The sequence below is a fragment of the Pantherophis guttatus genome, chromosome 1, assembly GCF_059756535.1.
Source record: "Pantherophis guttatus breed Tessera chromosome 1, ASM5975653v1, whole genome shotgun sequence".
NCBI classification, from domain to species: Eukaryota; Metazoa; Chordata; class Lepidosauria; order Squamata; family Colubridae; genus Pantherophis; species Pantherophis guttatus.
The window spans coordinates 285,284,432-285,356,520 of record NC_142063.1 but is presented as its reverse complement, the minus strand read 5'-3'; the positions used below and the strand labels follow the sequence as shown (position 1 = coordinate 285,356,520).

At 38.4% G+C, this 72,089-nt stretch overlaps 2 protein-coding genes across 3 annotated transcripts; one reads left to right on the top strand and one right to left on the bottom strand.

Annotated features, from left to right (window-relative positions):
• Positions 1 to 20,952: 20,952 nt before the first annotated feature.
• Positions 20,953 to 42,933, top strand: MRPS18A (mitochondrial ribosomal protein S18A). 2 transcript variants are annotated; one of them, XM_034428087.3, is made up of 6 exons: positions 20,953 to 21,093; positions 24,003 to 24,034; positions 25,883 to 25,987; positions 31,903 to 32,026; positions 33,107 to 33,176; positions 42,577 to 42,933. In XM_034428087.3, exons 1-6 carry the CDS (start codon positions 20,994 to 20,996, stop codon positions 42,719 to 42,721), a joined length of 576 nt encoding a protein of 191 aa, XP_034283978.1. In that variant the 5' UTR covers positions 20,953 to 20,993; the 3' UTR covers positions 42,722 to 42,933. The 2 variants fall into 2 exon arrangements, with proteins under 2 accessions (XP_034283978.1, XP_034283979.1); XM_034428088.3 differs by having other exon boundaries at positions 20,968 to 21,312.
• An 899-nt stretch (positions 42,934 to 43,832) lies between these two features.
• RSPH9 (radial spoke head component 9) lies at positions 43,833 to 71,152 on the bottom strand. The gene is made up of 5 exons (XM_034428089.3): positions 70,825 to 71,152; positions 66,685 to 66,844; positions 62,952 to 63,081; positions 60,961 to 61,107; positions 43,833 to 44,093 (listed from the first exon to the last, which is right to left on the bottom strand). Exons 1-5 carry the CDS (start codon positions 71,049 to 71,051, stop codon positions 43,933 to 43,935), a joined length of 825 nt encoding a protein of 274 aa, XP_034283980.1. The 5' UTR covers positions 71,052 to 71,152; the 3' UTR covers positions 43,833 to 43,932.
• Between the last annotated feature and the right edge of the window lie 937 nt (positions 71,153 to 72,089).

The following is a 72,089-nucleotide window of genomic DNA, read 5'->3' as shown; positions in this document are numbered from 1 at the left end:
TAAAAAAAAAGAGAATCAACACAAGAAAAAGTGGATATTGTGTCGCATCATTGATATAATGATAAAGCAGAACCAGGGAATTTGCTAATGAAATAATCAAATACTTCCCAGACCATTAGGTGTAATGGTAGGTGAGACTGAAGACAAGAGGAACAGTCATGGACTAGGCAATGGTAAGATACAGTGAGAGGTAGTTGAGCCCACAGAAGAAATCAGCGCATGGCAAATATCTCAGAAAGGAACCTCCATAGTTTTTTGGGCTGTAAAGGTGACAGGGAAAAGATGTACTTTCAGAGTAGCAAGATTCTGTTAATGTAACATTACAATAAACATAGAGCTAGTACATCTGGATGTGTTTCTTGTCTGAACTACCTCACAAGTCTAGGTAAGCTAGTCTTGATGGTTTGTAGAGCCTTAGAAGGCTGAATATTGGAAATCATTCTTTATTAGATGTAATATTTTCTTCAAACATAGGTTTGTGTGAAAAAAATTCCCTTTGTCCATCATAGCAATAGCATTTAGACTTATATAACCCAACATAGTGCTTTATAGCACTCTATGGGTGGTTTACAATGTAGAAGTATTGTTTGCATATTGCCTCCAACAATCTGGGTCCTCATTTTACCAATCTCGGAAGGATAGGAAACTGAGTCAATCTTGAGCCCTGTCAGGATCAAACTCCAGGCTATGGACAGAGTTTGCCTGCAATACTGCACTTTAACCACTGCACCACCAGGACTCACTCTCATTATTCAGAATACACTTTGAGATGAACATTAATATTTATTTCCATTTTGTATTTTTGTGAATGTTTAATAATGGAGCATTACTATATGTCGAGATGCACAGAACACTGTTACCTTCCCAACAAAGTGATGCCTATTTATCTGCTTGTATTGTCATACTTTCGAACTGCTAGATGGGCAGGAGCTGGGACAAGTAATGGGAGCTCACCCCATTGAGTGGTATTCATGTCTCAAACCCAGGCTGGCAGCTTTCCAGCTGACAAACTCAGTGTCTTTAACTGTTGAGCCACCATGCACCTCTTTCATTTTATAGATGGATATTAAATAGGGCTAGCTGTAGAAAACATACTAACTGCAAATACTCTTTTTATACATTTTAAGAATAATCAAATGAGAATTAAATATAATGAAAGGTGTCCCTGCTTTCTACTTGTTAAGATAGAGAAGAATTTCAACCACCATTTTCTCTACAGATTTAATCAATTAATCTGATCTTATCAACCAAGCAGCACACTCATCATTCAGTATCCAGTAATACTTCTGTCTTTTAGCTGAAAATTGAAAGGTTGTTGAATATGGAGAATCAATATCAAAACTGATATTCAACATCCACAGATAGGAGAGAACTGTTGTGGGAAAGAAAAATCTGGATCTTGTAGACAACCAAACGTGTCAGCTCCATATTTTTCCCTGGAAGGTCTTGCAACCTCATCCTCTCCCAGGAGGTCTAGTGGGGCCAAACCATCTTTTCACCGTGAGGCAAGCTCACAGGGACAAAACTGGCAGGAACTAATTAGGGTTAACCAGAATGTGTCAAAAGCACTGAGTGAACTCTGAATTCCAAGCAGCAATGTCAATTTGTTTTAAGACCACACAGATACACATCGTCACAGTCATATTGCTTCTCTGCTTTTTTTTTTTAAGGAATCCAGAATTCAACTGGTTACTTCTTTTTTTCCATCTCTGTGATCATCCCATTGCTCTGAGCCAAGCAAACCAAGATGCTGCCCTCCTGCTGCCATTTTGTCCTCCATCGTGAGCAGGTTTCTAAGGGCTCTGTGATTATTTACAATCTAGCGAACAGACAGATGTGTTGGGCTTTACTCTTTCTAGTGTCATCAGTCAAGCTCTGTGTTGAGTAACAATAAAGAGAGACAGGATGGGAATCCACTAACCATAAAGGTCAGTGGTCAGAAGAAGAGAAAGACAAACTTTTCAGTTACTGAAAGACTCTGAGCCAAATGCACTCTGGCAGCACATCTGGAATGAAGTTATAAGCACTTTTTCTTTAAGAGACAAGCGTATCGCAATGTGCCCAGAATGATAATCTTCAACGTTTTCATACCTGTCTGCATTCCTACACCATTATGAATATTTTCATGGCTCCATAGTTACCTACACGTCACTTCTTTTGCCTGTGAATGTAGTACCCCTTTGAGTCTATGTGTTTGTTTCTGTTTCTAACAGGATCTTTGCTTAACCAGAGGGGAGAAAGAGGAAATCCGTATGTAATGAATCTGTTTATTTTACAGAGCTCCCTACGGAGGGACAAGGGAGCAAGAGTTATGCAAAGCTTTGGCAGTGGCAGCTGCTGCTGGGAAGGCTGTATCTGGTTTTCATTTCTGCCAGTAAGTAGAAGTGACCACATCAGGCAAGACCTGGTAAACTCCCAACTGGAAGAGCAACACGCTTATGTGGACCTGTCAGACTTCATCTTGGCTATTAGCCCTGCAGAAGGCAGTTCTCCCCCTCCCCCTTCTTTTTATTGATGCCCTGGCTACCAGCTATCCTAAATCAATAGGCAGTCAAGAAGTGCTTAAAATCTGTATTAATCAGCAATTATACTGTAAGGAGCTGGAGCCAAATGTAACTCTACTAGATCCTTTGCCTCATTTTGAGTTTGACAAAGTTTTATCACAATAAATTTATTTCCACAAATATCGAGAGGTGGGGGAGAGAGGGAGGGAGGGAAGGGGAGGAGAGGGAGAGAGGGAGAGAGAGAAAGAGAGAGTTCATATTAGTGTTGACTTCTGGTGACTGCCAGGACTAATCCTTGCAGTTTCCTTGGGAAGATATTTGGGATTGCCACAATCTACTTCCTCAGGCTGACTGGCCCAAGGTCACCTACTAACTTCATGCCTAAGGAAGGAGTAGAATTCATGGTCTCTAGCCTGGTTCCTTAACTACTAACCAAACTGGCTATCTACTCAAATTCAGAAATCCAAATGTCTATATAACTAAAACAGGCTGACATTATATTTGCTGTATGGAAAATGGGAGTGCAGGGTATAATTTAAAATACAAAGGAGACAGGTGTGTTTATCCACTCTTGGTAAAGTGAATTTTCTCTCCACAGAGAGGTAAGTCAGTTATTTCAACCCAACTAATCCAGTCAGGCAGTGCGGGTAAACTTCAGGACCCATTGACTAAGGAATACTGGTTGGGTGGAGCCTAGAAGATATGCCTTTTCTGCCATAGCACCTGCCTTATGGAACATTCTACCTCCCGAAATCAGAACAGCCTTGACTCTGTTGGCATTTCATAAATGGTTAAAGATCTGAGTCTGTGGTCATTCCTGGGGTCCCAGGTAGTCCAGAGCCCTGTTTCTTAGTTAAGATTAGTGATCATGGTGTCTGATGTATTTTTGGATACTGTACACTCTAACTTTTAAATTATTGTTTTTTAAAAAAAATAGTAATAATAATAATAATTTTGTTCACTATCCAGAGTCACTAGTTGAGATGGGAGGCCATATAAATTGAATGAATGAATAAATAAATAAAGATAGCTATTCCATGCTAACACAATACATATTGCGGTTTTGTGTGTATGTCTATGCAAAGTTCTCTAAATTCTACAGACGAAGATTCACTTCCTTCCATGTACACCATCTCAAGTAACACTAAAGCGGTAGAGTGTTCCGGCCCCCAAGGCTCCACCCGTTCTCCAGGTAGTACAGACCTTCAGGGCCCGGGCCTTCGTCTGATGTTGTGCAACGCCAGGTCTGTAGTAAATAAAGCCCCCCTCATCTGTGATCTTGTTTACGAGGGGGGAGCGGACCTGGTGGGTATTACGGAGACCTGGTTGGGCCCAGAGGGAGGGGTCCCTCTGGTAGAAATGTGCCCACCAGGTTTCCACGCATTCCATCAGCCAAGGTCACAGGGGAGGGGTGGGGGAGTAGCGGTTATTATTAGAGAAGGCCTTAGGCCGAGGGAGACCACTGTACCTCAGACAGCTGGTTGTGAGTCCCTCCTTGTGAAGTGGGGCCATGGGGTTCAGATGGGTTTGCTGATCACGTACCTGGCTCCCTGCCACGTGGCGGCAGCCCTGCCCGAGCTACTCAACGTTATTGCCGCGGTGGCGGTTGATACCCCCAGACTTATGGTCATGGGGGATTTCAACCTGCCATCCGTGGGTGAGGCGTCTGAGGTGGCTCGGGAGTTCATGGCTTCCATGACGGCCATGGACCTGACCCAACTAATTCATGGCCCTACGCACACTGGGGGAAACACACTGGACTTGGTTTTTGTCTCTGGACAGTGGTTGAGTGATCTCGAGATAGGGGATATAGTCATCGAGCCCTTGTCATGGTCAGATCACTCGCTCCTTCGCCTTGACCTTCGAACCGCAGCACCCCACCGCAGGGAGGCGGAACCGGTAAGATGGTACCGCCCCAGGCGCCTGATGGAACCTGATAGGTTCCAGATGGAGCTTGGGCCAATCCCGGAGGTTCTGGCTCACGCCTCATCTGGGGACCTAGTGGCCGCCTGGGATAGGGCGGCTGCTGGAGCCCTGGATCGAGTCGTGCCTTTGCGGCCTCTGACCCGGAGCCGATCTCGCCTGGCTCCTTGGTTCACCGAGGAGCTGAGGGAGATGAAGCGCCGGAAAAGACGCCTAGAGAGCTGTTGGAGGGCTAGTCTTTCTGAATCTGACCGAACACTGGTAAGATCTTATATTAGGAGTTACCTAGTGGCGATAAAAGCAGCAAAATGTACTCATTTTACTGCTCTTATTGCGTCATCAGATAATCGCCCGGCCACCCTGTTTAGGGTGACCCGCTCCCTGCTCCACCAGGAAGCGCGGGAGGACCCCTTGGAGGGGAGAGCCGAGGATTTTGTTCAATATCTGCATGACAAAATCACTCAGATTCGGGCAGGTCTGGACTCTGACGGGATAGATCCAGCGAGGGTGACAGAGACAGGTCTTGAGACTGTTATCTGGGATGAGTTTGATCCTGTGACCCCAGATGACGTGGACAGGATTCTGGGTAGATTGAACGCGACCACATGTTTATTGGACCCGTGTCCCTCCTGGTTAGTGCTGGCTTCCCGGGAGGTGACGCGAGGCTGGCTCCAGGGGATTATAAATGCTTCGTTGGGTGAGGGTGTCTTTCCCGCCGCCTTGAAAGAGGCGGTGGTGAGGCCTCTCCTCAAGAAGCCTTCCCTGGACCCGGCAGTATTGGCTAATTATCGTCCAGTCTCCAACCTTTGCTTCGTTGCGAAGGTTGTTGAGAGTGTGGTTGCGCGACAGCTACCCCAGTACCTGGATGAAGCGTTGTATCTAGATCCGTTCCAGTCGGGCTTCAGGCCTGGGTACAGCACGGAAACGGCATTGGTCGCGTTGGTTGATGATCTCTGGAGGGCTCGGGACAGGGGTTGTTCCTCTGTCCTGGTCCTGTTAGACCTCTCAGCGGCTTTTGATACCATCGACCATGGTATCATGCTGCACCGGCTGGAGGGGTTGGGGGTGGGAGGCACCGTCTTACGGTGGTTCTCCTCCTTTCTCTCTGACCGGTCGCAGTCTGTGTTGACAGGGGGGCAGAGAATGACCCTGAGGCCCCTTATATGTGGGGTGCCGCAGGGATCGGTTCTCTCGCCCCTTCTGTTCAACATTTATGTAAAGCCGCTGGGCGAGATCATCCGTGGTTTCGGGGTGAAGTACCATCTGTACGCTGATGACACCCAGCTGTACATCTCCACCCCGGACCACCCCAACGATGCCCTTGAAGTGATGTCCCAGTGCCTGGAGGCCGTGCGGATCTGGATAGGGAGAAACGGGCTCAGGCTCAACCCATCCAAGACCGAGTGGCTGTGGTTTCCGACGTCCCGATATAGTCAGCTGGCGCCATTGCTGGCTATTGGGGGCGAATCATTGGCCCCCACGGAAAGGGCTCGTAACTTGGGCGTCCTCCTGGACTCACGGCTGTCTTTAGAAGAGCACTTGATGGCCGTGACCGGGAGGATTTTTCATCAGGTTCGCCTGATTCGCCAGTTGCGTCCCTTTCTAGATCGGGACTCGTTACGCACAGTCACTCATGCCCTCGTCACCTCTCGTCTGGACTATTGTAATGCTCTCTACATGGGGCTCCCCTTGAGGTGCACCCGGAGGCTCCAACTGGCGCAGAGTGCGGCCGCGCGGGTGGTTATGGGAGCAACATGGAGCTCCCATGTAACACCTCTCCTGCGCGAGCTGCACTGGCTCCCGGTGGTCTTCCGTGTGCGCTTCAAGGTTCTGGTTACCACCTTTAAAGCGCTCCATGGCTTGGGACCTGGTTACTTACGGGACCGCCTACTACCATCAACAGCCTCCCACCGACCAGTACGCTCCCACAGAGAGGGGCTCCTCCAGGTGCCGTCGGCCAAACAATGTCGGCTGTCGGCCCCTAGGGGGAGAGCCTTCTCTGTGGGGGCACCGACGATCTGGAATGAGCTCCCCCCAGAGATACGGAGGATTCCGGATCTGCGCACCTTCCGCCGCGAGTTGAAGACGCTTTTGTTTCATCAAGCTGGCCTCGCCTAAATCTTCTCCCTTTTAAGTGTAAATTCTAAATTTTTAATGGATTTTAAAATATGGGTATTTTAAATTGGGTATTAATTCAGCCAAATTTATTTAATTCATTTTATTCGATTTTAAATTTTGTATATTTATGTGTTTTATTTCATGGCTGTGCACCGCCCTGAGTCCTTCGGGAGTAGGGCGGTATAGAAATTCAATAAATAAATAATAATAATAATAAAGCACAGGATGGAATTAAAGCTATCATTGTTAGTATACTTAATGGGGTATTTATCTCTTTTCATTCCCACTTTCTAAAGTTCTAGCAGCAAGATCATAGCAACATACTGTTTTTATTCTTAGCCAAGAATATTTTGGAAGCTTGTCTGGTTTCAAATAAGATGCTGACTTTAAAAAAAAAAACTGAGATTGCTATGCATGCAAGACAACAGCCACTAACAGTAGTGATAGAAACAGTAGTGATTTTTTTTAAAAAAAACTAGAAATGAAGAAGACACACTTCTAACAATTTGTGACAGATGTCTAAAAGAACCTTCCTATAATTTTGTTGCTTTGGAACACTGTAATCATTTTTTCAGTGGTAATAGTAAATAAAGTAAGGAACACACATATCACAGAACCAGTCATATCACAGCTAAGAGAGATTATGGTAATTAAGGAAGAATTATGTTACAAATACATCTGGGAAGCATGAGGACCTCCTTCTCAAATATAGTGGAGCTGAAGAACAGGTAGAAGTACAGGCAATTAATTCACTGATCATTACTAATTGTATAAAAGTTTAAATCTGGGCTAGATGTACTAGTTAGATAGGTCACAAAACACCTTAACACAACTGCTGAAGATGACAAATTAGTTAAACAGAAATGATGTTAAGTAATAAAACTAAAGCGCTCTGTCTATCCCAAAATCACTCCATCCCTTTTGTGGTTTAGAGTAACTTCCTTTCAGATTTGGGCCTCTGTCAAATCCAGATTTTGAGGAAGTCATTGTTCTAAATGTCTATGGAGATTCTCAGTCATGCAGGTCATGGTTGTCCCAAATGTGCTTTTTCAAGAGGCATATGGACTTTGTTTTTTCTTTGAAGACATTTCACTTCTCATCCAAGAAGCTTCTTCAGCTCTGACTGGATCCATTGCCCACCATCCTTTGTTGGGAACAACCGTGTTCAGAACTCAGAACTCACTCCCCTGACTGTTGGAAACCTTGACCCATAGACTCATATTTCAGCCTTTGGATTTGCATACCTTGCTTTGTGCATTCTGGATCTGGATTTTGGCTAATGGACCTTGTTTTGCAACCTCTGCACCGGGTTTGTGGACTTCATCTTTCTTCCTGTTTGGGGGCTTGGTTCTGGTGACTATTGGGCTCAGCTGGTGGGACTGTGTTATATTGACTGTGAGTGGCTGTTTGGGGGGGGGAAGTGGAATGGAGGTTTACCAACACCCCTGGAGGGCAGTCTGTCATGGTTTAGCATGATAGGACTGGAGACTAAAACATATAAAGAACGGTTGCTGGAATTGGGTATGTTTAGTTTAATGAAAAGAAGGACTGGGGTGACATGATAGCAGTGTTCCAATATCTCAGGGGTTGCAACAAAAAGGAGGGAGTCAAACAATTCTCCAAAGCACCTGAACTCCTGAAGGCAGGACAAGAAGTAATGGATAGAAACTAACCAAGGAGAAAAGCGACCTAGAACTAAGAAGAAATTTCCTGACAGAACAATTAATCAGTGGAATGACTTGATTCCACAAATTGTGAATGCTCCAACACTGGAAGTTTTTAAGAAGAGATTGGACAGCCATTTGTCTGAAATGGTATAGGGTTTCTTGCCTGAGCAGGGGATTGGACTAGAAGATCTCCAAGTCCCTTCCAGCTCTGTTATTCTATTCTAAATGCTTTGAAAGCAGTGCAATAAAAGTCTTTAGAATAGAATAGAATTCTTTATTGGTCAAGTGTGATTGGACATACAAGGGATTTGTCTTGGTACATACGCTCTCAGTGTACATAAAAGAAAAGATACGTTCATCAAGAATCATAAGGTACAACACTTAATGATAGTCATAGGGAACAAATAAGCAATCAAATCATATTAGGAAACAGTCAATATAAATCCTAAGGATACCAGCAACAAGGTTACAGTCATATAGTCTTAAGTGAGAGGAGATGGGTGATTTATTTGTTTCTGCATCTGCCTACACGACCTGGGTCAGAGCAGACTACCTGTATGTCACTCAGAGTTGCAACAGAGTCAGGCTGCCTTATAAATATAATAAAGAAACAAGTCAATTACTTGATTGTGATTGGTTGGGCTTCAGGACACTTTCACACTTAAGAAAAATGAATCTGAATCCTCAAATGCTGGTTGAAGATTTTAAAATATGCAGGTTTCAGTGGCCTTGCACCAAAACTTTTTTCTAGAACAAACTTCATTAAATTGGTTAATAAACTGGTTTTATTTAAAATCTATTTTTTTAAGTTTATAAAACAACTAACTATGTATCCACTACACAAATATACAATCTTTTGACAACTATAGCTCATTGGAAGTAAATAAATAATATAAAGGTTAAAAATTCCCAGTGAAGCTCACATTTCTCGGATAATTAAAAGAAATGAATTTTTCTACTGTTTCTTTGCTTGAATTAAATCATCATTTCAACTTCAATAAAATAAAATATAATGTTATCAAATGCTTATTTCATAAGAAATTGCTTCATTTCTTATTTCATAAGAAATTGCTTGATCAAGAACAATGTCATTATTATACAAATAATTAAGATGGAAAACATTGGATCAAAAGCACCAGAAACCAGCTGTAAATCATCTAAAAACTGTTCCTGCATCTAAGGCTGAACAACCATAACAAAACTAATTCTAGATTTTCTAATATTGTTTTTTTTTTAAAAAAAAAAAAAGCATTTCAGTTACGAAAGTCTATTAACTTAGAAGAAACTGATTATTCTCTAATGAAGAACATCGTAAATTGTATTAATAAGTATATAAACAATCTAAAATATTAATCCTATAACTTATACATTTAATGTAGTAAGCATTCAGACATTCATTTTTCTGTGTAGCTGCAAAACAGGTTATAATTCTTTTTATTATTAACAGAGAGGTAAGACAGTCAGAAAGTGAGTTGGCGATCTATAGGAATACGTAAAAGAAACCTTCAAAAATATCATTCTTTATTAAGATGGATGCTGTTAATAATACAGACACTAGAGGGAAACTCAAGATTGTCCTATACTTTGGAGAAATGCCCATTAGGCACCACTTTAAACTCATCCAGCATTTCTCTGCAACCACTTTAATTTTGGCTTTGTTTAGATTTTCATTAAAATGAGTACAAGAGACCCACACCAAAAAAGAAAAGCCCAACTCCCTGAGTGGACAAGAGTCTAAGCTTTGGACACACTTTCCTGCTCCAACTTCTCAAGTTGTATACAGACACAACCCAAGCTCAAACTATTAATGAACTACAATTGCAATGAATTGGCCCAGCTACGTAAGCATCAATGTCATGCTACAGATCAGCACTGATATTGTTGTTCTAATCTGCCCTTTTAAAAGAAAACTTTCTCAAGCATTTTCTTCTTTGCTATGATCAGTGATCTTAGGGGTAAAACAACAAAAGAACAATTTTCAGATTACTGCATGTAAGAAAGTAGCACAAGCACTCTTCACTGACTTACAGCAATGTCACATCAGATGCTTATAGATCTACCAGTGCTTTATACATCTACACACTGTTGTTATGATAATAGGCAGCCATGAAAATGACTCGTTTGTTATTACTGCTTATTCAGTCATTTATTTAACAACATGTATAACCCACCCCAATCCCAAAGGATCACTGGATGGCTCGCTTCACTCAAGTTTTGAAAGCTCCCCAATTAAGCGTTTTACTTGCAGGATCTACTGAGATTTTAGTTTTGGAATACTCTGGATGAAGCTTCTTCCTCTGGACACTGTTGTGCTAATAAAAGGCCAGTTTAGATAAGAGACTCAGATTGAAACCATAAGTGATATAAAATGTCAGGGTGGGGAAATTGCATAATGTTCTATGATGTCACATCATACATGCTTTGAATTACATATTAAAAGAGAGAGGAGAGAAAGATACTGAGCAGCTGTTCTAAGCACTGCCCATCAGCAATGCCGTTTCACACAGCTATTACCTATTTTGGGCACAGGGGATCAGAGAACTGCCTGAAATGATATGTTGTTGTACCAAGCTACGAAGGGCAAAAGAACTGAATGGCTAAAGTAACGTAACACCCAACAGTAGCAAAGGCAGATCAGGATACCTCTAGACCATAACTCTGAGTCTTTGAGTTCTGCCCAACTAAGACAGACCGGTTTCATCTTTCGACAGCAGCAGTTCTACCTCTATCCAATGTAGATTAAAATTCAGACTAATAAGTGTCAGATGCTGATTCAGAGCATTTACCTAAACCAAATATCAAATGCCAGAGCTAGAAAGGAAAACAGAAATGAGAATTAAGAAGATAGACAGTTAAATAAATTGTGGTGGAATAACCTCCTGAGAATGACTAGGTCTAAGTAATCATATGCCTTTTCTTCTCTTGTTGCACCAACGATTTCTCAAATATCTTCTCATGGTACTTTTGGGAGAAATTAAATCCACCTGATGAAAAGGCCTGTAATCTCTCAAATAATAGAAAATCAAGGGGTTCTATAGATCATAGCAGATTACACCTTTTAACCACAGTTTTCTGAGATATGGAAATAACTCTCAGTATCAACAAACATTTGTTGAGAAATAAGTAATTCAGAGTAAAGGGCACACACATTGATTACAAATGAGGTAAACTGGCCTGGATAATATAACTGTCAACATGAATCTTCACCTAAAATTTCTAACTCAACCAGCTTGAATCTATATTGAAATCTCACATCCACACATTAAGATTTTGTAAGATCAAAAACATCATTTCCCTTCCAATTTTCTTTTTACTCAGTGCTTTATCCTTTGAGAGGTTACCAAAAAGTCACCTGCTCTGTCCAATTTATAAGAATCCAAAAGATATTGAGGAATTAACACTGGATCTCTTCCAAGTTTACAAGTCAGGCTGGGAATCTGAAATCAACCTTTTTAGAGCTGACAAAGCGGAAACTTAAGAAGATAATACAAAATCGGGAAAGGCAGCAATTATTAATGCAGCTCATAATGTTCAACGATTTCAGAAAACTGAAAGAAAAAGACTAAATGGTCCAGAGTTAACTGCTACATTACTATTTATGGCACCAACTTGTTTGCCTGAAAAGTGCTGGCCCCATTATTAAACATGCCAAATAAAAAATGGGATCTTTCAAAACAGACGGAAAACATTTTTCCTCCTACAGATTAAAAAAATGGGGAGTTAAGTCACACATCTATTCAGAATGGGAAAAGGAAAAAAGAGGGGAAAAATTGGCTGTACTAGAGATGAACAAAGACCTCCTACACAGCACAAAGGCCTGAACAGAAGATTAAAACCATCTGGCTAGAAATGTCATAGGACAGCCCTGCAGAAAATCCGTATTGTGGTCCTTTGCTGTTAGAATATGTGTTGAGTTTCTCACACTGGCGCTGGAAGTAAATGAAAGGGCGAGCAAGAACAGAGCATTTTCTCTGGAGTTTTATCTCTCTGACGAAATCCCCTATAACTGCAAAATATATCAAACAAAATATAAGAAAAAAAACCCGAGATTTATTCTGTGCTTCATATGCATATCCTGAAACACATTTCAAATATCATCTTGATTCTGAAACTGAGGATAGATCTGCACTTTCTGCTTGGCTATCACTATTCCTCCTTGCCAGGTGCAGAAACATATGGCATTGCCTCCTCTCACTCCCAGCCAATTGGAAATGCATTTCATATCCACTCTTCTAGGTTTAATTCAAAAACTTCTCCAGCACATCCTAGCAGCCACTCTGTCTGCAACTGTGTCTTCCCTTTAAGGTAGGCCAAATCAGAAAACCTTGGTTCTCTATAGCACGGGTGCCCGACTGCCAGACCGCAGCCCACTACTGGGCCGTGAGCTATTCAAAACAGAGCCATGGAAGGGGCGGGCGGGCAAGTGTGTGCATGCGTGCTCCATCTGTGTGAGTGGTGGGCATGTGTGCCCTCTGCTCGTACGAATGGGGCTGCAAGCATGCACACGTATGCCTTCCATTCACTGCACGCATGCACGTGTGCTTGCTGGCCACTCATGCGGAAATATCCCCTCTCCCCCCTCCCCCCCCCCACCGGTCTGCAAAGCTTGGGGAATTCTGCTCCTTTATTGCTTTAACTACTGCAGCACTGGAGCTACCAACGATACCAAAAGAGGAAAAAAGAAAGTTTAATGTTAAAATCAAAGAAGATAATGTAGAAAGCAAGCTCAGTAGGCTGAAGGCATCCATGCTTACAAACTTTCCTTTTGTTTTGGGAAAATAAAAGAAATACATGGGGATTAGTGAGGAGGCAACAATCCCTAAAAGGAAAATACCATAGTAGTAGACCACTGCACACAGGACCCAAGGCTTGTCTTTTCTACTACATGGACAGGAAGGGCAAGAAGCAATGGAATTACCAACTAGATCTAGTTTTAGCAGGAGCCTGGAGTTACCCCAAGCCTAGTTCCCTTGCTATCCACTGCAACATAAACTGAGATTTCCAAGTTTGGCTTAAGAAACAGCCTGAGCAGCATGGAAAACAAGCAGCTTAAGCTGCAGGGCAAATTTGCCCTGAGTCCAAAATACAGACAATGATGCTAGCACTACAGAATACCATCTGAACTTGTAATACCAAGGCGAAATGTGGATCCCTAGTCACAAAATGGAAAATACTACATAACCCCAAATGGTCAAACAACAACTAGCTAATAAATGAAGAATCTCTGGACAGCTTACAATATATATTATAAGGAGACATGTATATATAACAGTAATTGAAAGGCCAATTACTTGGAGGCCTACTAGTCCAACTTCCTGCTGAAGCAGGAGATCATATACCTTTCTGGACAAATACATGTCCAATGTCTTCTTAAAAACCTCCAGTGATGAAGCATTCACAACTTCTGAAGGCAAGCCATTCCACTGATTAATTGTTCTATCAGGAAATTTCTCCTTAGTTTCTAGATTGGATCTCTCTTTGATAAGTTTCCAACCATAACTTCTTGTCTAGCCCTCAGGTGCTTTGGAGAATAGGTCAACCTCTCCTCACAGCAGTAGCCCCTCAAATATTGACAGACTCCTATCTAGTCACCCATAGTCCTTCTCCTCATTAGACTAGATAAATTAAGTTCCTGCAACTATTCATTGTATGCTTTATCCTCCAGTTTCCTAATCATCTTTGTTGCTCTTCTCTATGTTTTTTCTAGAATCTCAACTTCTTTTTTGCTTCTTGGTGACCAAAACCGGGTGCAATTTTCCAAGTATGGTCTTTCCAAGGCATTATAAAGCGGTACCAACACTTCACGTGTTGAAAATAAATTTAACTTAAAGACCTCTTGCTTTTCATGTGGCAGCTCATAGCCCACTGAGCATACTTCATTCCCAAATCTTTTTTATGGCTACTGGAGCGCCTAGAATATTTTATTAAATGTTGGCAGTCTCCCCACCCCCTGCATGCACATCCAATAAGAAACAAATGGTACATTGTGTCCACAAAAAAAATCAGATTATGCAACAAAATGTTTGGTCCTGTCCCTTCCAATTTACATCACTGTGTCATCATTGCACTCTCAGAGGTTGATTTTAAAAAAAACGAAGCAAAAATCACTGATCACAATTATTTTTGCTTCCTGTCTCTCCTGTTACAATTAGGACGCGGTGAAGAAAAAGGAAATTGCAAGATTTTCAGGCTTTAAATCTGCACTACAATTTTTTTTTCCTTTCTGAGTGTATACTTGAGCAGAAATCAATCATTTCAAACTCGAACTTGGTTGCAAACTTCAATTATTTTCCTCACTGGAGCTGATTTGTTTAGTCTGAAAGAACCCTAATAAAATTATGATAACTAATTTACTATGAAAAATGATCAAATCCAGTGGGAAAAGCAGGGAACCCTGAAAATATAAACATGTTTTCAAGTGTATCTTCTCTACTTTGTCATCCTGGAACTTATTCTCCGGTTTCTTTATCCAGTATATCATCATTCACTGTTATTTGTATTTTTCCACTATTAATATTCATTGTGTGCTCTTTAGTTGCTCTTCTAAATCAAACTGGCAGCAAACATTTTCTGTTACACATTCTAAATATATAATCAGGGTCACTGTTCTAACATTTTTCTGTGCGAAACTATGCACACTAAATCAGTCTGAAAACACTGCCTGTCCCTTTCCTTTTCTTAGCAGAGAAAGAAGGACATAATATCTAGAAGGAGAATTTCAAGGTACCTCTGTCTTTTGTGCAGTGCATTCCTTAATTAGCACCCTCTTGGAGTTCCAAGGGCTGGGGAGAAATAATGGAACAGCATAGCACATTGCCAACAATGTTGAATTTTCAAAACTTCTTAGATTAATGAGTTTCTGATGCAAACCATGGAGTCTTTGCAGTCATTGTTCTTGAATTTTTGTAACATACCAATGTGCTGCAAATTGCACTCACAATTATTGGAGCTCTAGGAGCTTCACCAAAGACTTTGGGGACTTCACTGGTTCTATCAAATGGACTTCTTTTCCTACTAGCATGTCCTGTGCTGTCAAAAGCCAAGAAGCATTTTTGTCCAGCAGGAACAGGGTGAGCACAAGCATCTTTATGTGTCCATCTTTTATTTTCATAGCCAAAGATCAAAGGAGGAATGTTTTGTTCTCCTTTCTTTCTGTTGGTGCCTTCACTATATTCCAGACACCTTCTCTCCCTTCTGATTTTCAAACTCATCTTCTGCACTTTCTTGCCACATCTTAACTTCAGTTTCCATCCCATTTGTTCTTGTCACTCTTTTCCCTTCTCTAGAAGAGTCACGTCGTTTGAATTGGGCAGCCTTATAAATCCAGTAAATAAATATATGTGCTATACTATGCAGTACCAGAAGGGGTAAATTTCCAGCTGTAATGGTTATGAGATAACTGTAGATCCTTAAGTCTCTCTCATGTTATGTTTTATTTTTCCTTAAACTTTATTGCTAAATTGCTAAACAGAGGGGGGGAATCACTTTCTCTAACTAAATTATTGCTTTGTGGTGTCTGTCACCTCCATCTTCCCTGAGTCTTCACGCTGCCCGGTGTTGGGTCGACGTTTGGGGCTCAGGACCCCGGACAGCACCACAGAGTTTGGGGAGCTGGTTGAAGTTTTAAAGGAGATTTGGGTTAAAGTCAAGGTTCCAAGTAACACCCCCAGCCAAGTAAAACTCCAAAGCTAGAAGTTCCTCAAAGTTCCATTTTATTAGAGATGTCATATTGGGACATCTGGGAAAACCCAAATCTGAAAGCTTTCAGGTTTTCTTCAGTCCCTGCCCAGCACCCACATGTCCATCACGTGGCCCAATCAATGCACTGTCCCAATGGGAGATGTCTCCCAGTCACACCACTCCAGGTGCAAGGCAGATGTCCTTGACTCTCAGAGAAAAGAATGTTATTATGACTATATATCTCCCCTGCTCCATACAATCCTCCCCCTCCCAGTTTCCCACAACACTAAATATGGCAGGCCTGAAGATCCAATGCAAACATGGCTTCCAGGCCTGACATGTGGTACTTTTCATTATATTTATTAATGATCTAAAATCAAGGAAATAGAGAAAACAAGGATCCTCCTCTGCCTCTAAGTAGGAATATTTGCTGGTGTGGCAGGCTAAGGAATAGAAAAAAAGTCAAACGCAATTGTTTATTACAAAAGCTCTTTCCCATAATATATACAAGTGTTAAGAATGACAAGATAAAAAACCTTGGGTGTATTATTTCAATTAGAAATTTCTGGATTTGAATCAGAAATTTGATGCCTTAGACCAGGGGTGTTAAACTCAAGGCTTAGGAGTGCTTAGATCTGGCCTGCAGGACCATCCTGGAAACAGCAAAGGACCGGCCCGTGGTGCCTCTGCCAGCAAAAATGAGGCTCGGGGGGGAGGGCACATGCAATCCTCCCAGGCTCCATTTTTGGTTGCGACAGCCTCCTGCAGCCCTCTGCCAGGGAAAACAGAGCTCAGGGAGCTGTTTTCGCTGGCAGAGGACTGCAGGAGGCCATCGTGACTGAAAACGGAGCCTCAACGAGTGACGTGGAGCTGGCCACACCCTCTCTGGCCCTGCCCACTCCAGCCACGCCTACTCCCCAGCCCCCCAAGGTCAAACACAACCCTGATGCGACCCTCAATGAAATCCCACCCCTAAAAAGTGGGATATTTTAAAAGTTTAACTAGTTTGGTTTAACTGCTGATTCACATTATTCTTCAGGTTAAATAAGCTACAGAGCAGTGTTTAAATAATGATTTGCAAGTTGAAGTGACCTGACTGGAATATCTATCACCAAAATAGTTAGTAAACTACAATGCTTAACTAAATTAGCCTATAGAACCTCTTATGGAAAACATACAGTATGTGAATTTTTCACTGCAAACAGCATACAAGTTTTATACAGAAGCTGGTCATCCTTTGAGTTTCCATCTTTTCTAATCCAAAAAGTACATTTTTGTTAGATTCCTGATATCCACATTAATTACAGGATCATTTTCTGCATTTATCATAGCTAACAAGATGTATCAAAAGTGGTGTTTATTTGAAAAAATAACCAGACTGATTTTAAGGAAAACTAAAACATTTTATTTTTCCTCAAAATCAGTCCAGTTGCCTTTTCAAAATAAAAACCACTTTTGATACAGCTATGGCCTGCATAACTGAGAATCTTTATGGACAACGGCTAACAAGAATTTTGGAAAAGGAAACAAAGAGTATTGTGTTTTTTCCTCTGTTGGTTCAAAACCATTGTGTAGTTTATAAAATGTATTAAATGATTTGAAAGAGAGATAAACCCAAGAATGCAATTCATAATATTGATGGTTGCAGGGACAAGATTCTGAGGTGATGCCTTGCAAAGTTATGAAATCTCGGACCAATAAAAACATAAAGCAGGTATTTTCATAGAATAATAAAAACACAGAATGCAAATATGTGAAGCGACTTCAGAAATCATCTCTTATTAGTCATTTAGATAGTGAGATGGGCAGCAAATACATTTGATTAATAAAATAAAAATAAATAATAATCTAGTCCAAACCTGTGCCTAGTAAAAGGTTCCCTCACATAGCCTACAAAACAAATAGTCATCCAGTTTTAGTTTAAACACCTCCAGTAAAGGAGGCTCCACTATTTCCCATTAGTTTTCAATTGTTGGACAGTTTTTATCATTAGGACTTGTTTTTCTCTGGTATTCAACTAAAATAATTCTACTCTGTTTTTCTATGACAGCTTTTCAGATATTTTATAATTAATTCATTTTATTTTTATTTCTCTTGTTAAGTACCAATAGATTTCCAGAATCTAGATCAGAATAAGGGGATCTTTCAAGTATTGGATTTCCATCAAAAATAGTTAATGTATCACTTTTTTTCACAAAAAAATAAAGCCTCAAGCTATAGCTGACTATAATTTTAATAGTCATTGCTCCCATTTCAAAGTGCCTTAACAAAAATAAAAACTGGTTTCCTGAACATTCATATTACAAAAACATTTTTTTCTCAGCAAAACAAGATTAGAGAAAAGTGAACTCTCCTGGAAAGCCTTGAAAAAAAATATTAGGATATGGCATGTTCTTTATCCCCCGTTTCCAAAATGTTGAGTCATGGAATTTCTCCAGGATTCATCTTAAGGTTCCTATTAAAAGAACAAGAGTTTTTACTGGCTCAATACCCTCAAGTCACGATTGATGTAGAAAACTGCACACCTTTTTTCTTCTTTCCAATGTACAAGGAATAGCTCAAGGATTCTCTTTCTTTTCTTCTTCAGGGGAAGATTAAAGATACAATCTTTCCAAATTCAGAACTGGGAGAGGGGATCTGAATATGATAAGCTTACATTTTAAAGGGCTTTCTGCTCAAGTTGGCATAGAGTTTTTACCCTGAGGACTAAATTACTTATACTTAACAATCACGAGAGAAAATCCACTCCAATCAGATAAAGAAAAGTAAATAAAGTTTCAGGCTCTCTCCTGGTTCCAATTTGCTACAAGAACAGTTAATTTGCATTCAATTAAGTGATATTCTATGCACAATCGCTCTTAATTATATCACCATTACGAGGAAAGTGTAACAACAACCATGAAAAATGTATTAAACTAGGCTCGTAAGTAGCTACTTGCCTTGTCAACAGTGGTGAAAATGAACTTCTGTCATACTGCAATACAAGCTAATCTGTGCCATGAGTCAACTGCAAGATGATACTTATGACCTCAAGCAACTGTGATTTTACATAAGAGAAAACAAACTTTCTAAAGTATAAAGAAAAAGGATGGGCCTAAGGAAAAATTTCAAATGGACCATTCAACTATGCTGGGTAAAAAGTGTTGAACACTTGAAGAATAACATCTTTTATCTCAGCTAAAATGAGAAAAGGCAGGCCGATGTACTTACCTGCAGAAATGAACAAGAGACACATTGAGACAAACCTGTTAGTCCCCTAGATTGATAAGAGGGAGGGTAGAAATGTGGACTCTTGAAAGTGTGAAGGCAATCTGAGGTATCCAACGTGTATCCATTACTCAGTTAACAGCTGAGTAATGGAGCATGAGACTATGCTTCACCTAGAGGTCTGCAGGAAAACTAGATTTACTGAAAACACAAGATACTAACCCAGCTCTCCAATAGGAACTAAATCTAGATGAGAGTTGCTTCCTTACTATTCCCCATCTTGATTCAAATAATGGGCACATCTTGCTTCATTATCCAAATCCAAAAAACAGTATCATCACTGCTGTTTTATTGGTGATTTCTATGGTAAAATTTGAAAACCGTGTTGTTGATTGTATAGTATTACTAATGTATTCCTGAAAATACTGGACAGATTTGTTGGAAAAATATCGCAATTGGAAAAAAAGCAATCTGTAAAAATTGAATTATGCAAAAAGAATCATAAAAACAAAGGTGAAGGATTGTATTGTTTTTGGTGGTGGATATATCTAAAGGATTAAACAGCTGTATAAATAATCATGATAGAAGTAATATTGATGATTTTACTATTTGAAGAAGGTGAAGTATATTTTATAACCCTGAAAATGTAAAGAAAAATGCATTAATACTGGGATTGTAAAAATTGAATTAATTTGAAATGGAAGTTAGGTTTATTTAAAAAGGGGGTTATAAAAGTAAATGGGAAGAACTGTATTATTTTGGGTAAAATGATTAATGATAAAGATGATGTAAAGCAAATTTAATGGAATATAAAATAATGGATAAAGTAGCAAGATAAGATAAAATTTGGTTCATCTTGGGGAAAAATTGATACTAAAGAAATAATTGCAAAAAATTAAATGTTTGAATGACTGTGCTTAAAGGGTTTCGATAGATTAAAAAATTGTGATAAGTGAAGACAAGGAGGCAAAGGCGGATGGTAATATTGATTATATATCAATTATATAATTGGCAGAAATTGGAGTATATATAGTATATAGTAAATATGGAGAAGATGTATGAATTTTGACTCGGTCAATACTCTGTTCAGAAATTATGTATTTTATATTTGCGTGTCTGAAAAAAATAAAAAATATATTTTTTTTTTAAAAAAGCAATCTTTCCAAAGTTGGAAATAGTAATTTCACATACATGTAGGCCTAAGTACTTTGTTTTTTTTGCGGTTTTTGTGATGAATCCCAAGAAAATCTGAGTTCTCCTTTGCCTGTCTAAATATGTTAACTGTGGCTTTTTCCTATCCCTCCTCAAAATTGTGTCCGAGAAAGCAAAATTAGCGGTGTTAAGAATTAAAACCGTTGACGCTTAACAAACAGCAGCATCTCGGTGTTGGAATTTAAGAGCTCGTATTTAAAAAACTACGGAATCCACGCGGAAAAAAGCCACAAAATCCAGGAGGGAAGCGAAATCCGCAGGCGCCCCATCCTTCCTTCCAACGAGGGGAAACAGCGGGATTCTTGAACACGTAAAAACCCGCCAGGCTTAAAGTTGCCAAGGTTGGAGACCCCTGATCCAGGTCATGGTCGTCCCAAAGGTGCTCTTTTTCAAGAGGCAACTGGACTTTCTTTGTTTTTGCTTGAAAACGTTTCGCTTCTCATCCAAGAAGCTGAAGAAGAGCTGAAGAAGCTTCTTGGAGGAGAAGCGAAACACCTTCAAAGAAAAACAAGAAAGTCCAGTTGCCTCTAAGGTTGCGGGGGAGGGGGGAGCTTTAAGGCGAAACACCGGCAGCGCTTTTCTACCCGTGAGAATTCCGAGGGGGCGGAGTCGGAAACCGCCCTGCTCCAATCGGAGGGCAGAACTCTGAAAGCGGAAGAGGAAGCGCCTCAGCACTTTAAAGATGGCGGCTCCCGTGGGGCTACTGTCTCGGTTTACCGCGCTTTTGCCTCGCTTCTTGGGAAGCGGCTGGAGCCGGCCTCCCTTTCGCGGACTCCGGCAGGGTGAGTGCCGATGTTTCCTTTCCCGCACGTAATGCTTCAAAATCAACGTCCGGGGTGCAGCGCTGGCCGAGGACGGGGTGGTTGAGCCATCCGGGTGATGGTGATGATGCCTTGGCAGCCGCTGAAACAAACGTGCTGTTTCTGTGCAGTCTTAGAGCCCGAGGATGGATGTGTCGGTGCACGTACTCGTAATCCCTGAGAATGCACGGCTAATGCAAGGTAGAAAAGCAAGACCACCCTACCAAGGGCACAAATCTGTAAAATTCCTATGCCTGTACAGCTATGGGGCAGTGGTGAAATCCAATTTTTTTTTTACTACCGGTTCTGTGGGTATGGCTTGGTGGGTGTGGTGTGGCTTGGTGAGCGTGGCAGGGGAAGGATACTGCAAAATCCCCATTCCCTCCCCACTCCTGGGGGAGGGATATTGCAAAATCTCCATTCCCACCCCACTATTTGCCGGTTTTCCGAACTACTCAAAATTTCTGCTACTGGTTCTCCAGAACCTGCTGGAGGTTTCACCCCTGCTATGGGGTATCTTCGCCATCTCTTTTCTTCCTTCTCCTCTTCCTCTGGGGTCTGTATGGTCGGAGAATTCCCTCTGTTGAAGCAAATGCACTTGGAAGTACAGGTAGTCCTTGATTTAACGACAGTTCATTTAGTGACCATTCAGCGTTACAACAACACAAAAAAAGTGGCTTATGGCCATTATTCACACTTAAAAACCGTTGCGGCTTCCCGTTGTGGGCAGCCGATCAAAATTCAGATCCTTGGCAATTGACTCATATTTATGACAATTGCAGTGTTCCAAGATCATGGCATCGGCTCTGACAAGCAGAATCAATGGGGAAACCGATTCACTTAACAACCTGTCTTACTTACTTAACAACTGTGGCAAGAAAAGTCGTAAAATGAGGCAAAACTCACTTAACAAATGTTTCACTTAGCAACAGAAATTTTGGGCTCAGTTGTGGTCGTAAATCGAGGACTACCTGTATTGCAAAGTTCAGGTGTAAACATAGATGCAAATAATAGAGACAATGCATTGGATTGACCCTCATGGATGCAGATTGGAGGGGGGGATCAGCACATCTAAGCTGGGGAAAGTTGCCATAGTAAGAATGTGGAATTAGTAGTCTTAAAATAGTATCAAATGTCTTGATCGGTGTTAATTCAGATGTGGTGCTAGAATTCATTGGGTCTATTGAAAGGATCCAAGAGCCTTTCAAGGGTCCAAAAAATCAAAATCATTTGCCAGACAATGTTGAAAAATAATACAATATTAAAACTCTATCAAATAATGTGAGGAGTGTATCAGCAACGTATGCATCAGTGTTAATTTTTAATACGGTAAATAATAAATATAACCCCTACAAACAAAGCTTTTTTGGAATCCTCTATAAATTTTAAAAGTTGGAAGGGATTCAGAGAGAAAAAGGTCAAGAAGCATATCTAGATGTTCAGTTAAAATTCTGATAGATCTTTAGGTTTCCCAATTTTTGTTAAGGATTTTCTTAAGGGGGGGGAGGTTGTTTGATAGTATCATATGTCTGTTTGTGTGTGCATGCGTGCACATGCACACACAGTTAATCCCTGCTTCTCCAGGTTAAGGCTGGAAAAAGACATTTATTGGAACCCAGAAAACTGCTACCATTGAGAGACACACTGGGGTTCATGGTCTGACTCAGCATAAAGATGTGCTGTTCCCATTTTCTTGTCCCACATATTTTCCATTGATTTAATGTAATTTGTTTCTATTAAGCATTTAGGGAGAAATACTAGTGTTCTTTGTGTGCTTTTCCTTTAAATATTATGATGTTGCACTGTACAACTTTAGTTTTTCTGTGTAAGAATGCAGTAGGTCTGTAATCTGTACAGGAATCCTGATATCATTGACTGCTGTAGAGCAGGGGTAGCCAATTAATTTTCCCAAGGGGCCACATGTGAAATTGAGGCAATTTTGGGGAGCCACTGATTCTGCCTCAGTCTCCACTGATGTCCTGCCACCAATGCCCCCCCCCCCATGTCAATGACATGACAGTGTGGGCTGGACAGGGATAGCTAAAGAGCTTGATGTGACTTGCAGGCCATAAAATGCCCAGGTCTGCTCTAAAGGCTGGGGTTTTTTTTAAGCTGCATCTCTCATGTGAGATTTTATTTATTTTCTTTATCTTCCCACTTTTATAGGTGATTAAATAGCCATTTCCAAATTATGTGGCTATTAATGATTGTATTTTCACTATTTGTGAATATGTATCATAAAAAAAATAATAATTTATAGTATGAAAAGTGCTGAACTATTGGGAAGTATTCTCTGAGTTGTTGAAAAAGGATAATTTTTTTGCTGACCCCATAGTCATAGTGATAAGAAGCTTTGACAAGAGACTGTACATTGTGATGACTCTTCCATCACTTGTGTCATAGTCACTTTTTAGCTTGTTTATTTCTCTCAGTTCTTCAGAATATCAAGTTGCTCCACTTAGTAAAGGATAATCTCCACATTCTCCAGAATGGCAAGACGTTTAGAAGATTACATGCTACCTATTATTTTCAGCCTGAAAATACTTGGTAGGCTAATCGGTTCAGGTTATTCTAACATAATTATTGCTGATTATTACTGTATGTATAATGTTTCAGTAATCTGGAAAATAGATTTTTTTCCCTTTTATATAAACTGAATTTGTTTTAATTGCCCTTTCTCCCTGACTGAGGGTTTTGTGGAGTAATATTAGAGAAAATATTTGGATAAATGCTGAGTATTGGATTTCATATTAACTTCCTCAAATATCATTTCCATTCTAATACTGTATTTATTACTAGGTCACAGCAATTATAAAATGCTCTTCATGATCCCAATTTCTTTACTGGATTTAAATATATCTAACATTTTCTTCACATTTTTGTGTTTGCAGTTGTAGAAACTTCTGAAGGGAACACCACAACGGTAAGCGTGCTGTATTTTCTGAATTGCAAATATTAACTTTTATAAACCATCAACTTTCAACTGAAAAATGGAACAGTAACCTTAAATGAATAATCAATATGCATTTAAATCTTGGTATGGTTATGAACAAAGCTTATCTAATTCCTTATATTAACCTTCTGAATATGTTCTCAGAACTTGCTCTTATAATCCCTTGTTACTTCAGTAAAAACCACTGTTTCTTACAGGATAGGGATGTCTACAGGTCTGAATAAAGACTATGGACTTCCAGGACCCTCTTTAAAACTACTGAAACAGTATGGAATTGCTGTTGATTGAATATACTCACAAGAAAAAGAATGCTCTGTGATGTTAAGAATATAATACAGATAAAATTAAATGTGCTTTGCAAATTTTGATTTTGATTTCTCTCCTGGTTTATTAGTGTAATCTGAAAATGTTTTCCTGGATAGTTTGCTTCTTTCTTTGGCATCATAAATGTCAAGTTGAAAAACAAAAAGAACTCTTTTGTGAGAAAAGTGCATTGCCTTCCCATCCAGCACTTAGCATCGTTTTGGGAAAACACTTGTGGTGAAGTCATAGTCATAACACTTTAATTTTCAGGACCTTTCCAAAGTAATCTATGCTTCATATGGAGTTGTATAATGAAGGCTTTTGCTGTCTAAATTGCTATACAATTTTTTGAACCAGGTGACACTAACATTCATCACTGGAAGTTTTTAAGAAGAGACTGAATAGTCACTTGTCTGAAATGGTATAGAGTCTCCTGCTTAAGCAGGGGGCTGGACTAGAAGACGACTTCCAGCTCTATTCTGATAGATTGGTTCATTTGAATATAGTTCTTGTGTACTAATAACCACATTAAATCAAAGGTCAAGTTTTTAGCATCTAAAAAAAATCAGTTCGTTTATTTACCCACTTTATGAATAAGTCATTTCAAGGTGACAGCCTTGTCTATGTAAGTGTGGATTACTAGTCCTACAACTCTATCCCTAGGTTTTTTTTTTTATTAGCAGTACTAAATAGTGTTCAAGACTGGTTTGCTGGCATCAAAAAAAGTCAAGAACAAAATTCAAAGCAGAAGATGAGCTTTATTTATAGAAATACCCTATTGGACCGAAGATAAAATAAATATAAGGGCTTTAGCATTTGGATCTTAAACCCAGCTTCTTCTTTTAAATCTTCCCCAGAAAATGATTAAGTATCTTTTGCAGCAAACAGATTTCCAAGTCAAATACTTTGTGATTATGTCCATGATAATTTGCCACATTTGCAAAGATGTCCTCAGACCTTCTTTTAGAATAGGAATAGGAACCTAGCTGACAGAAAATGCCTTTTGTCAATTAAGCTTTTTGTTAAAATACTTCCTCAAAGAACATGTTATGAATTCCCATAACTTTAGACACTTTAAAGTTAGTGAAGCAGCTTTGGGAAATGTAGGGAAATGTGGGAAAAGAAGCAATTATGAGATAAGTTACATCTTTGAGCATGATTAGGTGGGACTGTGGACCCTATTGCTTTGAGGAGGAGTTATTAGCTAGATAGATAGAATGTGTCCCCTTTCTAAGACAGGATCCTCCTAATAGGATCCTATCCAGTATCTGTTTCTAGTATTTCAGAACAAAGTGGTACTTGCAAACTGCTACTTAAAATTCAAAGTATTTTTTTTTCCTTTTTTCAAGTTCATTCTCTGAAGTGTAAATTGGTAGCAGTTAAGTCTAATTATCCTTTTCTGCAGTTTGATGTATTGATGTTGTATGTGCTGAATAAATTAATGTAGGAAATCAAACAAGTTTTTAAAACTTGGACTGAAAATTTCCCTCATCAGTTTGCTCTTAAATATCTTAGATCGAAGGCAAAATTATAGACAATGTGGAAATCCCAAGCCCTCCAAATCCTTCTGGTAACTGTCCTATTTGTCGCTGGAACTTGAAACACAAGTACGATTATATGGTGAGTTTTTATTCTAATACTTGCTCAAATATAGCTATGCTGACATCCTTCTGCTGAGGATAAAGTATAGTTAAATCCAGTTATTTCTAGATCATTCTCATAATTGTATGCCTGGTATTGTCTAATGAAATAATCAACTGTCTTAGAGGTCAACTCTTCTTTGCACAAAATGTCAGGACTGCCTGAGAAGCAAAATTACATGTGTAGACTTTGTTACTGCTAAATTACATACCAGCAAAACCTAATGCCTAGAACATTGTTTTTAGTTGAAAATAATAATTTACATTCTTAGAGGCATCACACAAAAGGAAAAGAAAATAGAAGAAAAACAAAATTAGCAAGCAAAAATGCCAATTCTTTTGTAATAGTAGTTGGCAGAAATTTTTCAGAGGGAAAGAATTGCAGTAAAGGATATAGTATGTTTATAATGTGTATATGTACTTTGCACAACATTAATATACCTCTAACTGTACTGTGCACACATGTATAAGTGTATATAAGTTAAGTTATGTATAAGTTAAACTCTCTACTGAAGTTTGCTGGCAAAATGATCTCTTTTATAAATCTGATAACATGATATGACAGGAAAAGGTTTTCATCTTCTAGGATGGAAATCTAGGAAATTTATAAAGTTATTTGCATTAACTGACTTCCAGCATCTTAAAACAGAAATCCACCCCAATCTTACCTAGAAAGACCAAGGAATAATAGCTATTTTATTTCTTCTTGGAACATTGTTGAACAATTATGTACGTAGCAGAATTAGAATCTGTACATTGTTGGAACTCCGTTTATTTTCACATTGCTAACCAGCCATGTTGTTGAATGTAATATGACTTGTGCATGTTTTGGATTTCATACTGAACTAACATTCTTGGAACTATAACTTATTTCATGAAATCATTGATTTTGTGACTGATTGCACATTTAAGAAAACAAAGTCCTAATTAGGATTGGAGGTCTACTTCCAGCAATTTCTGGTGAGTGGGCAATAAGGTTTCCAAGATAAATAAAAAAGAAAGTAGTATTATAGGTCTACCCTTCTATCTTCCAGTGAGTAAGTCTTGGATCTAGACAATCTCTTTCCAGCTGTAGTTAAAATTCTCATGAGTAAAATACCATAAACTGTTGAAGACCCATATTAATCATGGATTGGATGAAGAAAAAGAAATTGACACTTAATCCAAACTAGACAGCTGTGTCCCTGGCTGATTAAAAGGCAGTTCAAGGAAAGTTACTAAATAGTTTTAGCAGCATTGTTTAAGGAAGGCTGAATATAAATCTAATTTTTTTTAATCAAATATGCAGTGTCACTTTATTTAGTTTATAATCCATCCCATGATTCTGCAGCCTCAGTATCACAAAAAAGATAACTGGATATTTTGGCAATGCAACTCTTTACACTGCATGGGGAAGCATAGTTTCTGAGCAGCCAAGCATCAAGCTGTCCTGACATCAAGTCTTATTCCAAAAGAGGATAGATTATGCCCATGAAATAGGAGGAAAGAGAATTTGCAGCTATGCTTTTAACTCCACAAAATGTTATATCAGAAATCCTTCATATTTATAATAAATTGTTGGGCTATTGCAACCAACTTTGCAACATTTGTCCCCCACCCAGGTATATTGCACTTAAAAAAATAGCAAACTAGGCGACTGGGATAAAACATCAGACTGCAAAATAAAGTCTGACTGTGAAGCATTATAAATGGTCACATATGCGGACCAATTTTGAAATCCTGAATTTATGCACAGTTATGGGCAGAAAACATTTCTCACAAGACACTCTTTCTCAGATGCACTGTTCACCTAGCATTGAAGATTTGAATACTTTGAAATAAGTATTCCATAGCCATTTATGGTCAGCTTTTTAATGGAACACCTACCTCCTCCTTTGGAGAAGGAGTTGTAATAGTTGTTGAATCATTGGAAAGTGCTTTAATGCAAGGACAAGGAACATGTGATTTTCTGGCTTAATCTAGCCTGCACATGGACAAGGAGAACCGCTTCCCTGGAATCCCTCTCTGATACTATCAGTTACTTTCCCAGCATGCCTCTACTCCAGCTGCTTTCTCCTTCCCCCTTTGGGGAATGTGAGTGAGACCCTGCCCATGGGGCCCTTGAAACAGAGCTTCTGAAAGCAAGACCAAGTGATTTTTTTCCATTCAGAACCTGGTCCTGAACTCCTTCTCTGCTTGATCCTGCAATTAAAAACTCACCAATTCATCTTGGGGTTTTTTTTTCCACGTAACAGCACACCAGGAGGCTTCAGATGATTTGAAAAGTTTGTGGCGTTAAAAAAATTAAAAGAAGTCCATTAAGTTTTGAAGATAAAGGGAATTTTGTTTTTATCACAGTTTTTTAAGTTTAATAATATCCTAGTCACTTAATTATGTTTAGAAGTTTTGTTTTGTTTTTTCAATATGGCTTTGTTTGAAACAGAAGTGATTAAAATTGCCAAAGGAGCGCTACAATAAGCAAGCAGCTCTTGTGCAACCCAAAATAATAGCATGGGATGAGAAGAGTGTGCTGGTTGTATAAACAAATCCCGAAGGTCATTTAGTCAAATTATTAGCACTTGTCAGGAATCCAGGTGGCCTTGGGTATTGGACCTGCCCACAATTGCAGCCAGATTTCTGCTTCCAGAGAATACATTGTTCATGATGGATTTTGTTTACCTAACAGGAGAAATCAAATACTCTTGTCCAGATGAAGGCAAAACTTTTATTTCCTCTTCTCTTGCTTGGAACACGATTAGTCTGACCATGAGTAAATGTCATCTCACTTTGGCAGTGGAGAATGGAGACCGAACTCCAGGCTTTGCTTCTGAGTTCCAAATTAATTCAATCCAAGTTGTTTTCATCAGATCCTACAGATTACAGGGGTGGGAATCTGGGTTCAGCCTCTCCCAGGAGCTGCCCAGTGATTAAAGCAAAGCTGTAGTTGCAGTCTTGGCTGCCCATTAGCACACAGTGTTAATTTCATGGAACATGACGGCAGTGCTAATCTCTTCCAGAATACTTTTTTTCTTTTAACCCTTTTGCATTTGTTTCTCTGTTACCCTAAAACACTGTATCTTTGCACTGCCTTGTAGCATAGATGAACTCTGAACGAGCAATATTACATTGTTCGAATTGGAGTCTGTTTGTGTATTAAAAAATGTAAAAAGATAAAAACTAACAAATTAATATAGAATAAAGATAAGAGGGGGAAAAGAAAAGAAAAGAAAGACAAAGTCAAAAGTGCAAAAGAAAGAAGTATAAAAAAGCAGCTTCTGATTTTCTTTACAGCAGTTCTAAGTATAGATGTGCATTTTACTTACTCATACTCTATGGTTACAACATGGCAGTCTTTTTTTCTGTAAACTGGTTTTTCTAATAATCGAAATCGTAAATCATAAATTCACTTGTTTATGTTTCATAAGAGTTGTTTATGTGTCTATAAGAGTTTCCAGTCAACAATAAATAAATATGGCTTTTCTCTGATCAAATGGGTCAGTTTGACCATCTCAGCAAATTCCATCATCCTCACCATTCATTCCTCCATTGTGGGTAGTGTCTAATCTTTCTATCTTTTGCATATAATAATCTTGCTGCAGTTATCGTGTACAAAAGACTTGAGGCTGCAGCTGAACCCTGGTAAGATGAAATGGCTGTGAGTGTAAGGAGCCTCAGGATCTGTATGTTTATCATCCTTAGTTCTGGATGGGTTTTGCATTACCCCAGACAGACCTGGTACGCAATCTGGGCGTTCTCCTAATATGATCCATGTGTACTATAATTCTGGAATTTCAAATATTAGTTCATCTGAGGCAGAAAAGAGAAATTTAGCATTGCTCAAAGGTTATTTTCAGCTGAGTAAACTAATTTGTCCTGTGAATAGTTTACATTATTAATAATTCTGCTTGTAATTATTCTAAATTCTGGCTGCTTGATTCCAAACTCAGTAATCTTGACAAATAAGTAGGTAATAGATAACATTTCCAAGCAGGTATCTGCTATGTTTGAATTTTATATTTCTTAGATACAGTGTAGAACAGTATAGAGCGACATTTTCATGTTTTTGCTAATGTGTTTTTTTAACTTTAGTATTAGATTACTCCATGACTTGTTGTTTTGTCTTAGTTCTGTATAACTTTGTAACAGTAATTTAGTAACTTTAAATATTCTAGTTATACTTTCACCCAAGAACATCTAGAAATTCTTCTTGTGGCTTGGTTTGCCTTATAATCATTGCCTGAGAACGTTAGTTGAATGCCCTGGAATGCATTCCAAGATAGATTGCAGTGCTGCCTTTCTTCTCTTTCTGAAGAAAAACCCTGAGTAAAATCATATTTTTATTAATTGGGAAAAATTAAAAGTACCTAGAAAATTAGAGCATTGTCAAGTTCTTTTTTTAATCAATTTTATTTCTGTAAAGATAAAACAGAAAAAGAAACAAAATACAAAGATATGTACGTCATTTTTAAAAAGGCAAAACTAAAGGTGTTAACAGAGGGATAGAATCAAGATCACATGAAGTGTTAATATCACTTTATAATGCCTTGTTAAGGCCACACTTGGAATACTGCATCCAGTTTTGGTTGCCACAAAACATCGTAAAAAAGATGTTGAGACTCTAGAAAGAGTGCAGAGAAGAGCAACAAATATGATTAGGAGACCAGAGGCTAAAACATATAAAAAATGGTTGCTGGAATTGGGTATGTTAAGTTTAATGAAAAGAAGGACTAGGGGTGACAAGATAGCAGTGTTCCAATATCTCAGAGGTTGCCACAAAGAAGAGGGAATCCAGCTGTTCTTCAAAGCACCTGAAGACAGGACAAGAAGCAATGGATGGAAACTAATCTAGGAGAGAAGCAACCTAGAACTAAGGAGAAATTTCCTGATGGAACAATTAATCAGTGGAACAACTTGCCTCCAGAAGTTGTAAATGCTCCAACACTGGAAGTTTTTAAGAAGAGATTGGACAACAATTTGTCTGAAGTGATATAGGATTTCCTGCCTAAGCAGGGGGTTGGACTAGAAGACCTCCAAGGTCCCTTCCAATTCTGTTATTCTGTTATAAATTTAAAGGTTACCCTCACACATATGTGTTAGTCATTCCCGACTCTAGGGGGCGGTGCTCATCTCCATTTCAACGCCAAAGAGTCAGTGCTATCCTATTTTTCTACTTGCATTTTTTACGTGCTTTCGACCTGCTAGATTGGCAGTAGTTGGCACAAGTGGTTAAAAAGTAAGTGAAAAAGTAAAATATATATATAGAGAGAGAGAGAGTATAATATGTCATTACAATAGTAAACAATTATAAGTCTACATATAATTATCTAATGCAAATAGGCAAATGTATTCATTTCTAATCCCCTTAGATAATGATCATGCTTTTTTACCTGCTGTATTTTGTATAAATAAGTCATATTTTATTATATTTATCCATACAAAGTACATATGTAAGCAATCCATTCATAAATAGCAAATGTAAGTAGATCTTCAATCCATTGAATAAATTGGCAGTATATTGTGTTTATCTTTCTAATGTTGCAATATCAGTCTTTCAGATGTAAGGGGATGGAGAATCCATATGCAGTTGTCAAATTCTATGCACTTGGCATGCAATTCAAGAGAATGTTGTTAATACAGAAATAATATGTGAAAACTGAAGATTTTGCTCATAACAAAACCCTTACACTTTTGGCTGTTCGTAGCTTCGTGTATCATCCTTTGCATTTTAAAGCACCATTGGGAAATAATTTTAGCATAGGGAGCAGAGCAAAACATCTGGTAGTGATGCACATAATGATTATGCAGAAACATTCAGATGGCTAATTTCATAATGCTTTTCGGAAGCTTTTGCGTCCCCATCCCTTGTGAGCTCAACTGATAATGGTACTTCTGGATTGGTTTGTTTTGCTTCCTTAGGACGTCTTACTGCTAAGTCAGTTCATAAACTCTAAAGGAGGGATGATATCTCGTAAGATCACGGGGCTTTGTAACGAAGAGCATGAAAAGATTTCAGTGTGCGTGCAAATGGCTCACCGAGCAGGTAACTACTTTCAGTTTCCTTGTTTCTCTTTTGTGTGAATAAGAATCAGCTGGAAAAAATGAATCTTAGTTGCTCTAAAACATCGTTCTCAATGATATTTACTAACCCTGCTTTCACTGCTTGCAAACATCCCCGCAGCGGAGCTTCAGTTCTACTGTTTAAGGTTAAACTGTGATAGAACTTTGTAGTCTTTGTGCTGTATGATACATTTAGCAATCTCTAGCAAGATACATCAGCAAATGGATTAATAATATAGAACCTGTGCAAAAGATCCTGTTAATCCTGTTAGCTCCAGTCTTACAAAGAAAACTGAGACAGAGCAGTTCCTTTGTCTTATTCCATTGTGCAAGATATAAGGAGGCAAAATGTTAGGGACTAAAGGTCAGCAACATTTTAGGAATAAAAGCATGGAACTAAAAGCCAGCAACATTTTGGTAATAAATGGAAGCTACAAATCTGATGGACTGTAGCATATATACCAAGATTCTGTCAGAGGTGGGTTTCAGCAGGTTCTGACCAGTTCTGGAGAACCGGTAGCGGACATTTTGAGTAGTTCGGAGAACCAGTAGTAAAAATTCTGACTGGCGCCACCCCCATCTATTCTCTGCCTCCCAAGTCCCAGCTGATTGAGAGGAAATGGGGATTTTGCAGTAACCTTCCCCTGGAGTGGATTGGGATTTGAGATTTTACGGTATCATTCCCCTGGAGTTGGGTGGGAATGGAGATTTTAAAGTATCCTTCCCGTGCCACGCCCACCAAGCCATGCCCACCAACCAAGCCACACCCACAGAACCGGTAGTAAAAAATTTTGAAACCCACCACTGGATTCTGTGTAAAATCAAAGTGCTACAATGTGATCAACCTACTGTCCCATATGATTTTAGACACTTTAAATAATCATTTGCAGCTGATTTTTATGCTTCGAAAATAAAGAAGATAGTAAGATTTCCATTTATTGGAGATGAATGGGTAACTGTATTTGAGTTCGTAACGTAACTTACATACTAGAATTGGATGCGTATTTAGGAAATTGCTTAATTTTTTTCCTTTCTCTCTCCACCCCACCACCCCCATTTTTAGGTTTGCTGCCAGATCATAAACCTAAACTTCCTGAAGGTTTTGTTCGCAAACCTAAGCTAATCCTCAACAGGTCAGGTGCTCTTTGACTACTAAGTGGGTGAGGGAGGGGAAATTTTTAGACTCCTTAGAAGTGGACCGAAAACAACAGTTAAGGTAGTCCTCAACCTATGATCACAATCGAGCCCAAAATTTCCATTACTAAGCAAGACAGTTGTTAAATGAGATTTGCCCCATTCTACAACCTTTCTTGCCACAGTTGTTAAATGAATCACTGCAGTTGTTGAGAGGATCATTCGGTCATTAAACAAATCTGGCTTCCCCCATTGACTTTGCTTGTTGGAAGCCAGGAGAAGAGTGTAAGTGGTAGTCACATGACCCCCCCCCCCCCCCCCCGGACAGTGCAAGTGTCATAAATATATGCCAGTTGCAAGCGTACAAAATTTGATCACGTGACCATGGGAATACCGCCACGGTCATAAGTGTGAAAACCAGTCATAAGTCACTTTTTTCGGTGCCATTGTAACTTCAAATAGTCCCTAAATAAATGGTTGTAAGTTGAGGACTACCTGTATAGTTTAGTTTATTAATTGATTAATCACACAATCAGAAAACAAAAATACATGATCTGGTTCTGGGATTAAAAAGGTAAAAGAAAATACAATGATAAAATGCATATGTAGTCATACAAGAGTCAGGAATCAAATAAATGTATCACCTTTACAGGGAACACCAGTTTGTTCAATGTATCAGGATCTTAGTTCAACTGCGTTAATTATAAACTTAGCAGTTCTGCTTTTACAGTATGTACATTGGAGCACAGAAGAGAATAAGACAACCTGATTCAGATCCCAGTGGGCTGTTCTTTCCAATAGAGATGATAAGTATTTGAGCCTAAAGGGGTGAAGACAACAAATAGATCCATGATCCAGTTTGTGGGATATAACATCCCTCTAATTCAGGGGTGTCAAACTTGCGGCCGGATGCATCATGCGCTGGCCACACCCACCCTCATGCTAGCAAAGACAGAAAGTCGTGATACGTCATGTGATGACGACGTGACATTGCAAGTTTGACACCCGTGCTCCAATTGGAGTAGAAGCCTCTCTAATATATGAGTATCGGAACCCACTGATCTTTTAGTTGATAAACTCTGCTTAGTTGATAAATTTTCCTACATATAATGAATCTTAGTAGTTTTTTGTAAAAAGAGCCATGTATTATACAAACCATCTGGTTCTTTTTTAGTCTTCATGCTTTCATTTTTTCCATCCCCCCCTTTAATTTTCTGTTATCTATTGTCCACTTTTAATCATTTGGCAATTGTGAGCTACATAATAGATAAGCTATTTTATTAGCATCAATGGGTGGCAAAAAGAACACGAAGGTGGCACTTATTCTGTCTCCCCCTTTTTATTTTAGTTTTTTTTTTCTTTGCCTGCACTTCATAGTTTACCTAAATTTACCTAAATCTCTTCCAGTCTTCCAGTCTTTTTTCTCCTCTCCATCCTGCTTTCACACCTAGTTCCTTAATGGGGAAACTTAAACCTCCTGTTGCCTTTTTTTTTTTTTTTTTGCTTTGCTGTCTGTTCAGAGGAGCTAATCCCTTTTTTATGACCTTGATTTTTGTTCCCATGGAAATGTCAAAGCACTTTATGAAGACAGTATTTGCAAGCCATGGTGTTACCAAATGCCAGAGTCACTGTTCTCTAGGAAAAATCAGAAACTTTGAGGTTGCATCCTTGTCCTTTTCCAGGGATGTGGTCATAGCTCAATCCCTTTTCTGTTGATTGTATTCTGTATAAATTTTAGAAGTGCTTCTGTTATTTTTATTTTCTGGGTGGTCTTTATGTTTTTACAGGGATATACCGTATTTTTTTGCACTATAAGATGCACTTTTATCCCCAAAAATAGTGGGTGGAGATTTCTGTATGTCATATAGAGCAAATATTGCGGCGGGGGGGAGGGGAGGTTGGTGTGGCGGCGTTCGCTGTCACCTGTCTCTGCTGCCACCGTTCGCCATCGCCGGAGAACATTGGAGCCTTCTCTGCCGAGCAGCTGATTGGCGATTGGATTGGCCTCCCATAATACCACCAGTCACCGCCTAGAACAGCTGATTGGCAGTATTCTGGGAGGCCAATCCAACCACCAATCAGTTGCTCGGCAGCGAAGGCTCCAGTGTTCCCCGGCGGAGGCAGCAGCTCAGTTCAGTTTACCAGTGGTGGGTGCAACAGTGCAGAGCCCTTATGAGCCACGTGCTGAGGCTACAGTAACGTGCTGAAGCTGACCATGCTGTTTGCTGCAAGGACACTAGCCAGATGAATATCGGATGGATGCTGGGAAGCAGAGGCAAAAAAAAATCTTGTTTTCCTTCTCTAAAGCTAATGTGCAGTGTGTCTTATAGTGCAAAAAATACGATATTTTTAGGAACATGTTTATGTGTATAGACAATATTTGAATACATATTTGTATGTATAGACCCTGTTTAAAAAGTAAAAAAGAAACAGGATACCTACTACTCCCTAGGATTGCTTTTATGAAATCTTCTTTCTGGACTGTCATATGATGATTTATTAACTCTAACATTAACTCCACTGGTCTGAATTCAGCCTACTAGATGAAGGCAGCAGTGATCAATTCCATTCCTTTCCCCATGGAACAGAAATAGAATTTAAGCCAAACAATTTAACAAACTGCTGTAAGAGAGATTTAATTTTGGTAGCTCTTACGTCTGTCTTTCCTTTGCTTTCCCGGTGTAGAGCTCACAGACCTGGAGGGTGGGAAAGGAAGGCAGGCTGGAATAAATTTGGTAACGGGGGACAAAACAAGGAATTGTATTTGAAAGTGACAGAGCATTAATGAAATGCAAAGTTTTTGGAACAGTAAGTAGAACTAGCAGGACAGAGCTGTCTTTGCTGAGGCATTTTTAGGAATGCTTCTCCAACTCATTGGGATTTTGTCTCTGTTGACTGCAGAGAGAAAATGTTTCGTTTTTGGACGATTGCCATATCTCAACCAGGACAAAAAGGTTGTGGATTTGGCTATGTGCCTACCCCCCACCTGTGCCTCCCACATTGATTTCTGGAACAGTCAGCAATGCAGAAAAAGTGGATGCTTTTTAAACATTTCTTTTCATAACTCTGATGAGTTAAGTTGTAACACACTACTCACACTGCCACTTTCTCTATTCAGAACAGCCTCAGAAGAAGCAATGGTCTTCAAGGCACAGGACCCGAGTTTGGAAATTTGTTTCCAACTTTGTTATGAACTTTGTTTAAGTATCTGTCTTTGTGCTTTCTGCTCCCACATGCACAATATACCTTTAAGGTAATTGGAGAGAAAATGCTTAGTTTCTTGACATGGTAAAATTGTGTGAATCAGAGCACTAACATTTCATGGCCTCTCATTTAAAAATAATGGCAAGATGCATTTTACTTTAATTATGTTTAGGAAACATATTGTGGGTGAGGAATAAATTATTCCCAGTATATATTTCTTCTTCCATTTCTTCTTTTTTTAAGTGAGAAAAGCATTGCTGAACTGAAATACCAGTAATGGTTGCAGAAATTAGCGGTCTAAAAATATTACAGAATATGATTGTTATTGTTGTTACTACAGTACCAATTTTGATTTCCCAGCTTTTCTGCAAGATGGCTGGACAGAGTCCTTCCCCCATGTAGGAAGGATAGAGAATTGGCAACTAGACAGGGTCACCCGGACAGACTCATGGCCAAGTAAAGATTTTAATCCAGTTCTCAACGGTAATAGCTGAACACAAAACCCGGTGCCATACTGGCTATTTTCTCTCACCACAAGCTTTCAAAGTGTTGAACATTGCCCTCCCCTGAATAGGATGAAAACAAGAATTTTGTTCTGAAACTTTCCCCGAATTGAAGGACAGGTCAAGCATACAGAGTGCGTGACTTCATGGGAAATTTTGCTTTACGTGTAATAATTAAATCTTTGCCTTAACCTGAAGGCCGTTCTCTGTGCTCATTTCCCCTAGAAATTCTTCTCATTATTCCCATGAGCAAAGAGACAAGTAACCCTTTGAATATCTTGGCTCAGTGCCCTGCCTTGATGAAGGTGTAGAGTTCTGGCTCTCTCCCCTGGTAGCAGATGAGATGATGACTGCATGAAATCTTGTCTCAACACCCCTTGACCCCGGAATCTGAAAAATCACACCACTGAAGTTTGACAGCAAATTGGCTAAATTTCAGATTTTAGCAGGGATTTTCATATTTTTAATATCTGTTCTGGATTTGGGGGGAGAGGGATAATATTTGAAAAAGATTAAATATATCAACTATCATCCAAGGGCCTGAAATTGCCATGCACAATTGGGGACTGCTTTTCAAGATTTAGAGGAACTCAGTGCAGGTAGTCTTCGCTTACCAATTACTATTGATAATTACTAATTAAAGGTAAAAGTAAAGGTTTCCCCTGTCCAGTCATGGTCGAGTCTAGGAGGTATTGCTCGTCTCTGTTTCTTAGCCGAGGGAGACAGCATTGTCTGAAGACACTTCTGTGGTCATGTGGCAGCATGACTATATGCCAAGGCGCACAAAACTCTTACTACCTTCCCACCTAAGTGGTACCTATTTATCTACTTGCATTTGCATGATTTCAAGCTGCTAGGTGGGCAGGAGCTGGGGACACGTAACAGGAGCTCACCCTATTGTGTGGTGCTCGGGTCTCGAACCTGGGCTGTCAGGTTTCCAATTTACAAGCTCGGCATCTTTAACAGCTAAGCTGTTGCGTCCCCAATAATTACTAATTAACAATGGGAATTAACAATAGGAATTGGGAAGAGGAACTCTGTCACAGTTGTAAGGCATATCACATGACAACACTGATGTACAACCGGAGTTCTAGCAATCCCAGTTGCCACTGTTAAGTAGATCCCATGCAGTTGCAGTATCCCTGCAGTGTCGCATGGTCACATGATTGCCATTTGCAACCTCCATATTGCAATCGTGACCACAGAGAGGCTGCAACAGCCACAACAGGAACCCATCATAACTACTATTCATTCAGCGCTGTCATAACTTTGATCAGTTGCTGAACAAGTGGCCGTTAAATGAGAGCTACTTGTATGGGAAGGTAGGTAAATCTGTTATTATTCTTAATGACTCCACAAAATAGGATGAAAAAACAGCCCCAAAAATGGGTTTAGGGTGGGAACGTGATTAGTTTGCCTCCCATGAACCCCCCTCCTCCCATTTTCATTAATTATCACCAAAAGAAAACACCTTATCATCTCCTTCAACCCTTGGAAGGCTCTGAGGAGCCCATTCCTGATGTAAAATATTTCTATTACCTGGTTCTGCCAATTGGCCTTGGGCCCCAATAGGGTGTTCCGTGTTAGAGGTGTTATGAAGAAAATCCCACCTCCACCCATAGGATTCTGGGTTTTTTTTTAACTTACTTAGATTCATTTTAATATTTAATGTTTTGTACCTTGGTTTTTTATGATGTTTGGGAGCCACCCAGAGATGGTGGCATATAAATTTAATAAATAAATAAAATATTGTCCTTCATCAAATCACAACATAAATGCTCATTGAAAGCCTAATCCAGTCCAAGAAAATCCTGGACTCCAGCTGAACATAGGATACACAAAGAGAAAAGGGTTGTGCATCAAAGCAGCACAGCATTCATCCCAGGTTCGGCATTCTCCTGCCTGTTGTTTTTCCAGCCACCCCTATCTCTCTCTGCCAGTGTCCCATATTTACTGTAAAGGAGTTTTTCTGTGCCATCATTACATTATTCTAGGATTAGTTTTGTTTATATGTATGGGCATAGGTATGTGTGTGTAATACACACATACACGTATACCCAATGTGTAATATATCAGTGGTGGGTTGCTTCCAGTTCACACTGGTTCGCAAGAACCAATAGTAAAAATTTGTAGTAGTTCGGAGAACCAGTAATAACATTGGCTGGCCACGCCCCAGAACCGGTCTCCGGCCCGGTCACCACTCGCTTACCCCACCCACCTCATCAGAAGCTTTTTTTTTTTTTACTTTTAAAAGCATTTTTTCTACAACCTCTTTGGCCAAAAAAATGCTTTTAAAAGTAAAAAAAAAAAGCCTCTGATGATCGCGCGGCTCCACTGGGATCGTCAGAGGCTTTTAAAAGCATTTTTTCTATAACCTCTTTGGCCAAAGAGGTTGTAGGGAGGAAAATGCCTTTAAAAGCCTCTGGCGATCCCAGCTGAGTTGCCTGATCGGTAGAGGCTTTTAAAAGTATTTTTTTTCTGCAGCCCCTTAAGGTTGTAGAAAAAATGTTTTAAAAAGTTCTTTAAAAAAAGTTGGCCATGCCCACCCAGCCACATTACCCCGCCCCCCCACCAAGCCACATCCACAGAACCGGTAGTAAAAAAAAATTAGAACCCACCCCTGGTATATATGTATTATGTATATGTACACTTTTGAGAGCAGGCAACAGAATTTCATTTTTAACATGTGCCACTGTGCCCACAGTAAAAAATGACAAAGGTTTATCTATCTATCTAGTTTTTCTTTAAAAAGTAATTTACAAACTTTATCTGTTGTTATCCCAGTTGTATAATTTTTAGATTTTATTATATGTCATATCATCTCCAACATCTGTTTCTCAAAGCTGCAATAAAATTATGTCTAGACTACGTAGAGAAGATCAGCACCTGGTAAATTACATCATAAAAATAATATTGGAACGTCTGTATATGCTGTAATAGGGAAGTTAATCTGATGCCATGCATTACAAATTCATGGTCTTATATGAAAATATAATAAGGAAAGCTTATATAGAGAATACTTCACCTGAAGATAATGAAAGATTTAATGTCTTATTTTTACTTCAAAGGCATAATATGGCTATTGAATATTACATTGGAATCTAAACAGTACTAAGTGAATTGTTCCTCATACAGGTTTTTAAGACATTAATGGCCGGTATAAATAAGACTGTAAGGAAGAGGTCTGGACTTAATCTATATGCTTTAATACTTTGCATTTTATCTATTGCTTTTTGCTTTATTAAGCCTAAGGTAGCATCCAGCATGTTCATCTCTATTCTTATCTGCTCTTCAGATTTCAGTCCAGACTTGACTGCTGTTCTGAAATTTTGCCCATTTTCATAAGCAGGCTTGGTTCAGCTCACTTTCTGCAAGATAGTAGATCAGGTTTTGAAGGGGAAGGGGAAGTTAGATTCTAATTTTAGTAAAGCAGATAGAGACAAACCAAAGTTTATAACTACAGCCTACACAATACAATTTAGAAAGGCCTCCCGGAATTGGCATATATTCCATACTTCACACTGCCATATTAAATATCTATAAAATTAGTTTGTCAGATTATGATGTATTTCAGTGAAGCCTTTTTTCTACTCTTCCTGTAGTTTCTCCATGAAGTTTAAATTAAAAGAAAATTTAGGCTTTGATTTGTCCTGTGTAATGAAATACACTGCTCAAAAAAATAAAGGGAACATAAGCAGAAGACATCCGAGATCCGAATGAATGAAATAGCCTTATTAAATACTTTGTTCATTACATACAGTAGTTTTGTGTTCCCTTTAGTTGTTTGAGCAGTGTATAAACTACTGTATGTAAAGAACAAAGTATTTAATAAGGCTATTTCATTCATTCAGATCTCGGATGTCTTCTGCTTGTGTTCCCTTTATTTTTTTGAGCAGTATATTTTGGTGGGGAATATCTTTCGGTTAATTTCTGGTGACTGCCTGGACCAGTCCCTGCTATTTTCCTTGGCAAGATTTCAGAAGTGGTTTGCCATTGTTTTCTTTCTAGGGCTGGAGAGGATTGACTGGCCCAAGGTTACCCATTGATTTTGGGCCTAAGACAGGACTAGAACTCACAGTCTTCTGGTTCCTAGCCAGATGCCTTAACTGTTCTTCCAGGCTGGCTCCCTAATAAAATCTACTGAGCCATTAAGAATTATTAACTCCAACTGTTTTTTCCAAATGATTCTCAACAGGTTTCTTTTTTTTATATCTAGAATGAAACATGAGTTCATTCATGCTAAATGTATTATGTGAAGTAAAAAAATCAAACTTTACTAATATTTTCAGCATGAAAAATATTATTTCTTCAATTCCTTGATGTCTATTTTTTACATTTCTGAACCTTGTAACTATTGCCATGTGCTTACAACTTAAGCTATTATGTACTTGACAGCTTTATTTCTTTATTTGACAGCACCAGAGAGCAAAACCTTCTTTGGAATCTTTCATTTTGAAAAGTGTTGGAGCAATGGGAACATTTTTATATGTTCAAAACTGCTTCAGGCTACAGGGATTTTATTACCATTTTGCACATCCTAAATGGGCAAAGACGCAAATCAGTTTTACACAGCTCCATCAAAAGCACTTAACATTTCAATGTGTGCATATTATTCCTCACCAGAGAGGCATATGTGCAACTTTATTGATCACTTCCTTGTCTGCACTGTTGCATTTATCAAGAGAGTTTTGTTAAACTGAATTGAAAATTCTGCAAGTGGGGGGGAACCCTTGAGAGCAAAATGCTGTGATGATTCTAAATATTTCTGGTTAATCTTGTCTTCTGAAGCTAGTGGATACAGTATAACCAATCCACTTTCCTTAGCTCCTTGGTTTATGTTAGGAGTTCTCATAGGAAAAATGTGATTGAATCCTATTTAGCAAGCAACTTGACTCATTCCTTTATTTTATTTTCTCTTATTTATTTAGTTTCTATTATGTTTTAATTTTTCTTTTTTCTTTCTATATATATTTTTATATTACAAACAATAAAAATCATTTTAAAAAAGAACTTCACTGCACTTTATCAGAATGTGTGAAAAAGAATGGTCCTGCCAATTCTTATTCTCCTGTATTAAGAAAACTTAACCAAGTTTTTTAACAAAATAGACATTAATTCCTTTGGCAATTCAAATCCTTCTCAACATAGTAGAACTGCCTTGCGCCTGTCTTGTGAACACAACAAAGATTCACCAGATAATTTGCTATCGTTTCAAAAGGATGAAATAGAAATTATAAGATTGAAGTTGGCCAGTGCATTGCAATAACCTGATACCCAGATGTAGCCAGTTAGAATTGGACCTTGCTGAAGGACCAGTATGTGCCTGGTTTTATTTTGAAATAATGAAATGGTGGAAAGAATGAATGAGAAGTTAACAGCCATTGATTGAATTTCAGAACAATACCTAATAGGAAAGTAAAACAGAACAGAGTTTCTTATTTCTCGCCTGATTCCTAAAGCAGCACGAGGCAGGAGCATTTTAATTAATGATTCCTGCTATTGTAACTGAAGACATACAGCCCACAATTAAGATGTTTAGATCATTTCACAGAGGCACATGGGTCCCTAGCTGCCATTTCTGTGCTGATAAAAAATAAAATGAGGATGGCATTTATAAGTATTTATTGCATTTTAAGCATGTTTTGTGATTGCCAGTTTTATTCATGGCATGGTTTTCTGCTTCTCTTCACAGGTACTATACCAGATATCCTATTGACTCTGTGAGACCCATTTACAATAAGGGGAGAAAATGGTGCAAAGTTCCTATGCCTATATCTCATCCAATACTTAAAGATAATATTACTTATGGATCAAAGCCCCTTCGTTTTAACCACTGAAGGAGAGTGCAGCTTGAGTTGACAGTAGATGACGATCATTCAAATCCTGTGTGCATCATAGATGTTTTGTAGAGTCTGGAAGAAACAAAATGGTTGCAGTTGGTGATGTTGTTTTGCTGGAGCCTGGGAAGACTAGTTGAACAACCAAATTGTCATCTCTATGGAGGCATATCACATTTTTGTGTATATTCCAATTAAACTCTTGTGATGAATTTTTTGTCATGAGCTTTTTTCAGTTATTTCAATAGCCTGTATGATTTGCATCCTATACTACCCTAAACGAATTGCTGAAGAATACAATCATATAATGTAAGATTTGGAAGAGTTCTTTTATAAAAATCATACAGTCCAGATCCCTGCCCAGTACAAGAATCACCAGTGCTAAAATACCTCCAGAAAACGTCCACTATCTCCTTAAGTAGTCTATTGTTGAATAGCATAACATTACATTTTCCTGTCCAATCACAGTCTGCTTCCTTGTAATTTAAGTAATTTTTTTTCATCTAAGATTTTCCTTCCTTACAGACCCTTTATTATCTGATTACTGTCCTCTGGACACATACTACTTTGTCATTCCTAAAATACACATCAAAAATTGGGTGCAATATCCTCAGTGTGGTCTGACAAATCTATTTTGACTCTCCATACTTTTGTGGATGGAGCTAAGGATTGCATTTGGGTTTTTTTTGGTAACTATTCTGCAGGATTCCCAGATTCTTTTTGCATATAGTCCTGCCCCGTATGATTTTCTACCCCCAACTCTATGTTCAGATCTTTGATTTGTTGTGTGTGCATGCACTATTGTAAACATCTATAGAGATTCTCAGTTATCCAGGTTGTCCCAAAGGTGCTTTTTCAAAAAGCATCTGGACTTTGTTTTTCCTTGAAGACATTTCACTTCTCATCCAAGAAGCGTCTTCAGTTCCGACTGAATGGTGGAGGATGGAAGGATTTATATTCCTTGCAGTTGTCTGGTTGTTGGCACTCTTTCTGAGAGTCATTGGGGCCACCTGGAGGTTTATCCCTCAAGGTTACCTGAATAGTGAAAGTGGGTGTGAAACGACTCAACTACTGAACATGTTTTTAAAATATAGATCACAAAGAAATAGCCTGATTTCACACTGATTTATTAAATCAAAAATATAGACATAAGTACAAAATAATTGCAACATTAGAACATAACTTCCTTAATTTTCTTGTGTTTGTGAACTTCACAACATGAAGGGTAAGTCTATGTTCTTCTCTCCATGGCCAAAATAGATATAACCATGCTGTTTAGTATTAGGAACATGATAGAATGTGAGTCCAGGCCAGAGTAGACTTCGCAGCACTACTACTCTGCTTCCTCTCTCTACTTGGATGCTCCAGGACCCTATAGAAAAAACAAATGTTTACAAATATCACCATATACAATGAGATCACAGATACTTTAGCAAAAAAACAGCAATAGAGGAATTAGGAGCAGCAAACACGTATACTTTGTTCCACGCAATCTATGTACAGTAATTTCTTTGGAAACTGCAGTAATCTTTCCTGTATAAAACAGAACATCTTGGCATCATTCCTATGTGTTGCTCACATATTGGAAATGAAAAAAGTACAATATTTCTATGAGTTATCTGAATCCTCATGCATTTCTTCCTATCAGATTTAAGGCTTTAAAAATATCTATTATATATATATATACAAACTATACCATGAAAAGTAATGTTTGTTTAGTTCCTAAAATAAATCTAGTAATATCTACAAAGGTCTCCCTTACTCCAAGAGTAATAATTTGCCTCTGTGGATATTTTGCACTTGTTTCATTATGCAAAATTAGTTATCTTTTCCTTTTCTAATAATGGCAATCTCTTCTTAATTTTGAAGCAAGGTGCAAGGAAGAGAGAAGTGCTCTTTTCCCCCTAAAGGAAGAATTCAGATGTATTGAATATCATACTACTGTGTTTTGAATTGTGATGAGGTATTATTGTTCTAAGGGTAAAATTAGTGCTTTAGTTCCTGAAAAGCAAAAGTAAGAAAAAGAAACGGCAGAGAGAGAGTCACAAAGCCTCCATTAATTTACAGAACAATTCATTTTCCTTGGTATCTTATGTGGTTCCAACTTTGAAGAAAAGGAGTATTAAGGTAGTAAAAGGATTAGTTTCAATGTTAATTTATGCTTTGGTGATGCCAAGAATATTAAAGTATCATTCAAACCTAGACTGATCAATGGGTTCTGAACTAATAGCCAGAGAACTATGGGAGTGAAAAAAGGAGTATTACAGTGGATACGCTTCATCCAAAGAAACTTGACAAAATTGGAGAATAATCCCAGTAAATATTAAATAGAAATATTCACAGATGGAAATGTTCAGGTAGTTCCAAGAAAAAGAACTATAGATATCTTAATACAATGCTATTCTTGTGGCAAATTCTTTGTGCTTTCTGAATTCCATATCAAAATGAGTGTTCAAGAATCTATATTAGATACCACAATACTGATCACCATACTGTAATTCTGGTGTTAAGATAATAATTTACTTAATGGTGCACTTTTGAATACTTCAGTGACACACACTATTATTTTCTGAAAGTTGAGCTGACCAGTCCCTCCAACCTACAATAATGATCTGTGTCTTCCCCCCACCCCATTTAATTTCCACCACATACTCTCCTTGGGATATCCTCTTTGGGACTGCCATTAAAGGCCATTCACAAATTACAGCTGGTGAATAGAGCAGCTGCTTCCTTTATAAGCAGAAAACTACATAACAAGTACAACTTTTTTTACCGGGTTCCTGCCAAACAAATGTCAGATCCACTGTTTCTCCTTTGTTAGACTTGAAGCAGCAAAATCAAAGCCTCACCTAATCCAAGACTGAGCATTACCTTTTTTGTTAATAATCAACACAAACATTTCACATAATCAAGTTCAAGGTGGAATTTAATGAAATTGTAATGATATTTTATGAAGTAAGGAGATGCAGTTTCTTTAAAGTTTCCTTTAAAAGATCAGTCATTCAATTTAAATATAAATTGTCTACAAAGAAAGGTAATTTTCATAGGTATTTTTAAAGATAGCTGCCATGGTGCTTTCTAGTTAATTGTTGCCAGCATCTAACCATCATCAGGAAGCAAATGACAAGCAGCATTAAAGGAGGAAAAACTTTTTCAGAACATTGATAAATCATCACTGAAAATAAAACAAATACTCGGAGATCTATGAAGGCTGTAAATCTTGCTAAATTCCAACCTGGTTTTTGCCACATAGACTCTAGCATAAAAGGCTGTTATTGTTGCTGCTCTTTTATCCAACTCTTTTATTTCAGTATATGATATGTAAGCCATCCAAATGTCAAATTTATCACAGGCAGAATAAAGAATTATACTATTCATTTTATAGTTTCTTCAATACTCAGAAATTCTCAGAGGGAGAGAAACTCCTTTAAAATGTGTTGAATTATGAGCATGATTACTTTGCCTGCTCTTTCGGCTGTTTTTAATACCAACAATAACCTGCATCAGCTCTGCGGGTTTGGGAATGGGAGGTACCATTTTGAGGTGATCCTCCTCCTTTCTCCATGATTGATTCCAGGAGATGTTAGTGGGGAAGGGGAGGTCAAACCATAGGCCCCTGCAGTACCGGGTGCCTCAGAGCTTGGGTCTCTCCCCTCTCCTCTTAACATCTACTTGAAGCCGCTGATAAATTGTCTTTGGCTCAAACCTGACAAGATGGAATGGCTCTAGGGTTTCGGTCCCCCAAGGGCTGCTGACTTGTCATCTTTGACTCTGGGTGGGGTTGCACAGATGCACTGATCTGCAAGTCTTCTATGCCAACTGTGTCTTTTCCTGGACTGGGAGGCCCCGCGAATGGTCACTCATGCCTTAGTCACCTCCCAATTGGATTATTGCAATGTGTTTTATATGGGCTGTCCTTGAAGACCACTCAGAAATTGTAACTGGTCCAGAATGCAGCAGTACACATAGTATTAGGTGCCCATTAGTTCATCCATGTTACACCTCTATTTGCAAAAGCTGAACTGGCTGCCAGTTCTCTTCTGGATGCAATTTAGGGTGCTGGTTATCACCTTTAAAGGACCTGGTTATTTGCAGGACTGCCTTCTCCTAAGAATATCTGTCCATCCCACTAGAACTGATAGGGATGAGAGAAAGTGACTGGCTCAAGATCACCCAGCTAGCTTTGTGCCTAAGATGAGACTAGAATTCAGAGTCTCCCAGTTTCTAGCCTGATGTCTTAATTACTACAACAAACTTGCTTTCCTTGTACTGTGGCAAATGCTAATGCCTGTTAACCTCTTTTAATTACTATCTTAGTTAATTGGACAAGACTGATATGTTTATAAGTAAAACGGGCACTTCCTACCTCAGTACTGAAGTTTTTATCTTCAGTGGATAGAGGGAAGCAGTAGTAAGTAGACAAATCTTCGAGTTGCTCATGGGACACCCCAGCTGCATTATGTCAGCTATATTGAAGATCAAGAGTATAATATACTCATGAAAGAGGCTTTGCAGAGTTACTTCTTAAATATTTTTAAAATAAAGAAAATTTGCTTTTCAAGCTGCACTTGGCAGAGATACCCAAACCTAATGTTGCCTCAATTTTTTTTTAAAAAAAATTGGCCTGTGAGCTCCAAAAGGAGAAAGAGGTGTGGGAGGAAAGGGCCTGGGAAAATTATCCTTTGGATGAAGATTGTGAACTTCCGATTCCCACTCTGGAGCAGGCTACAGTCTTCACCCTGCCAAATATGGGTGGGAATGCTAGGGAGGTGCCTACAATTTTCCAAACAAGACATTGCTTGGAATGTTTTTTTGCTCAACCAACCACTGCCTTTTTGATGGACCATCTGTCAGAAACCATCTACCTCCCTCTCATATTCTGCTTTTTGTCTAGTCTGTCACCAAATTCGTATTTCACCCTCATGTCTGTCTGGTCTCTGGCCTGAAACATTTACTATAAATTTAGTTATGGGGATTATTTTAAAAACTAATGTTAAACTGGGAAGCGCTTGAAACAACAGAGAGCTGATCCACTTCAAATCCACTCTTCCATAACACTGCTGCTTTGGATGTATTTCAAAGTTTATGTTCTGGTGTGGTGCCTGGCAGGAAAGCAAGTAAGTCATCATTTAGTAAAATTTGACGGTCCCAAAAGGTAGTATCAGGATAATAAAAACAAGAACACCTGACTCTGAAGTTATTACAATTAAGAGAGTAGCAGAATTATACTAACACACATTTATGATGCATATAAAATTGGCTAAGTTCATAGACATTTGTGTCTTTTATTGGTCTTCACTTCCCAGATGTTAGAATCTCAACAGAACTACATTAGTTTATTTCTTTAGCGTTCATATGTAAAGTTCCATTTAGATTTTATAATGCTTGTATCTTTCCCTATATATTTAGCATAGCAATAGCACTTAGACTTATATACCATTTCATAGTGCTTTACAGCCCTCTCTAAGCAGTTTACATTTTACCGACCTCAGAAGGATGGAAGGCTGAGTCAACCTTGAGGTAGTCAGGATCAAACTGTTGGCAGTTCTGCATTCTAACCACTGCACCACCACGGCTCTATAGATATCATTATAGTATCAAATATAGTAACAATATTATACAACTGTAGTATAGTTTTCCCAAATCTTATGCACTTTGTACAGATTTAACTGGAAGGGCAATCCATACTATCAATTTAATAGAATTTAATATGATGCATTATTAACATCATTCTCCCACAGAAAAGATTAGCCCTGACCTATTGGCATTTAGAAAATCCCTGAAAACATGGTTCTTGGTGATCCTAGGAAAAGGGGAGCCCACAAGATTTTTAACATTGGATGTAGGATGTTCTCCATTCCACTCACTCTTATTTATATTTGTGCTTAACTGCTTTGTTTTAATTGGCTGTCTTATCGTATGCCATCCAGAGTCATATATGTGAGATGGGTATATAAGTCTGATAAATAATATAATGTAATTAAAATTATTTATGCCTTTCAAAACGTATCTGAATTTATTTGATTATCAGTAGTGAAATGAAAAGCTTAATTTAATAACATTCTTAAAAGTCACTTCATATAACAGCAAAAATCTCACTATCTATATTTCTTTGCTAAAAGCAGGCTATCTAAATCTATTTTATATTCATTGTGCATATCACCATGGACCACTAAATAAACTAGTACCAATCTATAGAAATACTTCCAAGAGAAGTTCTTAGATAAATACTTTAGCCTCCTAACTGCCGTGATAGGAAACTTTTTTAATCTATGAAGATCTACTGTGAACTTTTCTCTAAATTATTCCCAAGGGACAAATTGTGCTTGTCCTTGAGAAGTGATAAATCATAGTCAGTACCTATCCTTGTACTCACAGCATGAACTGTAGCAGGACTGAAAATGCAGTCCTGAGATGTAGCACTTATGGAGAAGGGACTTGATGGATAAGCACTGAACTTCACCAGCTAGCAAAATATCCCTCTCCAGCTTCTAGTGTTAATATCAGAAAAGAGAAAGGAGCCCAAAAAGCACTTCATGCTTTCATTGTCAAGATGGACAGCTGACTAAAACCTATCTCCCCCATTTACATGACAGTAGTAACTATTGTATGGCAAAGATAGTATATTTCCCAATATTTCTTGCTAAAGCGTATTCAATTTGGAGCTTAGCTCTGAGCCTTATCTCAGCCTATCATGTAAATTTTTAGATAATGAATACAGTCTAGTTGTGCTTATTTTGCAAGCCTTTTAAGGTTCATGACTTTAAAACTATGAACCCTGAGTTACAATTTTGTGACTGTTTATCTAATTCAGAGGGAAAAACATAACAACATTAAAAGACGTAAGATTTTTAGTCTTGGAGCAGTCTGTGCTAATAAAATAGTACAGATTCTAGTCTATTAATTCTTCCGTTCAAGTCCAAGTATATTATTTTTAAAACGTATTCAGAACAAAAAGTTTTCCAAGTAATCACTAAGATTTCAGCCATAAGTTCTGAGGACCCTTAAATTACATGGAACCTTTTTTCTTGGTTATATGCTTCTGCAGGATTTTAATAGAGACAGCAAAGGCAGTTGCTATAGAAACATCTTTGGAACATGCTAGGCAGTACGTAGCATCTACCTGAAAAGCCCTTGGATTAATATATCATCTTCACAGCTCTTCAAATCCTATTGATCAAGCAGAATAAAATGGAAATAGTATTTTGCCTCATTCATTATATCAAATGAAATTGGGCCTCTTTTAAACATTACTGTTAGTTTCCAAATTGAGGTAATTTTTTCAAATTTGTACCCTTCGTTAGAAGATTCATCAGATGATCAAAGAAACAATGACTTGCTTTGTTTTAGCATTATGATTCTTCTGCTTTTTTTGGTTTTAGATATTCTTGCTTTCACAGTAATGGCTATTTCAGCAACAATAATAAGAGAGTGCTTTTTGTATTTTTGGTATTTCTTAAATCAAGTTAAAATATTTATCTTTTACAAATGTGATAGCCACCTCATGTCTTGATTTGATTATTGGTTTTGACTTAAGAAAAACAGTAATTAGGAGTTCCATTATGATTAAAAGACTGTTCTGAATAGCCTATCCCAAAATAAAGTAAAAATCTGTATTGCCAGAATGGATCAGTCTGGCAAATACTTTACCCCATCAAATAATCTGCTTATTATCCAATAAAAAAAGGAATATTCTAATCTACAAAGATCACTGACTAACTTGGATAATTTTCCACTTCTCGGCTTTTCATATGCTAAATCTAAACTAATTAAAGATATCAAAGCTTCTCTGTCATTGGTTTGAATCTAAGCTTTACATTATGATATATTACTTAATATGTCATCAATTTCTAAATGGACCCACATCTACAATAAACCAAAATATATGCATTAATAATAAATACAGAAACTATATCATAAATTACTATAACAGAAAATAATAGGTATATTGATAATAGGTTTTGAATTAATATCCTTCTGAACAGGTTTGTTTTTAAAGTATTCCTAAAGATCAGTTATGGTGGAGCCATTCTGTCGTCTGGTTGATATACAGGATAAGACCCATTGATGACAAAAGTTTATCACGTTCCTCCAGATATGAAAGTAACTCTATGCATCTCTGTGTGAAACTCAGGCACCGGAAAAGTAGGATTTATTTGAAATGGATGATCTGAGGATTCCCAGGTGCCAATCCATGTCAAAACCAGAGTGGTAGTTGCATAATATTAGAGTTTGTTATTCTTCTTTCTGGCTGCTATTCCACCCTTCCATTTCTGATAGCCTTACACTCCAATAAATCTATGCTACTATACCTGTACACAGAGATCTTGCTAATGTGATCTATACAAATCAGGGGTTGCAACCTTCTTCTGCATAGTGGCTAGAGGCCATGTCTGTGAGTAGATGATGGGCCCATCTCTCTCTCTCTCTCTCTCCCTCCCTCCCTCCCTCCCTCTCTCTCTCTCTCAGATCTGAGTAACCAAACGTATGTTATAAAATACATACATATATTTACAGTGTATGATCCAAATCATTACAATTTATTAAAATAATACAAGTCTATATCAGGCCTGAGACAGAATTACAAACTTGAATTCTTTTTTAGGATTACCATGGATCAGGTAGATATGCTATTTCTTTTTGGAACTATGAGTCAGATGATTTAGAGCAGGGCTGTCAAACTCCTGGGCCGCGGGCTGGATGCGTCAGGCACTGGCCACTCCCACGACCGGTTTAGCGAAAGGGGAAAAAGTCCTGATATGCCACGTGACGATGTGAGTTTGACATCCCTGATTTAGGGTAGCAATACAGATCCAGCCTTTGGGCCATAGGTTGCTGACCCCTGATGTAAAGCTTATGAAATTCTTGTTCTTTTCATCCCTTATCTGCTTTTTTCCCAAAACATGAATATACAGCAATAAATAAGCTTTGCTATATTACTTTCAACCATAAGAAAATGAATGGAATTTTTTCCTTCCTATTTTAAATAAATCATAGCTCCCTATGTCATCTAAAAAAAGAGAACTAATCTACTTAAATTAGGTATAGATTCCCAGCAATACTAGGATTACATGATGTACTCCTTCTAAGAAAAAAATCTGCAAATTGTCAGTTTAGACAATCTATTTTATGGTGGCCTGTTGCTTGAATATTTAATGGGAATTCATTATACCTCTCTATATCTTGTATATAAACTTAATCTCTCTTTTATTACACCAAATATTGTGGTAGCCTTTCTCTTTTAAAGAATCTCTAAATCTGAGCCGATAAGATATTGGTTCTTTCATTTCTATTACATCATATCAGAATATGTAATAAATTATAAAAATGAGTTTCAGTTATGACTTACTCCCAGAACATTTATTTTCACAGCAGTCCTGTTATGACTATTCTTGAAATGTTGTGAATATACTGCCAAGACTAAAACAAAGACCATTCAATAACTATGACCATTCATTGCATTAAGTTGTGATGTGGTTTTAAAAATTCTGATTTAGAACTATGAGTGAATCCTATTTTTGTTTGTCATGCTCTACAAAACATATGGATGAAATTGGTCTTGGAATGCCTTCCATATAAAAATGAGTCATATTAAGTCTTTCCTTTGCATTACATCCCATATAGCCGTGATGGCGAACCTGTGGCACACATAGCCATATCAGTGGGCACGCCAGCTCAGCTCTGCCGGCCAGCTGATTTTCGGGCCTTCTGGGCCCACTAGAAGTAGGAAAACAGGCTGTTTCCTGCCTCCGGAGGGCCTGGGGGGAGGGGGGGGAAGGCCCGTTTTTCTTTCTTACCTGGTTCCAGATCCTCTCTATGCATCTGCAGAGGGCGAAAACAGCCTTTCCCACTTCCTCGGAGGCCCTCCAGAGGCCTGAAATGGCCCATTTCCCAACTCTCGGTGGGACAGGAAGTGATGTTTTTTGCTGTCCCCAGCCTCCAGAGACACCTAGAGAGGCTCTGGAGGCTGGGGACAGCAAAAAATGTCACTTCCTGTCCCACTGAGAGTTGGGAAATGGGCCCTTTCAGGCCTCTGAGGGAGTGGGAAAGGCTCTTTTCACCCTTCCCAGATGCATAGAGAGGATCTGGAGCCAGGTAAGAAACAAAAACCGGCCTACCAGACCATCGCGTGCCAGGAGCGGGAGGGGGGGTTGTGCATGCATGCGCAGGGCAGGGCACATAGAATTATGGGTGTGGGCACGCACATGCGCAAACCTCCCCCGCCCCCCTCTCTCCTGGCACGCGATGGCAAAAAGGTTAGCCATCACTGCCATATAGTTTTCTCCATCTGTTTTTCAATGTTAGTTATCATCTCTATTAGATGGTATAAATAATAAACTACTTTCAAAAAAAATAAAAAGATCACACAGAAATCAGATAACAAACATAATTGATATATTTTTAAATAATCAAGCTAACATCACACTACATTTCTTTATACAGAGGTAATCAACCTGTGTCCTCCAAATTTTACTCCAGATGTTTTGTCCATCATCTCTAAATAGCAAACCAATATTGAATGATGATGGAGTCATTTTTCAGCACATCTGCTTACAACATCAATCTGAATCAGAAACAATGGCAAATGTTAGATTTATCTAATCTTTGAAGAGATACTTCAATTGTATAACATCACTAAAAGAAAAGGTGACTCAGGAATCACAGTATATATCCCAGAGGGTCAGTTAAATCCCTTTAGTTAAAATATGAAAAATGATCTGCAGCTATATTCTTGAAATGTTAAAATAATACTGTGTCTGTGTCCTCAAATATTCAGTAGTGCAGGAAAAATATGGGTGGTTAGAAAAATGAAAAGCAGTCATTCTGACTGGTTCTGTTCATATTACTATGTTCCATAAGGATTGATTCCAGAAAAAAAAATCATACTTCCAGGGAACACCCTAATGATCAGTGTAGGAATAGCAAAATGTTAGTACAGATAAGATTCTTGGCATGAAGAGGCTGAATGTGCGGCCTTTGATAAGAAAAATCATGGGAGAGCCTGATCTAAACACATAAAATGTTGGTACTAAAGAAATCTACTGAAAAGGCCAATATGCCTTTTTGAAAATTGTGTGAGCTGCAGCGGAGCTGACAGTCTCCTCTCCATATCCATAGTTCAAGAGGTCAATATATACCACACACAGTCTGGTTCCTCTGTCTTCACCTCACTAAAAGAGTCCAAAACTTTCTCATATTACTTCATTAGGGTTTGTTTCTGCAGTGCTATTGAGCCTGGCACCACAGTGCCCCCTACTGGAGTTGGTTGACATAACAGCCCAAAGTTTAAACAGTTTGAAGACAGAGGAAAAAGGAAAGACAAAGTCCATTTACCTGCTATCTTGGCTAGCGGCCAGATTATTATATCCCTCCAGTCTGGGGAATAATTTATTTTCTAAACCGGCAAATGAGTTTGCTACTTCAGCAACTCATATACGTGGATCCTGGCATTGCTTCATGGATTTTTCTTTTTTGTTGAGTGTTGTACCATTTCCAAGTTTTGAAAGTAGAGATTTTGAATGATGCCCTTCTCCACTGACAAATGCACCAGACTCACTTTTCCTCTGACCCTGTTCCACTCCATCTTTCCAGATTCATCCCCTTCCCGGTCCTATTATTTCCCCAACACCATTATTTCGCCCTCATCCATTAACAGGCCTTTTAGTTTCATAAAACAGCTTGAAAGGGTCTTGTCCCCGTGTGGCTTTTGGCAGGCTCAAAAGTAAAGTGCTTTGGCTCCCATCTTTCACAGGACTGTAGAGGTGCTGCTTAGTGTTAAACTATGAAGGGGGAAGGCTCGGGTCACATCTGTGAAACGTTAGGAGAGAGAGGAGGATGAGGAAAGTAGGTGGCCAGCACAGCACAACACTTTGTTGGGTTTTGCAAAGCCACTTGGGAGATAGGCAGCCATTTGTCTTGGAACCACTTCCATCCTATCCCGATAACAAGCTGCCTTGCCGTCTGCTTGCTGGCTATGGGGCCGTAAATACCTTGGCAGACTTAGGCCTCTTGAATGGCTGGAGACAGAGCTTGATAGGGGATTAATCACTTTAGGAGGGGGGCTTTGAAGGGGAATTAATTAGCTGTGCTAATGCTTAGAGATAAAGCAGGTTCATGTTTCTCAGCCTCAGTCCTCCCAGTACTTGTGGCTTTTGTAAGATCCGGAAAAAAGAGTATCACAAAGACTTTGCAAATATTTGGAGAAATTCCACCAACGGTCCATTCATTGCTAGATACATGAATGTAAATTAATTTATCTGTTTATTTGTTTATTATTGTTTCAATTTCTATAGCCACCTACCTCAAATTTATTATTTTGGGTAGCTATCAGCATGGGGGGAAAAGTTAAATAATAAAAACAAGAACAGACATGTAATCAGCAGCCAAAAAATTACAGTTTAAAACAAAAACAAAATTACTAATGATAAACCAACACAGCCATTGCACAGGCTTTGCCACACATTCAGATCCTCAGGCCCAGTGGTGAAACCATGCCTTTACAGGCCTTACAAAAAGCCAATGGGGTCAGGGCCATTCTAATTTTTTTGGGGGGGTGGGGGATGATGTTCCAAAGGGCAGGCACTATGGCATAAAGACCCTCTTCCTGAGCCCCTACCAGATAACACTTGGCCCCTCCTGTCTGTAGTTCAATATTATACAATTCAGCTAATTCTCAGAGGCCTGCAAAAAAAGATTAATGCCAATCTGAAGCCAGAATTCAGTTCTAGTAATGAGCTACATCATTTTTCCTTAGTTTCGGAAAAGCTGGCATATGCACAAGTCACATATAGTTCTAAGAGACTATTATTAAAATATAGTACTGTATTGAACTACTGCCACATGTATGTTAGGAAGATCTATATCCTGAGACTAACTCTAAAAGCATGCCAATTTAACTGTAGACAAAACCCAGGTCAGCAATTTGTACAATACAAAATTACACCATATGTTTAGCATCGAGAAGCGATTCTCACATCTGCTACATTTGAGAAACAAAACATCCATAGGAAGCCTATGTTTGCTGAATCTGCTTCTCATATTTCAGATTTCACAGCTCTGTAGTGAGATATGTTTACATTCTCCCAGACACAGGAGTCATCATTCCATGATCATTTCTGTACAATTTTTTTCCTGTATCTTCCTGCAAAGACTTTCTTTGAGGAAAATAAAGAGAAGAAAAATTTGCTTTCACACAATTTGCCATTTTTTTAAAAAAAAAATAGTTCTTTCCCCATCAATCTGAATATATCTTTGGTTATGTTTTTATGATAACATGAATGAATGTTGACCGTGATTTACCTTATATAATTTTACACACCCCAGGCTATTTAATAACATCATTTATACAGAGCAGTATGAATGATGGAAGCCTTGCTTCAAGCCATATATATTGCCGTGGAAATATTTTCCTTTCTCACTCCAGCATTTTGCTTCCAAACTCTGTATAGTTCATCATCAACTAAACAATGACTGGGTCATGTAAAACACAATTCCTCTGTTATGTCACAAGATATGCACAAGCAAATAAACTATATTATGGTGTAACATGATGAGCTTTATACTAGACCGAAGCCTTGGATTATATTGGATTAGAATAGATTGGATAGGATTGGATTAGTTTTTTGTAGACTCAAAGGACTGGCAGGGACCTCAGATGTCTTCTAGTCCAGCCTCCTACCCTAGGCAGGAATCTTTATTCCATCACAGAGAAATTGTTATCCAATCTTTTCTTGAAACCACAGGTGATGGAGCATCCACAACTCCAGAAGTTACGCTGTTCCATTAACTAATTGTTCTCACTGTCAGGAAGTTTCTCCTTAGTTACAAGTTGTATGTCTAACTTCCAACCACTGCTTCTCGTCCTGCCCTCAGATGCTTTGGAGAATAAATCAACCCCTCTTCTCTGTGACAGCCTTTCAAATATTGGAAGACAGCTATCATGTCACCCCTAAGCCTTTTCTTTGTTAGGCTAAACATATGTAATTGCCTTAGCCTTTCATCATTCAGTTTAGTTTCCAGACCCCCTTATCATTTTTGTTGCTCTCCTCTGCACTCTTTCTGGGTTCTCAGCATCTTTGTATTATGGTGACCAGAACTGGATGCAATATTCCAAATGTGGCCTTACTTCTATCACTTCTCATGTTCCTGATGCTATCTCTCTGTTGATGCAGCCTAGGACTGCATTGACTTTTCTGGCAGCTGCAGCACACTGCTGGCTCATACTTAAGTGGTGGTGCACTAGGACACCTAGATCCCTCTTACAGTTTTTATTATTGGGCCAGGTGCTACCTATTCTGAGCATTTGGTTTTTCCTGCCGAAGTGCACAAACTTACCATATTTTTTGGAGTATAAGACGCACCGGACTATAAGACGCACCTACCTTTTTTGGTGAGGAAAACAAGAAAAAGAAATCTGCCTCTGCCTTCCAGTAATTTTGCCTCGTTGCAGCAAACAGCAAACAGCCTGCTTTACTTTTATTTTCGTTTTCAGCATAGCTTGATTAGCACAAGAAAAAAAAAATCTGCTCCCAGCAATTTACTTTCTTGCAGCAAACAGCAGAGGCCCACCCAAAACAGCTAAGAGCAAAACAGCTAAGAGTCAGGAGGCTGATCCAATCAACTTGTGCTAATTAGGCTGTGCTGAAGCAGAAAGGAGTTGTTTCTTCTTGCTGCTTGCTGCAAGGAGGTAAATTGCTGGGAGGCAAAGGCCAAAGGGTGGGGGCCAGTGGGTGGGTGGGGCTACAATCAGTGTATAAGACGCACCCAAATTTTCACCCCCAAATTTTAACCCCCAAATTTTCATCCCCAAATTTTCATCCAAATTTTCACCTTTTAGGGGGGGAAAGGTGCATCTTATAGTCCGAAAAATACGGTACTTTTCTCACCACTGAACTGCATCTTGTTGGATACAGTCCAATGCTCAAGTCTGTCAAAATCCTTCTGAATCTTAAGACTGTCTTCCAAAGGTACAGTTCAGTGGTGAGAAAAGTTAATTTTTTTTCCCCTCATCAATGAACTACTTCTTGTTGGATAAGGCCCAACACTCAAGTCTGTTAAGATCCTTCTGAATCTTGAGTCTGTTTTCCAAAAGGTTAGCAATTCCCCCTAGTTTGGTGTCATCTGCCCCTTCAATCCCCTCATCTAGGTCCTTTATGAAGATGTTGAAGAACATTGGGTCCAAGACAGAACCTAGAGATATTCCACTGCATGCTTCCTTCCGTATAGATGTCATTCCACTGAGGACCATATGCTGCGGTTGGTCAGCCAACTGCAAATCCATCTGCTGGTAATACTGTCTATCCTATATCATTTCATATTTCATACTAATCCCTCCTCATGAAGCAGACAAGTTTGTGATAATAAAAAGAATGTGAAAAATTGTGAAAATCATATAGTGAAAAATCACTATGAAGTTAAGAAAGGTAGCGGATGGTCTAAATCTTTTAAAAGATAAATGATTCACTAATATGGTAACTTTTATTTCTCTTTCTGCTTTTTTGCAATATTATCTAAACGCAAAAATCTATCCCTTAAAGTATTTTAAAATGTAAAATTGTCCCTAATTCCAATTTAACAATTTCAGCTCATAAACAAACAACCTGAAATAAAAATAAGGGTTTCAAACATACTTTGAAATAGCATACGTGTGCTAAATCTAATTTGGTTGCCAAGTAAAAAGAATGAAGCAAAAATTCAGATACAAGGCAAAATCTTTGCTATAAATCAGTTCCTACCCTAAACCTAGCTTTCATAATTCCACTCTGTGAGCATCTTGCTTTAACATTTTATTAAATACAAGTCAAGGAAGCAGAAGGAATGGCATCGGTTAAATAACTATGGATTTTCATTGCTTTAGGAGCTACAATTTTTGCATACCATAACAAGTGTATGGTCACAATTCTCCACAACTCAGACTGATGCAGATTACTGACTATGTAGCTTAAGTGCAAGAGTTCATCAAAGAAAGGATTGAACCAAACCTCCCCAAGATAGAAGGTTAGAGTTAACAAGGCCACATTTAGATAAGACAAAGCAATACTGGATGGAAAGGGCATGTAAAATGCTCATAAAAGCTTCTCTATCACTGGGAGTCTTATCTCACACAGCAGGACACCGGCTGCTACAAACCCTTCCTAATTAGGAGGAAACAGAAGAGTTTAAACAGCTCAGGGTGCTGACACATGAAGCAGACAAAACTGCCCACTGAAAAGATGTGACAGGCTTTGTAGGGCTCTTGTTTAAAAACCCACAGCACCGAAAATTAATTTTGTTATTATATAAAAAGGGAATGTGGCAGTTCCATTTAAACTCGATCCTTAAGTAGATTTAATTTAATTTAACTTAATTAATTAATTTAATTAATTCAATTTATATGCCACCCCTCTCTGAAGACTCAGTTTTCTCTCCAGTTTTCTACAAAATTAGTACTGTAGCTAATTGTCCTAAGATTATATGTGATTTTTCAACATGCATAGTTTTGCACACTACTACCCATAACATATGCAGGCAGTCCTTGATTTACAACAGTTCATTTAGTGACCGTTCAAACTTACAACAGCACTGAAGAAAGAGAGTCGTGACCGTTTTTCAAACTTACGACCATTGCATGATCACATGATCAAAATTCAGACACTTGGCAACTGGTCCATATTTATGACCTTTGCAGTGTTCTGGGATCATGTGATCCCCTTTTGTGACCTTCTGACAAGCAAAGTCAATGGGGAAGCCAGATTCACTTAACAACTGTATTATTAATTTAACAACTGCAGTGATTCACTTAACAACTGCAGCAAAAAAAGGTCGTAAAGTGGTCGTAAAATGGAACAAAGCTCACTTAACAAACGTCTCACTTAGCAACATAAATTTTGAGCTCAATTGTGATAGTAAGTTGAACGCTACCTGTACTTTTTGGACCTAGCTAAATAATAAATAATAAAGTTACAAATTATTTCAAAAATGACAATACTCCTAGTCCTCAACCTATGACCACAACTGATCCCAAAATTTATGTTGTTAAGTGAGAAATTTGTTAAGTGAGTCTTGCCCCATTTTATGACTTTTCTTGCCACATTGGTTAAGTGAAATACTGCAGTTGTTAAATTAGTAACATGGTTGTTAAGTGAATCTGGCTTCCCCATTGACTTTGCTTGTCAGAAAGTTGCAGGAAATGATCACATGACCCCAGGATACTGCAACTGTCATAAATGTGAATCAGTTGTCAAACACCTGAATGTAAATCATGTCACCATGGGGATGCTGCAACAGTCATAAGTGTGAAAAATGGTCATAAGTAACTTTTTTCACTGCCGTTGTAACTTCTAATGGTCACTAAGCAAGCTGGAAGTCGAAGACTACCTGTATAAGGCCATCCATGTCTTGATAGTTTTCATTTCCTCAAATTATTTCTTTTCATTAAAAAAAGAAATTGTGATGCTTTTTTATATCCTTAAATGAACACTGGTGCAGCATTTTAGTTTTTCCATGTGTTACATGCTTTTGTCTGTGGAATCTGATTTACTGGTTATTGTTTATTATTTTATTTAGTAAAAATGTATGCCAGAGCTGAATGGCTGCATGCATTTATCTTAGGACTGCAGAAAGCATTTGAAAGGGGTATTTCACAAAACATACTGGCACTATGTAGCACCATTCCTCAAAGTGCTAAAAACAGGCACATCCCATGAAAAGCTCAGCAATTTCAGAAACTTTGCCAGTATAAAAATGTTCTCTGTGCATACAGATGAATATTAAGACAACTAGTGAATCTTCTGAAGCTGCTTTAACAATTCAAAGAGAGTCTTCCACAGAGCATGCAGGCTCTTCTACAAGGTTTTGTATAGCGTAAAACATATTATTTGATTTTGTTTTCTATTTTGAGAATTGCTGTAATGAAAGACAGTTATGCCTCTTCAAAGTAAATTCATATATTCAGAGAAGGGAATAAATTTTAAAAATGGGAACATTATACACAAATTCTCACTCAATTCAACCTGAGTCAAAGAATGAAATTTACTTATACGCACCTGTATTATCTTATGTGTTCCTCCCAATTTCAGTTTAAGGATAAGAGAAATGAAGGTTAATCCAAAAGCTGAATGGCTAAAACATGCTAAGTGAAACATATGAAATTAATCATTGTTTCTTTTACACAACAAAAAACAAATACCTCCTCTTTACTAGGCCCCAAGTGCCAGCCACTGCCTTTTTCATTTTGCATGTGGGATAGTACTTTTTCCTACCTTTAGGGATATCATGTTCAAGAGAATCCAAAAAGTCAATGGCTGGATCCAAGTCAGCTTTTTCCAGCAGAGTTTTATTCTTCAATTTTACAGGCTCAGTAAAATGGAAATAGGAGCTTAACTTTTTTGCTTCTGTCAGGGACAAACCTATTGATGAAAGTGAAAAAAGGAAATCAGCACTGCTTAGTAGCCTCTTTTAGTATATTGCTATTCTTCAATTAATGAAAGTTCACTTTCTTAATTGACCTACGAAATATTTAGGCATTTTATTTATTTGACTGATTAATTGATTGATTGATATCCCATCTTTACTTGTACAACTGAAGGTAGTATACATAAGGTTCCTACCTCTTATTTTTTACACAATACCCTGGGCACTGATGGTACTAGTTAGGTAAATGGACAAATACATTAGAAATGGATAGTGAGAAATATTAAGTAATTTTAGTCACATTTGAAACCGGGAGTTGATCAAAAAAAAAATCTTTCAGTGGAAAAGTCCAATAGAATTCTGAAGCATATTAACACGAAATGTTGCAATACCTAAACTCAGAGGACATTTCTTAGCCTCAGAGATCTCTCTGGCTGTGAAAACAACATGGACAGCTTCCCACCATTTTGACATGGGAAAATATGGAAAGCTATATTAACTGTAAAATAGGAATATAATCACTAAAAATAAAAAAAAATTCCCAAACTCTTCTGCTAAAAAGCCATCCTGATCTACTAATGATATCACTCTGCATCCCTAATCCCCACCCGTAAAAGTTAAAAAGAGGCCCTGCTAACCCATGTCATAAAAGAGCTGAGGGGAGAAGACACATGTTCCTCTGCTAAGTTTATGTCAGTATAGCAAATGTGAACATCCAGCTAAGCCCGTATGTTGCTAGATGGAAAAGAGTACTCATCAGGATAGGATAACTTATGACACATAAGACTGTATTCCGCAAAGAGAGGGAACTTACTGCCCTCCAGATGTTTGGGACAAATTCCATGGTTCTTCTCATCAGTTGGAGCTATGTAGCACAAAATTTCTGAAAAACACTGCATACATACCCCTGCTTTACACTCTTGCGAATTCAGAGTTTCCCTGTGCACTGTTGAAACCTAGTCAGCATGGTAACAGCACTTCTTAGAATAGCTAGAATGTCTTGAGCAAAAATGTGAACTTGGAGAAGGGTGCCTTTTCCCCCTTATTTTACAGCTACTGTTGCCAGATAATAAACTAGGAGTTCAAACGGCATGTCCCTTTTTCCCCCCTCTTTTCCTCACAGCAGCACTTACAACACTGGGTTGAAAGAGGAGCTTCCATCTAGATCTCTTCATTTTTTATTTTTATTTTTATTTTGTTTATTTGCACAATACACAGACTCTGCAACTGAGATGGTGAAAAAGCCTGAGTGTTTGTGTCTGTGTGTGCGTGTGTGTGCGTTTGTGTGTGCGTGTGCATTTTGCAAGAACAAAGAAAAAGAGGACTGCATGCCTTCAAAGTGTTCAATCAGAAGGGTCAATGTGGCTTAAAGAAGAAAGTGCCCTTTCCCCATGAGGGTTCCATACAACAACAGCTACCAAGATTTTGAACCAATAAACATGTTACACATGAACTTATAAATCATGAAGCAGAAGTTGGAAACTAACTGCATGGCTTGATATTCACATCTTTCCACTTTGCTCTGGTGCACAAAAGTGAAGAACTATGTGGAGAAACTCTAACAGCTAACATTTCTATTTCCATTATGCAGTACGTACAGCAAAAAATTGAGCAGCAGCAATAACTTACTCTCTCCTATTCTGAAATTTTTATGTGTGCTTTACACACATCCCGCTTCCTTATATGCACAACACATAAAACTTGGGTATCTGCCATGTGCACAGGTATGTCTGTCATATATGAGCTGTGATTGACTGTTGAACAAAATTACAAACCAATATATGTGATTATGGTTATTTTAGAGTTCAAAGACAACAGAACTGTCCTCACACAAATTTACCTTCAAAGCTCCTGTTCACATGCACGGGTCCAAGTGGAGATTTTACATATGCGCCCCGTGGAACAATACCCACTTCTTGATCTATCTGATGTATTGTGGCTACCAGACGGATCTCCTCCTTAACCAAGGGCTATAAGAAAAAGCAAACATTAAAATCTATTTCCTATATTTTATAAGAATGAGACTCGGGAGAGAATAATATTCTTTCAATCTAATACAATAAGTATGAAAACTGCCTAGAGTCACTGGAAGTCGGGTGGGCATAAAAATATAATAAATTGTTAATATTATTCCTACATTACTAATGAAAAAAATTAATTAGAATAATCATATCAATTCCTTTATAAAATTAGTACATTTCCCTCCTGATGAATTTAGAGGTAATTATATTCAGATATATTCACTGCATTTAATATATTTTCATTGCAAAAAAAATGGTGGAGAGGAAGTAGCTTTCTTCCTACTTAAATATCTTGCTTCTATTAAAAATAGAAAGGAAAATACAATTATGGAGAATTATGGAGAAAGGAATTCTATGAGATTACAAACAGTGCTTACTATTAGCAAAGTAAATAGAGAAGCCAGATTCACTTAACACCTTAACAACTGCAGTGATTCACTTAACAGATGTGGCAAGAAAGGTTGTAAAATGAGACAAAATTAACTTAAGTGTTTCACTACAGAAATTTGAGGCTCAATTGTGGTCATAAATCGAGGACTACCTGTAAAGTCCTGTAGGCTTATGATCAGCTATATAAAAGATCAATTTCCTATAGGAGCCTCATTAGGTTTTTTAAAATATAAAAAAATAGGGACCAACAGAAGCAGACTTGACAGGAATAGGAGATTCAAAGGCCTGGTTAACTCTGTTGGTCTTGGTTTAATCTGATGTTGGTTTAATCAGATGTGACTCATTTCTCAATATACTTTTATACTTTATTTTATATTATGATTATCCACTTCTAAAAATGTAATTTGTGTTGAGTTATTGTTAGTACTATTTTAATAGAAAAGTAGAGAAAAAATGAAGTAAATAAATAAATATACACGGGGTCACAGGAATTTCTGATATTGATTGATGTAAAAAAAATATACCCTGCATTTATATTCTGCACTAAGACGTTCTAAAGCAAATATAAAATTTCAATTTTACATTTAAAAATTATTTTCCTTTTATATCAAATACAAATGTAGAATACAATATTAACCAAAATATTTTAAATATTTTAAAGAAAGACAAAACAAATTAAGATTGCGGTCTAATTTTTTTCCTAACTTTACTCATTTCTGAGTATTTCAAGGGAGGATGAAAGGAGCTTTATTTTAAGGGGAATTCCAGAGCCAAGACACAGCCATTAAAATACTTTTTTCCATTATCCCAATTAAATATAATGTTGATTTGGCCTGAATGATGTGTACCTTAATTATAGTATGGGTAACTGTAATGTGTTGTGTTTATGAGAATCCTAGGAAAGTACTGAGAAATTAATATTCAGACTAAAGATACATTGTATACCTCATATTCTGTATTTTTCTTCAATGCTTGAAGAATGCGTGAACAAGAATCTTGGGATTTTTACTTAGTTATCCAGTATTCATCAGTAAGTTTTAAGCCTTAGAAAAAATCTATGAGCTAAAGTCAGCTTGAACATGTATTTGTATTGAAAGTATCTAGTTTCCATTCACATTCACTCCTTTCAACATGTTTTCCCAAGTCTGATTAATATCTTAGTGACTATTAAGAATAACTCAGGGTGGGGAAGAAATTCTACCCTGCCAAATGATGTGAAGGCTGTTGTTTAAAACCTCTTGTAGTCTCCCATCTCTTAAAACAACCGTATTCAGGACTCCTTTCCCTACGCAAAGAAAATCAATAAGGAATTATTCTTTCATTACTGCTGCAAAAATACAAGTCTCATTTTCCCTTCTCAGCACTCAAAAGGTCCCTCTCTTTCTGAGCACTTTGAAGAAAATATTGTCTCTACTGCTGATCTGAGGTGAAAAACTTGTACCTGGAGAGAAAAAGAATCTAGAGTAGTGAATTGTAGAATTTCCATGTAGAAAACTTACATGGGCCGGAGATTCCCCAGTCCAGAACAAAATAATGGCATATTTTGATCTCCATCCCTTCTATTTGTAAAGAATAGCTATTCATCCAGTCAGAAACTTAATTCTCAAGTCTTGTGGACAACACCCATTTGTGCCTAGTATTAGTCATTCTGGAGTAAACATCAACATGACATTGCTAACAATGGAAAAAAACAAGAACAAATGTACTTCCCATTATTTTAGTAATCGCCTTTTTGTGCAATTTTATCCTAAATAATTAGCCAAAATAGCAGACTGCTCTTTGTGGTTTCATCACTATGAAGTTCACAATACATATGAACCATCTGAAGAATACTGTATTAACAACAACCCCAGATTTAACAGTTGTCAGTAAAACAAAACAAAAATCCAGTCTAAACATCTTATTGACTGTATGCCAACCATGCCAGTAAACCAACTATTATTATAATAAATTTTTAGCAATTTAGAAATCATACAAATAAAGGATTTTTCTCATTTTGGGAAAATGGGGGTCATGTTCTGCCTATAATCTTTTTCTTCCTCCAAAAACAGCACATCATTTAGAACACGGTGTTTGTTTGTTTGTTTGTTTGTTTGTTTGTTTGTTTGTTATACTATTCTGCAAAATTGCTTCTGGCAAATGTGTGGGTGGAAGTCTAAAATACCCAAATTCCGAATGTGCCAACCAATGCCTGCTCTTAATTTCTTCCATCTGTAACTGGTTAAAGAATGATCAGCTGAGAAAAATAAAGAAGAAACAGCAGACAAAACTATCCTCTCAAACACTCAGGTAGTTTTTCATTCTAATCTGCTCTTTTAAAGCCAGCAGCACCCAAGCATTCAATTATGGAAGACGTATCATGAATTTCCGACTCCCAATTAATGCATTTGCAGTTTTTAAATTTTCTTTATACATGTGTTGGTTTTTGAGATTGGAGGGAAGGAAGCAAATGGCTAGCAAGATAGAACTTATAATTTAAAGATAGTTTTCTTCCTTTGGGATTTGAAGAAAGAATCATAGAGAATGTCTTTCTATTTTTAAATTAAACAAAAATTTAAACATTGGAAATGGTAAGGAAGATAGGCAAAAGATTATTAAGGATATATATAGTTTCTCTGGATTTCCCTATGCTCTTATATATATATATAAGAGCATAAATATATATATTTACTTTTTCTCCTCCCATTTTTAAAAAAGAAGCTCTGGTGTCACCTCAAGCTTTAAGGTGGCCCTTGGACCTCTCTGTACCCCTCCCTTAAAGTCACCATGAGAGAAAAGAATGGACGGAAAATTAAATCTGTTGGCTAAGCCTATGATACTGGTTTAATTTACAGGATGTTGATTTCTGTCTCAGTGTCACTAAAACCAAATTCAAAAAGAACATTTAATCTATAGCAAAATAAATGTAAAACATAGACTGCAATCTTAAGTACTGTAGTTCATTCTTGAAGCAAAGAGTGACAAATGTCTGAAAAGTCAATGGGAATCCCACATTCTCTAACCAGGTTAGATAAAAGGATGAGTTAGAAATGCACCAAAAGTAAATAATCATGGTGAAAAGAAAATCATAACAAATATTTTTTAAGAAAACATACAAACAGATGATAAAGAATATTCATAAACACTTATGTACAAAGGTCAAACCATCACTCATTGACTTACTCCAATTTCTTCTTCATATGATCTTTCACCTTCTTCTTTTTTCTCAGGGGATTCATACTCATAAGAAGGGTCCCCTTGGAAACGTCCCTTTAATCCTGTAGTCATTGCAATAATTTCCTCTGAGGCAGGTGGCAGAAGACTCCAATCCACACCGTTCAAGCTATCCACCCCACAAAAAAAAAATCAAATAGGCTTAGTGTTATTAAACAAGTTTTTTTTAAAAAATCAGAACCTTTTCTTTATAGACATTTATGGGGGTCTATCAAAAATCCCATTAAAATTGTCAAAACTGTCAACAACTGACAAGCAGAGTTGCAGTGTGGAATAGGACATCAGAAAAGATCATCCAATTAGCATGAATGGCTCACAGATTGAATTTTAAGCCAAACAATCCCAATTTCAACTGCAGCGGTGCCATGAACCAAGTAGGTACACATTCTCACACACCCCACTCTTCATCATTTGCCATAAGGAGTATATTATGCTAATAATGAGGAGCCTGAGTGGCGTAGGAGGCTAATGCCTCCTACTAAGGCAGCATTTAACATCCAGCTGCCTGCAATTACTGCGAGTTCAATTCTCACCAGGCTCAAGGTCGACTCAGCCTTCCATCCTTTCTAAAGTGGGTAAAATGAGGACCCAGTTTGTGGGGGCAATAAGCTGACTTTGTATAAAATATACAAATGTATGAAGGCTATTGCTTAACGCATTGTAAGCCGCCCTGAGTCTCCGGAGAAGGGAGGCATATAAAAATAAATTTAAAAAAATATATTGTATTAGACCTTATGGTAGTTGTAAGGATTACAACTTCTTAGTATAAATTATGTCCTGTATAAATATTTATTTTATTAACATGATTTATGTATGTCTCAATCATATTCAATAATCACATAAAATCATTAAGATCAAAACCGTAACACTGAAAAGAACATTAAAGTTTTGTACTGAAACATTAACTTTATGTTAAACATTCAAGTATTTATTTCTATATCTCTACCAATTCAATGAAGCTTTTATTTGCCTTTATTTATATAACACACTAACAAAATCAATCTTATTTTACTAAAACCAACATTGCTAATTATTTTTGTTCTCTTTTTATAATCCACAAAGGTTCTTCCACAGGAATACAGTATTGAATGTTTAAATATGGGGAAATCATAGAAAATCAGTCATTTCCTGTTAATTTGTTTAGTTCAATAGCTTTTCTTCTGTTCCAAGATTGACTGTGCAGACCTTAAGATTTCAACATTATGTAAGCCCCTCTCTCCCCAACTTCTGCCTCACTTTCTTTTTTATAGTACCTTTTAGACCTGACTAAATTATTTGAAAGAAAAAAGTAAAATGAAATGATTATGCAAGCATGAACACGTGGTAACTTACAAAGCATCCATTTAACCCTGGAAGAAAGATATAGACAGAGTGCTTCTTTGTATGCATTCCCACCCATTGCAAAACCCCATTCTGGGAGGATTTGCAGAACGCTTATATTTTGCCTGCTTAAAAGATGAAATGTTGACAAATTGTGATTGTCACAAATTTTGTTCATATTTGGCTGGTCTTAATAAATAAATCATTCCTGATCATGGATTTTATATTTTTTTTTATAAGAAATTGGCAGAATCCAATTCTTGGGTTGAGAACTATATTGTCATTTCACATTGCAGGATGAATTGTTATTGCTCTCCTGAGCCCACATTAACAGACTTTTAAAATGGTCCTGATTCTTCCAGGATCAATAATAAAAACTGCAAATGAAAATCCTGTCCCTGAAGAGAAGTTGAGTTTTGCATTATAGGCATCATTAAAAAAAGAAAGCTAAGTTATTAAAGCTAAATAGTTCCTTTTTAAATCATTTTTTATTTTATTTTGTTTTATTTTTTTTGTCCACTGGTTTCAGGTCTTTAGGACAGCAGGAGCTCCAGAAGCACACTGATTGCTATTGTTCCTATCAGCTAAAGGTAGTCCTTGACTTACAACCACAATTGATCCCAAAATTTCTGTTGCTAAGTGAGACTATTTTTAAGTGAAATTTGTCCCATTTTACAAACAGTTGTTAGGTGAATCACTGCAGTGGTTAAGTTAATAACACACTTGTTAAGTAAATTTGGTTTCCCCGCTGATTTTCCTTGTCAGAAGGTCGCAAAATGTGCTCACATGACTCTGGGACACTGCAACCGTCATAAATGAGTCAGTTGCCAAGCAACTGAATTTTGATCACATGACCATGGGAATGCTGCAACGGCCATAAGTGTGAAAAATGGTCATAAGTCGCTTTTTTCAGTGCCGTTGTAACTTCGAACAGTCACTAAGTGAACTGTTGTAAGATGAGGATTACCTATATTTGGCAATATTCTCTCCGCCTGACAAGGCTCCTCTGCCTGCTGGATAACCAGAATGTAAGAAATTCAACAGGTTCTGCTTCTCCTATGAAGGAATCAGCCTCTTGGAAACCCAGTACAAGTAGTCCTAGACTTCATTTAGTGACTATTCAAAGTTACAACAGCACTGAAAAAAGTGACTTATGACCATTTTCATACTTATGACTGTTGCAGCATCCCCATAGTCACATGATTTACATTTGGATGCTTGACAACTGATTTACATTTATGACGGTTGCAGTGTCCCGGAGTCATGTGATCACCTTCTGCAACCTTCTGACAAGCAAAGTCAACGGGGAAGCCAGGTTCACTTCACAAAAGTGTTACTAATTTAACAACTGCAGTGGTTCACTTAATACATGTGGCAAGAAAGGTCATAAAATGGGGCAAAACTCACTTAACAAATTTCTCCCTCAGCAACATATATTTTGGACTCAATTCCCGTCCTAATAAAGGAGAATATTTGTAGCTCATGGTTACAATGAGGGGTCTTTGGTGTTCTCTGAGCTTACTTGTTTTCTTGAAGACGTTTCATTACCGTAACTAGGTAACATCATCAGTGCTAGTAAGGAGGGCTGTTTGCTGTCAGTTTATATTCTGGTGTCTTGCCTGTCTGTGTGGGTGGGGGCAGTTTTAAGAGATTCTTTGGTTAGGCTGTTTACTGCTGGCTCTTTGGCAGTTCCTGATTGGGGTATTGCTAACTTGATTATTGATTAACTTCAGACAAGGGTTGAAATTCAGCAGGTTCTGACAGGTTCTAGAGAACCGGTAGCATAAATTTAGAGCAGTTAGGAGTACCGGTAGCATAAATTTTGAGTAGTTCAGATAACCGGCAAATACCACCTGTGGCTGGCCCCAGAGTGGGGTGGGAATGGAGATTTTGCAGTATCCTTCCCTTGGAGTGTGGAGGGAATGGGGATTTTGCAGTATCCTTCCCTTGGAGTGGGGAGGGAAAGGGGATTTTGCAGTATCCTTTCCCTGGGGTGGGGAAGGAATGGGGATTTTGCAGTATCCTTCCCAGTGATGGGTTTCAAAAGTTTTTACTACTACTACAGTTCTGTGGATGTGGCTTGGTGGGCGTGGCATGGCATGGCTTGGTGGGCGTGGCTTGGTGGGCATGGCAGGGAAAGGATACTGTAAAATCGCCATTCCCTCCCCACTCCAGGGGAAGGTTACTGCAAAATCCCCATTTCCTCTCCATCAGATAGGACTCAGGAGGCAGAGAACAAATAGGGACGGGGCCAATCAGAATTTTTACTACCAGTTCTCCAAACCACTCAAAATTTCCGCTACCGGTTCTCCAGAACCGGTCAGAACCTGCTGAAACCCACCTCTGGTCCTTCCCCTGGAATGGAGAGGAAATGGAGATTTTGCAGCATCCTTCCCCTGCCACGCCCACCAAGCTATGCCCAGAGAACCGGTAGTAAAAAAAAATTCGATTTCACCACTGCTTCAGACCAACAATCAAGTAAGTAATACCTAGTCAATTTGACTACCTTAATCAAGAATCAAACTTCATTCCTTCACTCCTTACTAGGCACTGATGATGTTACCAAGTTGGGGTAATGAAACGTCTGCAAGAAATCCAGCACCATCAGAGACACCTCTCCATTGGGGTCGTAAGTCGAGGACTACCTGTACAGTGTTTCAAGCGCGGGGAGTCTAGGGCCAACCCACTAGATCTCCACCAGATCCCCTGCTGTAGGATCACCCTCGAGTTGGACAAGCATAGGAGGTCTCCCAGCCCGCGGCCGCCCACCTGTAGAGGCGGCTTCTGAGCCCAGCCCTGTCTGGTCCCAAGCCCTCGGCGATATAGTAGGCTCCTCGGACGCCTTGGATGCGGCCCCAGAGGCGGACCTGCTCGAAACGGTAATCCCTGCGCACCAGCAGCAGGGAGTTCCGCAAGGCGGCTCGCTTTTCCGGGCTCAAGCATATCCCGCTGCTGGCCACGAGGTCCAGCGCGTAAGGCAGCGTCTCAGCATCCATCGCTGCCGGGCCTGAGACTATTGACAAGCCCGGTGACGAGCGTCTCGTTGCCGAGCAACGGTTTCCCGGGTGCCGCGTTTCTCCCGATTATCGCGAGATCTGAGCCCTTCCAAAAAAAAAAATCCCTGCCTGCGTTCCGGGATGTGTTCGAGCCTTTTTCTGCCCTATTAGGCGGGTCTTTGAATTCCCCGCCAAGAGGAGGCTTCGTGCGTATAGTTGACTGCAGGAGTTGATGCAACTTTTTCCTTCCTCCCGTTCCAGAAAGGGAAATAGGATTGTTTGGGGCTCTTGATTCATTTTAAATTATTATAGCGGTTTTAAAAGTGATGGAAAATCATGATGTTACCTGGCTTGAATTGTTTTGGGAAAGTGTAAAAATGTTAATCTTTCCAATGCAGTAGATAAGAGTGTCACGCACAATTTTAAATCTGCTTCCCGAATAACCCATATGAAGAAGCCTTGGACACAGACACACTTACAGGAAAACGTGCACACATAACCAGATTTTATTGGCCAAGGGAGGGGCCCTTCCCAGAAGAAACTCCTTGCTATTTCCTCCTAAAAATAGAAATGCAACCTAAATAAGAATCTTTTTCTATATTACATAACTTTGAATCTCCAAACTTGGGAGAAGAACTTGAACAAATGTGTTCTTACATGAGTTGCTTTGCACTAAACAATTATGCTACCAATTTAATTCCCACAGTGCTCTCCAGAAATGCTAGTAAGATGTTATACTGTAGAAAAAGTATTTGTATCTTGCCTTTATTATTTTACAAAAAAATTCTAGGCAGTGATTATAAATCATTGAAAATGTTAACAAAACCTAGGCAACAGTTGGAGGACCTTGCCTACAATGTTATAAGTACTGTAGGTGGTGGGATTGTGATATTGAAATAAACTTGCCAGATGATAACTACAGCACAATTACTAAGTAGGAAGAGTTGTGTCTGTTGGTGAACTATGTAATTCTCCTTCCATTTAAACTCTACAGTTGCAGTTATAAAAGTTTATTTTTCTGGGCATAATATTGAAGCC

What these genes read in the sequence shown, in the direction of transcription:
- MRPS18A (XM_034428087.3), top strand. Translation starts at nt 20,994, where the DNA reads ATGGCGGCTCCCGTGGGGCTACTGTCTCGGTTTACCGCGCTTTTGCCT. An exon ending in AACACAAGTACGATTATATG is followed by an intron (nt 25,988 to 31,902) that starts GTGAGTTTTTAT and finishes TTGCTTCCTTAG; the next exon opens with GACGTCTTACTGCTAAGTCA. An exon ending in GCAAATGGCTCACCGAGCAG is followed by an intron (nt 32,027 to 33,106) that starts GTAACTACTTTC and finishes CCCCATTTTTAG; the next exon opens with GTTTGCTGCCAGATCATAAA.
- RSPH9 (XM_034428089.3), bottom strand. Translation starts at nt 71,051, where the DNA reads ATGGATGCTGAGACGCTGCCTTACGCGCTGGACCTCGTGGCCAGCAGC. An exon ending in TGTGAACAGGAGCTTTGAAG is followed by an intron (nt 61,108 to 62,951) that starts GTAAATTTGTGT and finishes TTTCATCAATAG; the next exon opens with GTTTGTCCCTGACAGAAGCA. An exon ending in TGAACATGATATCCCTAAAG is followed by an intron (nt 44,094 to 60,960) that starts GTAGGAAAAAGT and finishes TTTTTTCTATAG; the next exon opens with GGTCCTGGAGCATCCAAGTA.